Raw genomic sequence first — 71,699 nt, forward strand, 5'->3', positions numbered from 1 at the left:
TTTTATTTCTCATAAAAATGGTGTCAACTTTCCTAAATTGGATTTTTAACTAATGCCCTAAGGACATTCATTAGCATGGCCCTTTATTATAAGTGAGATTCAATTATAGGCAGGCCTGAAGATTTTGTCTATGAGCCATAATATAACATAGATATAATATTGACAGTAAATTAACATCAATAAATCATGTTATGATAGTTTTTTTTTTTCTAGAAAGTAATTTAGGTACTGTTAGAGTTTTGCAATTCATACATCACTTTTTAATATTTTCAATGGATATATTCAAGTTTCAATTCTCCTTTTTGGATTCCATTTAGTTTAATTGGTTAAAAAAAATTATCAATTAGTATATTGATCCGATGATAAAGAACAATCATCAAAAGCATGTCATAAGTTGAAACTATCTCTCAAAAAAAAAATTATGTTCTTCAACTATCTAATTCAAAAATAAATAAATAAAAAAAACAAACAAATCTTATTATAAAATGGTAGAAAATGGAGTAATTTGAGTTGTCTTGTAATATGAACTCAAGCATTAACATATCAATTGGATAATTCAATTTAAGTCAAGTCAAGTTAAAGGGTTGCTCTTTAGTTTTTTTTTTTTTTTTTTCTCAAGTAAAGTCATTGATGATGTAATAAATTATAATTGAAATAAAATCATTTTCACATAATATCATAGTTTGGAAGGCCAAACTATGATATTTACATATATTTGTCAAGACAAATTCAAAGCACATACATAAACATGCATATATAAATACAAGTTGAAATTTAATAATAGACTCAATTATAACTCATAATTAAATTTTTATTAGAAAAACTCATAAATAATTTGTATACAAATGTCAATTTATATATTTACAAGATCATTTTTGGGAAAACTTGTCACCTTCTATATTCTAAAAGTAGAAAGAATTTATTAATGTAAAAAGAAGTAAGCATGTGTACATCAAAACTCATGTCAGCATAGCATAACCATTGCATGTGCATTGTGCTGCCAGTGCCATAGGTAACAACCCATAAAGATTCAGAACTCTCTGATCATATGCTACCTAATTTCCTCTTGAGTCAATGGTCTCACATCTCTGTACGTTGCATATAACTACAGAAGCTAGCTCTTTGAGATTTTACTCTCCCAACTCTCAAGGCAGAAAATTAAAAAGTCTCTTATCAATAGTGGATACATACATATATATATATATATATATATATATATATATATATATATATATATATATATATATGCCAGCTTTTCTATCTCCGTGCTTGCTGTGTCCTGCTGACTCTTGCAATACTCCATATTAGAATTTATGGTGCGTTGGGTGGCTTGCTTTTTTTAATTTTCATAGATAGTTTCAACTTATTATGTCTGTTCTTAATGATTGTTTTTATCATCATACCAATATACAAATTGGTTTTTTTGTGTATGCGTGGATCAAACTTCATATATCTTGATAAAACGCAATTTCGCTTCGTCAGCATGTTCCTCGTCAGTACAATGGACGATGTGGAGATCCTATTCACAAGAAACAAACAACGTAGTAAACACTGGTGTGGGTCCCACTAGGGAGCCTCTGATGCTTAAATTAGCTTATTTCTCATAGAACCAGAATAATCTGTATGTAATTGAGCTTCTTTTTGCTTGTTGCTTCTAGCTTTATATAGCCTCTTTGTGAGTAAATGCTCAATGCATTTATCTTCTCAGGCATTATGGTTGAGCTGAAGGGTTAAATGGCTCATTTAATAGCCATTTAACTTCCCCATTCAATGTCCTGTAACGGCTGTGTAACAGTCAACTTAAGGTGGCTGTAACAACTGGTGGCTGGAAAGGTTGTACGTCTATTACACTTGTGTCATTTAAGTGAGGAATTTATATTTGAGCATTAATGTGTGCTTACAATCGTCCTTGGTAATGACGACCATATATGAACGGTCATTTTATGGACAACCATTTTACACTACTCATCAGTTGCCTCCTTTATTCCTTTGTCGTCCTTTGTTTGGACGAGCATAGGAATATGAAAGGTTTTTGGCAGTTCAATCTCCCCTTCATGTCCCGAGATTCTCGTCCCATCACATTTAATTTCGAGGTGACTTTCTCGCCAGGTGATTGACATATGTGTGGGTGCAAGGTTTCGGTTCGGAGTTTAGATACGCTTTTGGAAAGGTGTTAGGCACCCAAGATCGTCCAACCCTAAGGTTGGCCTCCCATCGTTGTGTCCTATATCTTGACCTCATTAAAAACATACTTAATACTTGTATCCATACTCACACACACACTAGCATACATCTAAACATACAATCAATGCATCATTCATCCCAAAACACATACTTATCCATCCATCCAAAAAAAAGAGAGCCAAACAAAAAGAAACCCTAGCATTCATCTAATATATGAAAACCCTATCATACACCTAAGACAAAGCCATAAACATGGCAGCAAGCATATCGCCAAACAAAACATATCAAAAACAAACGTTAACACGTTAGAAACCGTAATCATACATCTAAAAACCCTAACACAAATGCATGAACATTGCTTATGCATGACTTATCCTTTACTTACTTCTTAGCAACACAACACCTATGGCATCAATGCATAAGCATGTGAATGAATCCTAATTTTTTTAATAATTCAATAGTTACAATAAGGAAGAGGGGTTTTGAAGTCTGAACTCTGGACGTCTCATTAAAAGAACCAAAAGATATTAATTCAACTATAAAACTTTGGACAATTATCATTGTAACCTAAAATAACGTAATAATCTTAAAATAAAGATACTCTTGCAACAGACATTATCATTTGTCACCCCTAATTTTATTTTATGACATTATACATTCTTTTTTTTTTTTTTTGATAGGAACATTTGTTTGTTAATCTATCATGATCATGAAACCAGGCCTAGCCTGAGCTGCCAAAGTTGGGTCGGCATAAATGCATGTGGGTCACGCCCAATGTCACAATGTAAATCCCATCTACATATCTTTCTTTTTGGGCCCAAAAAAAAAAAATCGTCCTGTTTTTTAATTTTATTTTTGAAAAGTAACAAACAAATTTTTATAGTTTGAAAAAAATAACAAAAAGGCTAATCCACAGGACCACAGCTTTCACAAAACAAAATCATCATCCTGTGTTTTTTCCAAAGTAGCCAGTACATTAACATACACAAATATGAAAAAAGCTTGGATCACACACATTTGTCAATTTTGTGCCATAACTATTCAGTTTCTTGAACACATGCTTGACGTTCGACCTTGAGACTTCTCTTCTTGCATTTACATTGCTTCTTGGTTTCTGTATGTTTTTAGACCCCTTAAACACAACCCGTTTAACCTAGTTATGTAGCCAAGTGATTAACTTAGGTAAATTATGCAGATCTAGGTTAACACATATAAATCATATCATACAAAGCAGTGGAAATATAAAGAACACAATGATATGATGACCCAAGAAAACCAAACCGGTAAAAAACCTAGGGAGGATTTAACCTAGCTATCCTCAAGGTAAAACTGAATCCACTATGAAAGAACTGAAATTTACACAATAGCAACTTAGACCACTAACATCCTATTGCTACCTCGAGTAGGAAACTTGCTACCTCTAGTAGGAAACTTACTACCACGACCACGTGACAGCTCCGAGTCCACGAACTCCTTCCTTCTTGGATTCCCAGCAAGCACAAGCACTCCCGCTTCTATATCTTTAAGCTCTTGAATCTGTAACTGAATTGATCACCAAGCTCTTGACATCAATCTAGATCTTGATAACCCTAAGTGTATTTGTAGGCAAACACATCTAGATCTCACAAAAGATTCACACACACAGCATAAAAAGCATCCCTAAAATGTGGCTAGAGTTTTCCCCTTTATACCTAGGGCAAAACATAAAACCCTACACGTAAAATGGGCTTGGGCTGAGTTGGAAAATTCTGCAGAAAAACAATCTGCACGAGCTTCATCGATCAAGTCTAATTTTCAATCGATCGAACCAGGCAGATTTACACAGTAAATCCTGCAGAACACTCGATTCCAACTTTACAACTTAAAATACATTGAGCAAGTCTAAAACAAGACTAAACGTTTTGATCATGATTTGCCAACATTACAAATTGAAGTTCTAATACATTTAAACCTAAAGTCTTAGAACCTAACAAACTCCCCCTTTGGCAATCCGTGACAAAACAAAAACTTAAACAAAGTGCTCAAAGTTACAAAAAACAGCCCATTACAAAATCATTGCCCAACACAACAAATTCAACCTAACTACTATCCATCAGTTGCAAGTGTAGACAGTAATACGACTGAATCAACCTGTATATTCCTGTAACACTTAACAAACACATAAACGCATGTGTGAAAAATACAAGTAATCACAAATTAACTTCTTGATTTCACATAACACAAGATAAAGACATATATCATGAATAACCTCATAAATATAACTCAATGAGCAATGTGAAACAAGAAACATATATCAACAAAGTATCTCCCCCTATCATGGATAACCCATACACAATACATCATCAGCCAAAAAAAAAAATACAGAATGAAGCATCTAGATACAATCTACAAACTCCATAGCTCCAAAACACATCAATAATCAAAAATCTCCCCCTAACAACAAAAACTCCTCTCTACAACATATGTATGTACTCCCCCTTTTCGTGACGAATTGTCAAAGGACACTCACTTATCATCAAAAGGAGGTGGCGGCCTAATATTCTCCAAATCCACTCGCAAAGCATGAAGCTCATCAAAAATGTCCACCAAAAGCTAATCATGAGCCGCCTGAACGGTCATGACAGTCTCCAACATACGACGAATATCGAAATCATCCGAAGTAGAAGATGGAGGAACATCAGCAGCAGCAGCAGGATCGACAGACGCCTCGGCAAAATTATCACCTGTAGAGGAGGGAGGAGGAGGAGCGACACCAGAAGACTCAACCCTAGGACGTTTAGAGCTTGCTCTCATCTGAGCAGCCCTCTGCCTAAGAAAGGTGACACCTATAGGAGCGATTATATGAACAGGTTTAGACGCGAGAAAGTTCTCTAAACCCAAATGCAAAAGAATCCGTTGAATAAAAACGGGGAAGAAAAGAGCATGAGAAACAAAACTACTCCGATGAACGTCAATCAAAGAATGAATGAAAAGATGAGGAAAACTCATAAGAGCAACAATAACAAGGGCATACAAAAATGTACATCTCTCGATAGGAATGGTGTGCAAATGAGAGATAGGCCACAAAGAATGACAAGCAATCCTGAAGAAAAGATAATGAATCTCAGTCAACTCAGCAGACATGATCCGAGGATCAGAACCCCACTGGACAGAAGTACCAGTGATGTATGACATGATGTCATCAAGAGGAGGAGACTCATCATAAGGATACACAAGATATTGGACCACTAGCACCCCAAGAACAGCAGCCACTACTGAAAGAGTAATGGTATACTCGTCACCCCGTATCCAACTTCTCATAAGAGTGTTGGAATCATAAAAGTGGACCGAGAGGTTCAAGTAGAACTCTCTAATCAAGGTAGCCAAAGGGGGATGAGAAATATCCAGCAATGGTAACCAACCCCTACGCTCAAAGTTTCTCCTAATCTCAGAATCAACCTCATCTAGAATAACCTTTCTCTTAGCCCAGACGTTTCTAAAAAGGTTCAAGGTCTTATACATTACCTGGTTTTTCTCACTCAAAAACCTATCACTCTCAAAAGAAGGTGTAGAAGAAGAGGAGGCTTTCCTATTGGCTCTAGTTTTCCTAGGCATGGTTCTAAGGATAGCACAAGACACATAGACAGAAAAACCAAAAGAAAACAAAACAAAAGACCAAGGGCAAACTACAAGTTATCACAAAACAATATAGAAAAATAGCAATCTATATGATGCATGAATAGTATAATCTGATGATGCATGATCTGATGCAATGAGAATAAGTTCAATTTCACTTTAAAAACACAAAATTGGTTTGAGCATAGAGTTTATATCAAAAACCCAAAATTTTGAAAAACCACTTGTACAATTTTCAAGAACCAATTGATCATTAAACAAGATGGATAATACATTATAATGATCAAATTAATCAATTCAACAAGCCAATTTCATCTAATTAAATCCAATTGAACAAAATCCCCAAATCGGGTAGTTTCAAGCCCTAGAATTTCCAATTTTTCACAAACCACCAAATTGATCAAATTAATTCACCAAGAACAATTGTATATCATCCCACAACAAAAACCCATTGATCAATTTCCAAAGAAAACGCTTGAATCATCAAAAATCCTAATTTCCCTTAGGTTCGAAATATGCCCAAAATACATGACAAAAATGCATGAAACATGAAAATAAATGAAAAATGAAGGGTAATATGGTCTTACCAGCCTTGGGAGAGAAAAACCTTGCAAAAATATTGGAGGAAAATGACAAAAATCTTGATTGGAAGCCTTGACCGATCAAATAGAGGGAGAAAAAGGTTTAAAAAGTTTGAAAAGTGTTTGAACACGTGAGAAACAAAGGTTTTTAAAAAACTCTCTATACAACTTTCGATTGATCAAAAATTAGTTTCGATCAATCGAAAATTAGTTTCGATCGATCAAAAATGTTTCAATTGATCCAGCACCAATCGAGCACCGATCAAAACAGACAGAGGCTGACCAAAATTTTAATCGCAATTTCGATCGGTCGAGAAACAAGTTCGATCGATTGAAATTCTGGAAAAAAAAAAATTTTGAAAATCAAAACAATTTTACGTAGAAACTCCTCAAAGTATTGAATTTTATAAATAAAATGCATTGATAGGCCAAAAACATATTGACCCCTTTGTGATGGATTAAGTTGATTAATTAGCCAAGTTTATTTATTAATCAAATTAACATGCAAACGTGTGGTAGCACAAACAAATCACCAATAACTATAGTGCAGCGGAAAATAAATTGACTCGGTGATTTGTTTACGAATGGGGAAAACCTCCAAGGCAAAAATCCCACCAGGTGATTTTAAGGTCACCACTCCCGAGAATCTACTATTATCACAACAAGTGGTTACAAGTAAAGGAATCCCAGTACCTTATACCAACTTACAGTTGAACCCTTACCGTAATACCCAATTGGACTTGTTCTATAGTGACAATATCTCATTTTCAATGCACAGCTCCCAGTACGTGACTAACTAATTGCGCGGATCCCAGTACGTGACTTCAATCACCAACTTGAGAAAGATGTTGGCTGCAAAGTTCTTCAGTTCATCCTCACAATGAAGAACAAGAAGATGTTTGGTTACAAAACCCTACGGTGCAAAGACACAACAGCTTCTTCACAAAGAGATGAACTAGGGCAAACTTTGTCTTCGGTCACAAATTGCTTGAACAGACTTTGCTCAATGCTTGTGCAACTTGTGCTTACTTTGACGGCCCTTAAAATAATCCTTTTATATATTTAGGGTTCTGAGAAAAGAAGGCCCAAAGACACATCCACGGATTAGAATCAAAACAGTACTAAAAAACTGTTTTTCTTAAATCTCGACAGCTAAAGGTGTCGAGGTGCTGTCGAGCCATGGGGTTGGAACAGCTTCTTAAAACTCGATAGATGTAGTTGTTGAGCCAGTTGTCGAGCCAGTTGTCGAGCTTTAATGAAGAGCACTTCTCAGCTTGTTTCTTGGACAGACTTGCATGGCTTTAACACTTGATCTTGAAACCTTGTTTCTTGAAGTATCAAAAACATCCTAAATCTATCCAATTACAAGTAAAGTGCATTTTGTCAAAGGATTAGCCAATACATAAAAGAATGACATATGTTCTTATCAAGTGAACCACATATGTCCTAACATGCATGAGTATGAGATGAAAAACTTTTCAAATACACTTGTTTTGATCCTAGTTTTCCCAAAATTTAGAGTTTCCATCAATTATCCTTAAAACCCCAAGCAACAAACATGTTTTGCATAAAACTCAACGAATTTTCAAACTTGGTTGGCCAAACCAAGATCACACACGATAACATGTACAAAGTTTAGTAAAGAGTAACTTGTGTAGTGTGTGCAACTAGCAAAAGCTTGAGATATATGTGAGGTGATATGTAAATAGAATTCAAGCACAATTTCTATAAAATCCATCACAAACATTTAAAAGAGACTATTTCTTAAAGAGTTATATCATATAACTCCCACATCTCCTAGAATAAAAACTTGCAATCATGTAAGTTTCTTGAAATTGCCTCATAATGTACACACCAATTTTATTTGATCATAAACTTATTAAGAATTAGTCGGGATAATGTACCCACCAATTTTATTTGATTGATTTAATTGTAGTCCAATAATGTACACACCAATTTTATCATTTAAACCGAGGCTACACACTTTCTCAAGCACAAAATCTTACAATATGCACTAAGGTGTTCATGATTGGCTAGTAAACAGTGGTGAGATGGTTATTTATGCCTTTCTCATTAAGATCAAGTCCGACAATCAAAGGCATGTGATTTCAAGATCAAGATCATGTGATCAAAAACTATAAACATCTTCCCACACAACATGCACTACAAATGTCAAACTAGTAAAGTGCAATAAAATAAGATCATCCAAGCTAAACAATGTACATAAACATGTTATGTAAAGATAATATGGCCAACCTTGATTTCAAATCCAAGAAAAATAATGAAAAACACATTTTGCTTCCCTTTTCTTTTCTTTTTTTTCTTTTTTTTTGAAAAAATAACAAAAGACAACCTAGAATGAAATTCATGAATGTTATGCAATGCAAGTCCTATAAAGACACAGAAAACAAAAACAACAAAGAAGAATGGTCACAAAGATAAAAGCGATGAAGCACAAGGACCATATCAAAAAGACTCAATTAGATTGAGCCCTTTGCATCCAAAGCTTTTTAGATGCAACTCTAGCATTGGAGTTATTATTCACAATAGAATTTTGAGCAACTCCAAGATTGGTATAAAGGTTTAAAGCCTTTACCAACTCACCAATAAGTACCATAAGATCTTGTACTTGAGGCACAGGTACTTTTGGTTTATTTGCTCGCTTAGCAGTTTGCAACTTGAAACAGTTTGGACGCATGTGCCCAGACTTTCCACAAAAATGACAAACCCAAGCAAGTGTATCATGCAACTTGCCCTTAAGAGGATTAGAGGTCTTAGGTTTAGACTCTTAAAGATCAACCCTAATCTTCCTAGGATGTGTAACTTCTACAGGTTTGACAACCTCACTCATAGGGGGCTCAGAAGAATGAACAAAGTTTGTGGAATGTGTTTCAGAAACAAAGATGCTTTCTACAAAACCTAAGTCAGTTTTGTCTGAAGGAGACTTTTGAACACTCAGCATATGATCAAGTTTAGAACTAGTAGACCTATTAGTTTGTTCTCTAGCAAGAGATAAGTCATGTTCCAAATTCTTAACTTTATCAAGCAAAAGCATGTTCTCGGTTTCACATTATTCAACAGTTCATTAGCATCAAACAATTTTACAAGCAAATTTTTCTTATCAAGGTCAAGAGATGCAATTTTCTTTAAACCTAGATCAACACTCATAGCATCCTTTGCAAAGCTTATTGTAAGCTTCTTGTAAATCTGCATCCTCAGAGAGTTTCCCATGAGAAGGGTTCTCCTCAACAACAACGCTTTCATCAACTACAATAGTAGCAGTGAAAGCAGTGAAAGCAATGAAGTTTCCATCCTCATCACTACCAGACTCATTATCAAAAACTTTATCATCACTAAGGGTTACAGCCATAGCCTTACCCTTAAACCTCAAGAATGTTGGACATTCAGATTTCACATGAACATACCCTTGACAACCAAAACATTGTTGACCCATAGAATTATTAGAAGATTGACCTACTTTTTTTTTAGGTTTCTCATTATTATTTACCTTAGTAGGTTCATTCCTCCTAAAATTTCTAGATTCAGCATTGTTTTTACCTTTTTCCCTTCTGTTATTATTTCTAAGAAAGTTTCTAAAGTTCTTGGCGAGATAGGAAATCTCTGTAGCAGAGAGTTCATCATCAAATCCACTCACATCAACTGACTTAAGAGCCATTGATTTGGATTTGCTAGTCTTAGGTAGGTCCAACTCATAGGACTGAAGAGATCCTACAAATTCATTAACAGGGATGGAGTCCACATCCTTGCTTTCAGTGATGGCAATTACTTTAGGTCTAAAATCTTCAGTTAAAGATCTAAGTATTTTCCTAACAATTTTAGGTTGATCATAGATTTCACCCAAATTATAAGCAGAATCAACAATATCATTAAGCTTAGCATAGAATTCATCAAAAGTTTCATCATCAAACATCCTAATGCTTTCAAATCTAGATGTTAATTTCTGTAGCTTATTGATCTTAACTACCTTTGTGCCTTCATGCACCGTTTGGAGAATATTCCATGCAATGTGAGCAACCTCAACATTAGAGATTCTCTTGAATTCCTCCATAGAAACAATATTAAAAATAGCATTCATAGCTTTGCTATTAAAAGCGGCTACTTCTTTCTGAGAAGTTTGCCACTCACTCACTGGAGTAGTGGGCTTCTCCCATCTGTATTCAACAGAATTCCAGACTCTCTCATCAATAGATTTCAGGAATGCTTTCATCCTTACTTTCCAATAAGCATAATTATTCCTATCAAAGTGAGGTGGGATCACAAGAGAGTGATCATGTTCCATGACAACAGGGATCAAAGATCAACTCTTAGATCAAAAGATCTAAACACTAGAGCTAACCCGCTCTGATACTACTTGTATGTTTTTAGACCCCTTAAACACAACCAGTTTAACCTAATTATCTAGCCAAGTGATTAACTTAGGTAAATTATGCAGATCTAGGTTAACACATATAAATCATATCATACAAAGCAGTGGAAATATAAAGAATACAATGATATGATAACCCAGAAAAACCAAACCGGTAAAAAACTTGGGAGGATTTAACCTAGCTATCCTCAAGGTAAAACTGAATCCACTATAAAAGAATTGAAGTTTACACAATAGCGACTTAGACCACTAACATCGTATTGCTACCTCGAGTAGGAAACTTACTACCACGACCACGTGACAGTTCTGAGTCCATGGACTACTTCCTTCTTGGATTCCCAGCAAGCACAAGCACTCCCGCTTGTATATCTTTAAGCTCTTAAATCTGCAACTGAATTGATCACCAAGCTCTTGACATCAATCTAGATCTTGATAACCTTAAGTGTATGTGAAGGCAAACACCTCTAGATCTCACAAAAGATTCACAAACACAGTATAAAGAGCATCCCTAAAACATGGCTAAGGTTTTCTCTTTTATACCTAGGGAAAACATAAAACTCTACACGTAAAATGAGCTTGGGCTGAGTTGAACAAATTCTGCAAAAAAAAAATCTGCATGAGCTTCGATCGATCGAGTCTAATTTTCAATCGATCGAGCCAGGCAGATTAACACAGTAAATCCTGCAGAACACTCGATTCCAACTTTACAACTTAAACATACTTTGAGCAAGTCTAAAACAAAACTAACCGTTTTGATCATGATTTGCCAACATTACAAATTAAAGTTCTAATACATTTAAACCTAAAGTCTTAGAAGCTAACAGTTTCCAACAAGTTACTTTTTCTGGTATTTGCTCTGAATCTCAATGGAGGCAAGGTTCTTTGTAGCTAGATTTTGAGGAACCGGGTTTTGAAAGTAAAGGGCAAAGAGGCCAATTTAGGTTTATTAGGGGTGAACAAAAACTAAGAACGATGAAAATCATTTTGTGTAGAAGCCATGTCTTGTAGTAGGTGATGGAAAAGTTTTTGTGAATAAACACACTTTTGGTCAAAACAAGCAGTAATTAAAACAGCACTACAAAAAACGGGGTCTATAGCCGTGTTTCAAAAACGCGGCTATAGACCCCAAAAACGCGGCTATAGGCTATAGCCGTGTTTTCTAGAGCCGCATTTACAACCCCGGCCTAAGCGGCGCAGCAACAGCCCTTGCGGGTCTGTAGCCGCGTTTTTATAACCGCGACTATAGATCAGCCCTATAGCCGCGTTTTTAACCACGGATATAGGCTTCGGGTCTATAGCTGCATTTCAAAATTAAACACAAACCCAGAAAATTCAAAATCAAATACAAACCCAAAAAGTTTAAAATCAAACACACCCAGAAAATTCAAAATCAAACACAACATACTAACAATACAAATACAACGTGCTCCAAAATATAACAATACAAACCCATGAATCTCCTCTCATTCAACAAAACCAACCCAAATTTAACACTAAATCCATTCAAAGAACACAAAAGCTCAAGAACACAAACCCATTTAAACATAAGCACAATATCAGCAACACAATAGCAAAAATAACCTCTACCAAAAGTATAATACCCATAAAAAATTAGAGAATTTTTACCTCAAATAGTAGAGATGAGTGAGCCTTTAGCTTTTCTTATGAAGTTTTCCAGTGACCCTTGCTTGAAAAATGAAGTATATGGTGGTGTGGAGTGTACCAGTGGGACACTGAGGGAGAGGTGTGCGTTGTGTTGAAAGAAAAAGAAAAGAAAAGAAGAAGTAGAAGCAAAGAAACAAAGAAAAAAAAAAAAGAGTTGTGTTGGAGTGAAGAAGGAAAAAAAAAACAAAAAAAGAGAGAACAAAAGAAGAGCTAGGCGTGATTTGCAAAGAAGAAAGAAAGAAACCCAACAAAGCAGATAAGAAGGACCAAAGAAAGAAAAGATAAGAGTGGGGTTAGGTGGGAAAGTGGGGTTCTGGGTTTTTTTTATTGGTGTTACCTATAGCTGCGTTTTTTAAAACGCGGCTATAGCCCCTCCCTTATATAAAAAAAATAATTTATTCGGACGCACAAGTCATTCTTTGAAAAATATATATATTATTTGACTGGACCTATAGCCGCGTTTTTGAAAACGCGGCTATAGCCCCGCCCTTATAGAAAAAAATAATTTATTCGGATGCACAGGTCATCCTTTGAAAAAAAAATATATTATTTGACTGGACCTATAGCCGCGTTTTTGAAAATGCGGCTATAGCCCCTCCCTTATATAAAAAAAAAATATATTATTCAAATGCACAGGAAACACGGCTATAGCCCTCCCTTATAAAAAAAAATTTGTTCTACTGTACATACCATCAAAACGCGGCTATAGATGACCTTATAAAAAAATATTTGTTCTACTGTACATACCATCCGTATAAAAAAACATTTTTTGCCTGGACCTATAGCCGCGTTTTTGAAACCGCGGCTATAGTCCGGACGTAAAACGCAGCTCAAGGCACTTAGAAACACGGCTTTAGACCTAACCTATGGCCGCGTTTAACAAAACGCAGCTATAGGTTGGGTCTGAAGCCGCATTTTTTAGAAACACGGCTATAGGTTGGGTTTGAAGCTGCGTTTCCTAGGTTTGAAGCCGCGTTTCTAGGAAACGCGGCTATATGTTTGGTCTATAGCCGCGTTTAAAAGAAACGCGGCTATAGGTCAAGTATAGCCGCGTTTTTTTTTTATAAACGCGGCTAAAAAACGCGGCTATAGCCAGCGTTTTTTGTAGTGCCAAAATAAAGATAAGATTAAGAACAATCTCTCTGTGTTATAGAATCACACGAAAACATTGTTCTTAAAAGTTCAATTCATGCAACCTAAAGTAAAATTCGGTGCATCTCGGTTCTCAATCCAAAAACCCCCCTAGGAAGTAGGATCAAACAGTAATGATCGCATAGAGGTTCAATAACAACATTTCTAATAATATATTTCCTCTAGATCAAGCAAATACTATTCAAAAAAAGAATAGAATAGTACACCAATGTTCCGATTGAGAAAGTAGTAGAGATTGCACTGAAAATGTGTTTTTGATAGTGTGTTAAACAAATCATTAACTTGGCCAGATAATAATAAAATAACTAGTTAGCTAACTATAAATTAAGAAAAATGCCTCACACCTACAAAACAAGATAGAACACGCGTGTCATATCGATAAATTCCATGCTCACACTAAGCTCAATATCTTAAAAAATCAAATGAGATCTAGAATAGTTAATAAACACCAAAGGTGTACACTCCTATTCAATGTGTAGTTCCGGAGCAATGCTCAGGGCTAATACGAACTCGAGCATTAAAATATCAATTAGCTCACGCAAGTCAAGTCACGGAAATCTAGTCAACAGTTAAGGAGTTTTTGAGTTTTTCTTTTGTACTATGGCACTTACCCAACAACTTCAACAATATCAAGTAGCCATGATTGTCATGGTGTTTTTAGCTTGACAGACGACAGTGCCATTTTGTGATTCTATTACTTGGGACCGAAGCAGTTGCAAAATGACAAGCATTCTTTCAGTTTTTTGTTTTGTTTTTCATTTAATGCATGTCAGGCCCAGTAGCAGTATGGAGGTGTAGCTTGTTAATGTTTATTGTTCAATTGTTCTTGGAAATTTGCATTTGCTTGGCAGATGGGATAGAGCCAAACCTGTCATGTTTGGATGCATGTTTCCTTGATTTACAATCTTTTTTTTTTTAAGAATCTTTTATTCTGAATGAATATGTTTATTAATTCAAAAGGAAAGAAACAACCTAGAGGGGGGACGTCAAAATCTGCCCCAGAAAACAAAAATACCCTAAGAGGGAGGGAGGAGATGTCCATGCATGGTTCTTAGTCAGTGCAAGAGCAAGCCCATGATGCAATTTTGTGGCCAAGAATATGGCAAACCAAAAGGGATGAGAACAAAAAACCAAAGTTTACATAGCTTTTGACTGATCACATAATTAAGTTTAGACTTCTCTTTATTGTTTCTCTTTCTTGATTATTAAGTGCTTGTAAAAAGTCCTTTACAAGTTTCACTTGCTCACAACACTCATGCTCCATGAAAGAAATAAACAAAATAAAATTATATCACAACAGTAGCCTCTCTCTCTCTCTCTCTCTCTCTCTCTCTCTCTGAGATTTACATAGTGAACTTGATATCATTGGCGACGATTTGAGAATCAACGTTACTTCCATATAACCCCCTTCTAGATAGTCCAACACAGTATAAGCCATTCTTTCCCTTCCAGTGATTAGGATAAATAGGTTTTGGAAGTCCATCCTCGCTCAAAAGATATTCATCCCCCTGCTCATAACAATAAAATAGTTACTAATTTTGATAATAATAATAATAATAATAATAATAATAATATTATTATTATTATTATTATTATTATTATTATTATTATATGGTATCTGTTTGGTATGGCTAGAAATTTGTAGTTTTATTTTTAAAAGTGGAGTTATTGTTTGTGGGGCTCATACTAATTAGTATGAGCCCCACAAACAATAACTACACTTTTAAAAATAAGTGGAATTTGAATAAGATGTATTTAAGAAGAAAAAAAAAGAAACTTTAAAAAATTATACTTAATAGGGCAAATAAACCAATAAGCTAAATTAAAGTTTAAACCATATTTTTACACCCTACCAAATACACATTAAAGAATAATTTAAAAAGGGTGAAGAACTTAATTCCTTAACTAAAAAATAAAAATTCTTTATTACATATTTTTCAAGAAAAAATTGGACAGCTTCATCACCTACTATATTACAGTAGGATACTCTCCTAGTTCCATATTATAAATGATTTTTAGAAAATTCAACTTTCTAAGGAACAACAAATATTTATTTATTTTTAGCAACAAAAAAAAGGATAAATTATTTATTATCTTTCAAAATAATGGATATAGGTTTCCAAAACTATCCCTTAATCAAAACTAAAATAAAACTATCAAAAATAGGGTTATAACCTTTCAAATAAAATAAATGATAAATTAGAAAATTTATTAATATCATATTAATTAATTTTTCAAATATAATCATATTTAAAACATCTCAAAATAAAAAATAATAACAGTATAGGACAGAGAGTACTCTACCAATACCTTAAGCCACAAGTTTGTTGACCTCTTAAAACCTGTACAAAAAATAATGTCATCAAATGGATGTAACTTGCCATTCTTGAAAAGTATGTCATTGCCTTTTATTTGAAGTATTTCTGCCGGCAAAACCTGTCAACATGCGGATCAATCAATAAACAAGCATATGAAAAAGAAAAACAAACAAAAGCTTAATAGTGATTAAAGTATATTCATGGACCAAGTTAGAAAAGCAGTTAAAGACATGTATGTTTTAGCATTTGACAAGATAGCCAATCGGCCAAAAATAAACTGAAATGTCCTTTTCATTCAAGCACCTAACATATACAGCTATAATCTCTCTCTCCCTCTCTCTCGTTGAAATTTTGTTCCTTTTTAATAACTTTGATTAAGGTTGATGTTTTTTGAGAAAAAAAAAAAAGTGTTTTGGTATTGTGTTTTTTTAATTTTCCATCTTAAAGCCTACTCTCTCCCTTATATAACTTTAGTTGAATTTTGGTTTGAGTTAATACTTAGCTTTTTTTTTTTTTTTTTGGAAATAGGAATTTGAGTTTATATCAAAACACAATCTACATGATTATGAATTTGAATATGCCTACCAATTTTTTGAATAATATATTATGATAAAGTCTATCTTTTATTTCTTTGGTTTCATTTTAATTTTGGTTAAAATAACATTGTAATTTTGTGATGAGTTTTGATTATCATTATATCTCCTTATTCCTTAAGAAATGAGAAATTTAAATAATAAATTTGAAACTTACAAAGTTTAGTTGTATATTAGATAAATATAACACACTATAATAGAAGTTAGAAGAATATGGTTCACCTTAAAAAAATATTAATCAAACACAAAAAAAAAAAAAGAGAATGATATATTGTAGAGATAAAAAGATTAAAAAAAAAATACTCTTGCAGAAATCTTTTACAAAAATTGACAATACTTGAAGTAAGTGTTATTTTTTATATATTACACCTCATTACATAATATTTATATATATAATCACACATCGCGTGGGTATGTGGCTAGTTAAAACTAAAACTCATTACAGATTCATGTACTTATTGAACAAGTAAACCTAATCCAACTTATAAATTTAGTATAGATCAAATTTAGCTCTGATACCAACAACTCTTACGGTTAATATGACTTTTTAATTACATGAACCATTTTCTCACTCAAAATCCTTACCTGAATTTCTCCTGACTTTATCTTGTTTTATGTACCGACATCAACAACCGGATACTTGCCATACTTGACCTTCATAAAAAAAGGACCCTCTGTTGGCCTTGTTATCCCATACTTGGTCAGGTCCCCATAAACCAGTTTGCTAAGCATGAGCATCAAGAAATCCACCAAGCTAACAGGAAAATACTTCAACATGGTTAAGCCCAAGTACACCATCTCCCTTGAGAGAAAATGAGCCTGTAAATATAATCCAATAATTGGTAATTGTAACCATGATGCATAGATAAATAATAATGAGGTGTAAGATCTAGGTACAGTTCTTTAAGTAAATCTAAGTTAAATGTGGTTAATTTCTTACTGGGCTTCGAAAGACAATGGAAGTTTTGGCATCATGATTTGCAAGGTCTAGAGCAATTTCCACGCCAGAATTCCCAGACCCAACAACCAAAACATTCTTGTTTTTGAACTCCTTCCCTGACTTATACTGAGTAGAATGAAGAACCTCACCAGGGAAAGTGTTTAATCCTTCAACCTCTGGGGTATAAGGGTTGGTTGTTTCCCCAGTGGCCACCACTAAAAACTTTGCACAATATTTCTCAACCTCACCTGAACTTGCATTCCTAGCCTTAACAATCCATCTCTTGGAAACTTCATTGTACTCAGCAGACTCCATGGTTCTTTGGAACATAGGACTAATGTTGAAATACGAGACATAGTCATCTAAGTACTGTATGAAAATCTTTTTGGGCACAAAGGTGGGATAAGAGACAGGGAATGACATGTGAGGGAGTTCACAAAATTGCTTTGCAAGGTGGAGGTGAAGACGATCATAGGAATATATCTTCCATATAGAGGCAATACAGTCTTCTCTCTCAAGAATTATGTAAGGGATTGATTGCTGGCTTAGGCAAGCAGCTGTGGCAAGCCCAGAAGGGCCTGATCCAACTATTATTGTTACTTGTTCCTCCATTCTTTGAGCCACTGTTTGCTTAGGCTTCTGTCTTTTGTTAATACAAAGGAGGATGTAAATAGAGCTAAGCAAAGGCTTAGATAACATGGAATTGAGTTACCTTTTTATAAGAGTCCAAATCTTCTGTCCCACTCTTTCTACTCTACAAATAAAAATATATCACATGTTTATCTATTTTATTAAATACTAAATTTATGTCTTCTATTATTCAACTTCCTAAATATGATGGATTATTTATGAGTAATTTTTAGGTACTCCCGGAGCACGGAGAATGGTGCTCCTTCTTCTCACATTCATGGTGGGGTCCGCTCATTAAATTCTTGGTTGGGTCTACCATAAATGTGAGAGGAGGGAGCACAATTTCACTATACTCCAAAACTACCTAAGAATTTTCCGGTTATTTATTTATTTATTTTAGAAAATTGAAATAATAAAAGAAAAAAATTTAGCATTTAATAAAATAAATGGACATATGGCATATTTTTATTTGTGAAGTATATAGTGAAGCGGGAAAAGTGGGATAAAAGATTTACACACATGTGACATGTCCATCTATTTTATTGAATGTTAAATTTATGTCTTCTATTATTTCAATTTCCCAAATATAATGGGTTATTTATATATTTATTTTAGAAAATTGAAATAATAGAAAGCATACATTTAGCATTTAATAAAATAGATGGATATGTGGCATATTTTTATTTATGGAGTATACAGTGAAACAAGAATAGTGGGATGGAAGATTTACACACATGTAGCATGTGCATCTATTTTATTAAATGTTAAATTTATGCTTTCTATTATTTCAATTTCCTAGATATGATAAGTTATTTATTTATTTATTTTAAGAAATTAAAAGAATAGAAGGTATAAATTTAGCATTTAATAAAGTAGATGGACATGTGGTATGTTTTTATATGTGGAGTATAAATTTACACTCATTTTTGTTTCTTAAATGACCATTAAGCCCAACGTTTTTTCTTTTTTCCCCCTTTATCAAAACTTAAACATCTCTCTCTTCTTCTTCTTTTCAATTTCCATCCTTCTAAATTCTAATCTCACCTTCTTCTTCTTCTTCTTTTATCAAATCTTTTCTTCTTTATTTTTGAATTATTAAAAAAACGTGATTTTTAATGTACTCCATTTTTTTCTTTTTAATGATTTATTTATTTATTTATTTATTTATGTTGGTATTTGAATTGTTTTCTCTTCGCATCTGTTTGTACTACCTTTTTTTCAGTATAACGAATGTTTTTTCTATGTCCAAAATAAAAATCACTATGTGTGTGGTTTAATTGGATAGAAGTGAAAAAGTCTCTGATTGAGATGAATGGAAAATTATGACACTAATCTCAAAATAAAGCCTCATCACATGTGCGAAGCGCATGTGATGAGGCTAGTAACTATTAATGTGCTGTATTTTTCCTCTACTTACGCTTGTATCATAAAAGCACATTGAAGTGATAAAGAATATTTTGGAGACATGTTAGAAAAAATTACAGAGCGAAGAGGAGATATGAAAAAATTACAGAAATTGTTAAAGACTTTTATTAAGACTCAGGGCTGGAAGTATGGTAAAGCCTAAAATATTACTTGGATAATTGAAAGGGGCGGGAAATTAAAGGGTTCGACATATCAGGGCTGAATTAATGGTACACCTGAAAGTTTAAACATTAGAGCATTAAGGCATCAATATGCGTTAAATTTTCTTTCTAATTTGGCATAAAAACTTTTTTTTTTCTTTTTGACAATTATTTTGCAAAGATACCCATATTAGACCATCTATTATACACTCTATTTCCTTTAAATAATTATTTTTCATTTTCCTACCCACACCAAACATGTCAAAACTCTCTCTCTCTCTCTCTCTCTCTCTCTCTCTCTCTCTCTCTCTCTCTCTCTCTCTTATATTTCATTAATTTTACTTATTGTTATTAATTTAAAGTTCATATGGTGAATCTTAGGTGTTCAAATTGGCTAGGACTGAAGCGGGAAACAACAAGAAGACTTAGATAGTGCTAAGAAAACCGGTGTTGGTTCCAAATGGTGGGAATTTTGTTTTTGTCTAAGGAAACCGGTGATGTTTCCGAATGGGCTTTCCTTGGATTTTTCATTGGGTTTTGTTTTTGGGTGGTGGTGGTAGTTGGGTGGTTGGGTGGTGTTGGGCTGCAGTGGTCTTCCTTCTTCATTCTTCATAGGCCAAGTTGATTAATTAATCAGATTAATATACAACATACATGGCAACACAAACAACTCACCAACTAAAATAAAATGCAACGAAAAATAAAGTGGACATGGTGATTTGTTTATGAATGGGAAAAACCTCCAAGGCAAAAACCCCACCAGGTGATTTTAAGGTCACCACTCCCGAGAATTTACTATTATCACAACAAGCGGTTACAAGTAAATGAATCTCAGTACCTTATACCAACTTACAATTGAACCCTTACCCCAATACCCAATTGGACTTATTCTGTAGTGACAATCTGTCCTTTTAATGCACGGCTCCTAATACGTGACTAACTAATAGATGCACGGATCTAGTACGCGACTTAATCACCAACTTGAAAAGGATGCTGACTGCAAAGTTCTTCAGTTCATCACACGATGAAGTTCACGAAGATCCTTGGTCACAAAACCCTATGGTGTACAAACACAGCAACTTCTTCAAGAGAAAGAAGAATTAGGGCAAATTAGGTTTTCAGTCACAATTTGCATGAACAACACTTTGCTTCACACTTGTGCAACTGTGCAACCTGTGAAGGCCCTTAAAATAATCCTTCTATATGTTTAGGGTTGTGAGAAAAGAAAGCCAAAACATCTATTCACAGATTGGATGAAAATCAGAATTAAAAAACTAACTTTCTTAAATCTCGATAAATACCTTATCTATTGAGCGCCTATCGAGCTTCGGGCTTAAACAGCTTAATAGATACTTGCTGTCGAGATTTAAAATCTAGCACTTCATCACTTGATTCTTGGACAGATTTCCATGGCTTTAACACTTGAACTTGAAACCTTATTCCTTGAAGCATTAAACACATCCTAGATCTATCCAAATACAAGTGAGTTTTGTCAAAGGATTAGCCAATTTTATATTAGCATATGTTCCTAACATGGATCACATATGTCCTAACAATCCTCATTTTTCTTTCTTTCTTCTTGATCTTTTGGACATTGAAGAGATAAAGAGAGCAAAGGGAAGAGACAGAGAGTTTGACAAGGGTGAGAGAGAGGAGAGAGAAAAAATATTAAAGTAATCAGATACAAAGCTAGTTTGGATACTTACAAAGCTATACAAGGTTTGATGTGTGTGATTTTTATGCTATATTTTGTAAATTGTCGTACTTTTTGTATTTTAGACTCACTGATACAATTGCTCTTAAAGGAGTGAGGAGGAGTAATAACAAATAAGGTGTAAAAACTTGGAACCAAAAAAAAAAAAAAAAAGATGTTTGGCTTAAATAAAAGAGTTATAGATTGTGTCACTTGGCAGAATCTAAATAACAGGGAAAAATAAAACTAACCTTAAAGGGACATACCAATTCTAATGTCATTGCCTTTGTCAAGGGATTTTGTAAACCATTTTTTTTTTTTTATCTGTATGTAATTTCAACAAAAAACCCAACAAGTCTGTTGGGTTAAAATTGAATTAACCCCTTACAAATTAATTAATTAGTCAAATTACATGCAATAGTGTGGTAGCACAAACAAATCACCAAATAGTTAAATGCAACAGAAAATAAATTTGACACAAATGATTTGTTAACCTAATTGGACTTATATTGTAGCGGCAATCTCTCCATTCAATGAACGAATCACAGTACGTGACTAACCAATGATGCACGGATCCCAGTACGTGACTAACTCACCAACTTGAAGAAAATTATTTGCTGCAAAGTTCTTCAATTCATCAACAATGAAAATCAAGAAGCTCCTTGGTCACAAAATCCTTGGCGTAAAGACGTAGTAGCTTCTACAGAGAGAATGATGAACTAGGTCACTTTTTGCATTTGGTCACACAATGCTTGTATATTCTATTCGCATCACCTTGTGACGGCCTTTAAAATAATCCTTGTATATGTCTAGGGTTGTGAAAAAAGAAACCTACACAAATACATAAGCATATGTGTGTAATCAAGTCTGAAAAATCTGATTTCGTAATTCTCAACAGATATAGCTTGTGTCGAGCTTCTGTCGAGCTTCAACATTAAATCTCGATAGAAAGGATTCTGTCGAGACTTCTGTCGAGTTTTAATGAACAACACTACCTTCACTTGTTTCTTGGTCAAACTTGCATGACTTCAATACTTAACTTGAACACTAGTTTCTTGAAGTACTAAACACATCCTAGATCTACCCAATTACAAGTAAAGTAATTTTTGTCAAAGGATTAGCCAATTACATAAATATGTCCCTAACAACGTCAAAATTGCAAACTCTAATAGTAGATTGATAACAACACAATTATACAAACAAATTTTATAATAAATAAATTTAGTTCATTTTTGTTAAGGCATTGTATTTGTGTTCCCTCTTACTTACCCAGGAATGCAATCATTTTTCTAGAATAAAATTTTGAAAGAGGAAAAAGAATAGAATTTCAAACCCTTAATCATCATGTTTGAACTTCACAGAGTCTAGAGATTTGCCTTAGGAGTACCTATTTGAAGCACAATCTGTCCAATAATACATCAAGATTTTGAGTAATAACAAAGTGTAGCTAAAGATTTTAGAGGGAAAAAAAGAATTAAAAAGAAATGTGAAAAGAAAAGAAGAGAATTGATTGTAAAAGGTTATACCTCTGAACCTCATGATTCCTCTCTTTCTCAACCACATAACTCCAAAACTTTCACAACAAACAAATCACCACCACATCCAAATGAATTGGGCCATTAAAGCAAGACATGGCTAGGATTATAAAATGGAGCACAAAAAAAAAAAAAAAAAAAAAAAGCCCAATAGTGAAGGAAGATAAAGGAGGAAAAGAATGAAAAAAAAAAAAACACAATAGAAGCAAATGGGCCATGAGAGGCCAAGAAAAGAGGTAAAAGCCCAATGGGCCATCATGGTAGGAAGTGAAAACCAGCAAGCCATGGGCACAATGAGAGATAAACGTAAAGTAAATGGGTTGTGAGAGCCCAAGAAAAGAGATAAAAGCCCAATGGGCTAACATGGCAGGAAGTGACAACCAGCAAGCCCATGGACACAACGAGAGGTAAAAGTAAAGTAAATGGGCTATGAGAGTTCAAGAAAAGAGGTAAAAGCCCAATGAATCAACATAGTAGGAAGTGACAGGAGCTTATGCCAAGTAAACACACAAGCCCAGGAAAGGATGAAAAGAAATAAGGCAAGCCCAAAAGCCCATGCCCTTTTTCCGTAGAAGATAAGCACAAGTAGAAGAGACACGCAACAAAACGAAACAAGGCTAGTCTGCTATGGCAAAAATAGCATGGGAACAAAAAAATACAAAGACAAAGGATAGTGGAACAAGCACACAATGACCGGAACTCCACAAATCTATACCCAACCAATACAAGAGAAATGTGGGCCCATGATCAAGGGGTTTAGAATGTATGATTTGGTGGTGGGGGGGAAAAAGTCTATTTTAAGTTTTCAGCCAGAGCTTCTTTTGGGAAAATGCCTTACGGAGATGGCATTTTGCCTAAAAGAGGTAATAGAAGGCTGCTGTGGACACAACAGAAAGTGTTGGGAGTCGCCACTAGTTTTTGCAATGGTCTAGGAACCATATATATAGCGTCCTCTCGAGGAAAACCTTTTGATCTTACTACCAGATATATGAGTTCAGAGTTAAGATACGTCTTAGGAAGGTGTTAGGCACCTAAAACTACCCAACCTAAGGTTGGCTTCCCTTCATTGTGTCTTATGTCTTAACCCTATTAAAGGCACACTCAATATTGCATCTATACTCACACACACACACTAGCTAGCATTCATCTAACAATCAACATGGCATCAAACATCCCTAACCATACATCTATCATGCTTATCATTGCATCACAAACCCTAGCATACATTTATCATGGCATCTCCTAACATTCATCTAGCATACATGTCATTTCATCATAGGATCTCATCACACCACAAACCCTAATCATGCTCCTATCTCATATCATAAACCTTTATATACATCTAGCATACATGCCAAACTGACCTAGAATTCATCTAACATGGCATAACATAACCCTAGTATACATCTAGCATCATGTCATCACATCCAAGGCAGCAGCATATGAACATTAAAATCAAGGTAGAAATAAAGCTAATAAATCATGTCATCATCCAAGACATTAAGAACACAATTGTATCATCAAACCTAAACAAGACCATGCATTTACATTGTGAATGCATGACTTACCTTTGCTTACCTTACAGCAACTCAGCGCCTATGGCATCATGCATGAACTTGTGAATGAATGGCATAGCATCAAAGCAAGAACTTTAAGAGAAAACCCTAATCTAACGTACAATGACAAATAAATATGTGAACAAAGAAATAGGAAACTCAAAAGCATACAAGAAGGTTAAAACAGAGGCATATGATGTAAAATAAAAGAAGGGACAAAAGCAGAAAACTTGAATTAGGGTTTCTGGGCACGAGTATGCGTGCGCATACATAGGCCTGCATACACAGACCCATTATATGCGTACACGTACTTCGAGCCTACGTACACATGCAAGAAACACATGGACGCAGACACGCCCTAAACCCTAACCTAAAAACAGAAAAGCAGAAAATGACTTAAAAGCTTAAATCCAACATCCCATCTTGCTCAAAACAAAGGGAAAGTATAACCCAATCCTAATCTAAAAAAATATCTTATAACATAAACAAAGCAACAAACGAGATCAAAAATAGAATTAAAAGTAGAAATAAAAGAGAAAGCTTAAAAAGAATACCTCAAATCAAATGCTCCTAGGCTTGATTTTTTAACATTCTCTTCAGTCAAATCTATTCACAAATTAATAAAAATGTGATTAATAACTTTAAAATTCAATGATCAAGGCCAGAAAATACCCTAATCAAATAAAATTGACTTGATGACGTTTTGTGAAAAACGTCCTCTTTGATTCACTATTTCTAGTGAATCTTAGTTTTTTCCCATGGGATTTCTGTGTGTCTTGAAAAGGTACTATGTATAGCTATTTATATTGTGAAAATGGGGGTTTAGAATGGCTCTCAGACGATGTGAGATTCGTTCCAAACCTCAGTCTTTAATGCAAAAAACTTGTCTTTCATAGGTTTCTGAAACCCTACTTGCGTGCGCAGGCTCATGCCTTTGTATGCAGGCTTTAAGGCTAGGTACAATGGCTCTTTATATTGTGAAAATTGGGGTTTTGAACAGCTCCCAGACGATGTGGGATTCATTCCAAACCTCAGTCTTTAATGCAAAAAAACTTGTCTTTCATAGGTTTCTGAAACCCTACCTGCATGCACAGGCTCGTGCCTACATGCGTAGGCTTTAAGGCTGCATATACAAGTTCGTGCCTGCGTACGCAAGCCAAGTGGTTCATTTGGCCTTTATTTTCCAAAAATAGATTTTTTGTTCATTAAAAAATTATATTTTCCATTTTAATACCTCTCAAGTCATTTTGTAATTTGATTGGGCCATAAACCAACATTGGGTCTCAGAATTTCGGCATCATTGGGGAACGGGAGCCCGAGTCGTAAAGGGTACAAAATGTAGTGTCTACAACTGGGACCACCTGATGCATGCCATAGAGGTAGGTGGTGAGAGACCCAAGTCCTTATCCATTCAAGCAAGAAGGGAAAGACTTATAGCAAGATCAAACAAAGAGATATTTTGTCATGGACTAGATAATGGTAGAAAGAGAATGCACTGGGTTTACCTAGTAATGGTAGTGGTCGGGCAACCAATGGGTCTGTAGACAATCCTGAAGGGATGTCAACAACAAACCAAAAACAGTTGGTGAAACCCCAAGGGTAAAAGGGAGAAATATCATAAAATCAGCCCACTATAGAGGGGGACAGTAGCCATAGATGAAAAGGGGGGAGGAACCCACCACAAGAAAATAGTAAAAAGACTAAGAGAGAAAGTAATGAGAAAAGGAAGAAAAGAAAGTAAATGGTAAAGGAAGAGAGAACATAGGTAGAAAAAAGGCATGCATCAATAGATCATCTTTTCTCTCCCTCTTGGCAAACATATTCTCTAGAATCCCATAAGTGGTAACATATAGCCATTTAGGCTCATTTTCCAAAATACATAACTTTGATGGTAGAAGCCTATGACAAGGTTGATCAAGTTGGGGTTCAAGTTCCTTCTTGGTTCACTTTTAGCGAAAAGATTTGACACATGACTTTGATTGCAAATACATATAATCTCACTCATTAGAAACCATATTTGTTGTATAAGTTGTTCTACCATGACATCTTTTATTATATTTGTTGTATTAGTTGTTCTACAGTGACATCTTTTAGTATATTTGATGTGTTAGTTGTTCTATCGTGGCATCTTTTATCATATTCACTATATCAGTTGTTCTGTTATGGCATTCTTTATCATATTTGTTGTATTAGTTGTTCTGCAGTGGCATCTTTTATTATATTTGTTGTGTTAGTTGGTCTACCATGGCACCCCTTATTATATTTGTTGTATCAATTGTTCTGCTATGTCAGCAATTTCTGCCACTTCACTTTCTTCTATTGTAGCTGGCCCACCTAACCACAGTCCAACTCATTGCTTTTTGTGCTTCATTGTCTACGCCCTTGGAACACTCAGCTTGCGCACAAACTGACCTGTAGCATGGTCCTGCTAAGGTATTAGGCCAGCCCCAACTTCCTGACCCACGACTCAATGGGCTTGAACATAGCAGAACGGGCCCCAACCTATTAACACAAAAAGGCATCCACAATTAAATATCCCTAAAATAGTACAATTCTTTTTTCTTATTTCTTGTCTATTTAGTACATATATTACAGTCAACAGAATGTTTGTACATGCATCTCATGTAAAGATCTTAATCTTAGGAGAAATTCACATTTGCCATATTCTTTTCTAGAATGTCCTCTAACTTTGTTAGAGCTTCCTTCTAATACTTCCAGTCTTATAATCCTACTTGCAACATGAGAATGGGAAAAAAAAAAACTTAGGTAAAGGGTTCTAATAACTAAGTTTTGAAAAGAGGCAAAAAAAACAGAGAGAGAGAAGGGTTACTGTAACTCTGTAATGGGAGAGGCTCACCTCCAATTTAAAAATATCTAGCTTCCTCCCATTTTTATATAAACTAGTCACAGACCCACATAATGCAAGGGAAAATTTGATATGATTATTTTTTATTGAATAATTATTGAATTAACATATTAGATTGTATTTTTTAAAAATTCATTATGTATTATTTGAAATTATGTTTTAAATTAGATGTTTTTTGTAGTGTAACAAAATATATTTTGTAGTCAAGTATTATATATAGTGAGATATGTATGAAAATACAATGCAATAATTTTTTATTTTTAAAAAAAATTGATAGTGTAAGAAATATTAGACCAAGTTGTAACTATGTATATTTTGTTTATTACTGTACAAACGTATGCAATTCAACTCTTATAGGTATATTTTTTTCCAAAACATAGATCAACACCTCTTTCTTCCTCACAATTGAAACTAAATGAAAAAGTAAATAAAGATAACTATGCAATAGATCATTATCAATAAATCATGTATCACAAAGTGAAAATATAAAATAAAATAAATGCAAAAAGAAAGAATTCTTTAAGTATCTATACATAAAAACATTAATGGCATAATGATGCTCTAGAGTAAATTACACTTTATCTTATTTTCTTTTTGGCATTTTCAGTATAGATGATTAACTAATTAGGCTGCGTTTGTTTCGACGGTAAACGGTTTCAGGAAATGGTTTTACGCGTTTTCGGATGTTTGGCAGGTGCGGAAAATTTGGTCAAATGGAAAATAGCAAACATTTGACTATAAAAAAGGGCCTCTGATCCGGAAATCCTTTTCCATTCGTATTTTACCTTCAATTGGATTCAACCCTCATTTTCCCTCTCGCCTTCTCGCTGCCTCAAGTCAAGCTCCAGTCAAGCTCCACTCCCTGCCTCAAGCCGGTCCGAGCTTCACCCACCGTCCGACGAGCTCCGCCAGTCCCACGGTGAGTTTCCTCGTTTGTTTCTCGCAGTCTCCTTCACACACCTCCGACCCACACCTCCGGCCCACACCCACACAACCTCACCCACACACCTCCGATCCTCACACAGCTCCAGCCCACTGGACAAACCCACAGCCCCACACCGCCGACCCACTTTAGACATCCCGATCCACCCACCTCCGACCCACAACCTCCGACCCACACCCACACAACCCCACCCACACACCTCCGATCCCCACACACCTCCGGCCCACTGGACAAACCCACAGCCCCACACCGCCGACCCACTTTACACATCCCGATCCACCCACCTCCGACCCACAACCTCCGACCCACACCTCCAGCCCACACCCACACAACCTCACCCACACACCTCCGATCCCCACACAGCTCCGGCCCACTGGACAAACCCACACCCCCACACCGCCGACCCACTTTACACATCTCGAACCACCCACCTCCGACCCACTCCACCTCCGACCCACTCCACAAAGCCCGATCCACCCATCTCACCCACACACCTCCAACCCATTCTACAAAACCCAAACCACCTACCTCCGACCTACAAACCTCCGACCCACCCCTCTACAAAACCCGACCAAACCTTCGACCCACCCTCTGCAAATGGTGCTCTGGGTTGAACCGATATGGCTTATATATATATATATATATATATATATATATATATATATATATATATATATATATATATAATTATTTAATTAAATACCTATTTAATTATTGATTTACTTTTTTTTTTTTAATTATCTAGTTATTTATTAAATTATTGATATCAGAAATTCAATTTTACTACTCTTACAATTATACAGAAATATCAATTTTGCTGCTCTTACAATTATTTAATTAAATGCAATGTGATTTGTTGGGAATTTTCTGCTATTGGTGTTTTTGTTGATGGGTACCCTACTGTTTAGGTAGAAAATGTTTAGATTATTATTTAGAGGGGAATTAAACATGTTATGGCTGCTCATAATGGTTTTGATCTCACTTGTTCAAAAAAAAAATACTATAGATTGCTTGAATTTGGATTGTTTTACTGTTGTGGTTGTTTTTATATACTGTGTACTCAATATCATGCTTGTTTGCATACCTCTTAGACCACAATGTTTGTGATGTTTTAGATGAAGAAAAAAAACCAAAGCAGCAGTTCTTGCCTCAGTTGCATCTGTCCTCCTTGTGGGGGTTGCGTTGGTAAGGAAATTGCGACGTAGACGACTGCCTAGGGCGCCTTATGTTAATCATGCAGCCGAAAGAGAGCATTACATAAATAGTATTCTGCATGGAAGTGAGAGACTTTGTGTTAGTCAAATTAGGATGAAACCTATAGCTTTTCACCACTTATGTCACATCCTCACTGAGGGGGAGCACATACGCCCTACTACGCACATGTCCGTTACGGAGCAAGTGCTAATTTTTTTACATATTATTGGTCATAATGTGAGGTTTCGTGTAATTGGTAGTCGGTTCCATAGATCAACTGAAACTGTCCATAGATACTTCAACGTCGTCCTTAGGGGGGTCCTGAAATTATATAGAGCTCTAATAAGACTGCCTAGCGAAGATACACCCCCAGAGATAAGGGATAGCAGAAGGTTCTACCCCTATTTCAAGGTAAATATTAAGACTTGTGTATATGTGTAAATTGTGAAAGTTTGTGTAATTCTAAATCATTATGTTTGTCGAAAATTAGGATTGTGTTGGAGCGATAGATGGTACACATGTTCGTGCATCTGTGCCACCTGAGATATAAGGAAGGTTTCGTGGTCGCAAAGGTGGAACCACACAAAATGTGTTAGCTGCCATTAGTTTTGACTTGAAGTTCACTTATGTATTGGCTGGATGGGAAGGCAGTGCACATGATTCACGTGTGTTAAATGATGCATTTGCTAGGCCACGGGGATTTTCAATTCCCTCAGGTATTATAGGATGACTTCACCTTTTGAGTTTATTAGTTTATTAAATTTTGTGCATTTTTCGAAGCATAGTAGTGATTTGGTTTTATTTTTGAACATATGTAGGTAAGTATTATCTTGGTGATGCTGGGTATGGTAATAAAAATGGAATTCTGTCACCCTATCGGAGTGTGCGATATCACTTGAAAGAGTTTAGTGATCGTCCTCCTGAGAATGAACAAGAATTGTTCAACCTCCGACACTCTTCCTTGAGAACTACCATTGAGCGAGGATTTGGAGTGTTGAAGAAACGTTTTCGAGTGTTGGATGCAGAACCATTTTGGTCTTTTGAAACACAAGTGAAAGTAGTGTTAGCATGTTGTGTGATTCATAATCACATTATGGGGGTTGATCCTGCTGACTATATTATGGAAGCTGCAATGAACCAAGTAGAGGGTAGTGGCTCCCAACAAGAAACACAGTCACGTCGGGAGTTCCTTGAAGACAGTAGAGTGTGGAATGCTAAGAGAGATGAGATATGCAAAGCTATGTGGTCTGATTATACCAGGAGTGGAGAGTAGAACTTTATTTAGATTTATGTGATTGTCATATGTACTATATTCTTGTTTTATATATGTTTAATCTATTTACTGTAGACTTCTGGTGGTGTAAGGATCATTATTTTCAACAATACATTGTTATTTCCAGTAGTTGTTTCGTTCTGTTGTTCACATCTATAATCGTGGTTGTATGTGTGTTTGATTTGTTGTTCATATGCACAGTAATTTGTGAATGCTAATTGGATTGTTTAAATGCTAGTCTCACTATGCAATTATTTTTTTTGATAAGTAAAGGTGTGAGGTAAACTAACAAAACGGCCTTCTCACTATGCAATTATCATATGTAGTAATGTCGAAAGGGAAAGAAAAGGTGGGTAGTAAGCAATTTCGATGGTTGCCACCAATGCACACGACGATGCTAACTGTACTTGCCGAAGAGGCCACGAAGAGCAACAAGCCCTCGAACACTTTTAAGCCCGGTTCCTTCGCTACTGTCGCCAAGGCGATAACTGAACAGTTTGGGGTCAAGTGCCATGCTGGGTATGTTGAGAATCGAATGCGTACTTTGAGGACAATGTGGACTACCATTCAAACTCTTCAAAAGAAGAGTGGGTTCGGTTGGGATGATAGCTTAAAAATGATCACGTGCAATGCGAAGACGTACCAAGAGGAAGTTATGGTATGGCTTTCAACTATATTTGTGCATTATATTTTCTATTGTTCTTATCCCATAAATCATGGATTATGTCTCTTGTGGTAATAATAGCTTATACTTGTTTATCATTCACATAAATCATCTAATGACATCAATATTGAATTGAATATTGAATTTATGAGTGAAGTGATCATTGCATTGTTATTGTATGTTCCTGTCTCCGTTACAGGCGCATCGGAAGCATGCTGATTTTTTGAACAAGAAGATAGAGTTGTATGATGAGTTGGCCATTGTAGTGGGTAAGGATTTGGCCACGGAAGCTTTGCTAAGTCATATGTTGATATTGACACAGAGCATGAGAATGCAGAGAGCACTGAGATGGTGGCTGATAATGGGGAGGAGGGTGTGGTGGATAAGGGGAAGAATGTGGTAGAATCGTCCACCACTGGGTCTACACTTTCAAAGTCCCGCAAAAGAAGCCGTGCACCTCCCTCTGATGATAGCGCTCGGCGGATTTGTCTGATCAGCTTAAGGAAATTGCTGTGGCCTTGAAAGAAATCAGTCGGGGGCCTGTTGATTTTAATAGTCTTTACTCTGAGGTGATGGCTATGGTGGCGGATGGGTATAGTGAAGATATGCTCGCAACTGCCTTTGACCATCTGTGTGAAAATAAGAAGGTAGCTAGGGGATTTCTGGCCAAGACTGCTAAGTTGAGGAAGCTTTGGATGGATAGTTATTTGTTCACTCGACTCTGACTTGTCTGTTTAGTGCTGATTGTGATGGTAGGGATTGTGTGTGATGTAGTACTAGTATGATCCTAACATTGTATGATATATGTGACAATTGTATTATCGGTAAGCAGCCTATGTATGTATTTGTAACATGTAGGATGTGAACTCTTTTGTATTATTGGGACGATACAATTGCCCAAGTTATGTGTGGTGACTTTAAGCATGTAGGGCACATGTGTACTGTTCAGATACCACGTGTAGGTATCAATTTTGCATACCATGGACTTGTAATGGTGAAAGTACATTATGTGCGTTTTGATATAAATATTACGACGTGATATTCGGATGCTCTTTGTTGATGTTGAAGTCGATGATTATTTTTGTGATGCTTTTTGTAACTGTTGAAGTGGATGATTATTTTTGTGCTATTACAGGTTCATCTAGGCAATGCAGGTTTTTATTTGTAAATGCATTTCATATTTTCCGTAAAATGTGTGAACAAACCAAACATGGGAAAATGAACTCCGTAAAACGAATTTCAGAAAATGCCAAACAGTGGAATTTGTTGGTTGCCCTTATTTTCCATGGTGCAACCAAACAGCATGAGTACATTTTCTTTACGGGAAAATATTTTTTCCGGAAATGATTTTCCGTCCGGAATTGGTTTACCGTTGAACCAAACGCAGCCTAAGTAAAAGCTTACCAAGAAAGTTCATATTAACTAAAAATGTGATGGTGGAGATGCTAATTATTTGTAATAAAATGACCAAAATAACAAATAGATTTGAGAAAAACACATAAGATTTCTAAAAGAAATTTTACCAAACACATGGGATGCAATAATACAAAAGAAGTATATGAGCTAAAAATATTGTGAATACATCTCTGTTCAGTGGAAGTCCATTGGCAGGCACATTCAAATTTGTAGCCATGTATATTTTGTTTTGATATAAACTCAAACTTCTTCTTTTTTAAGAAAAAAAAAACTACATATTAACCCAAACCAATATTCAACCAAAGTTATAAGAGTGATTTGTAATGGAAAATTTAAAAAATACAACCCAAAAAAAATTAAATAAAAAAACCATCAACCTAAATTAAAGTTATAAGAAAGAACAAAAATCAAGAGAGAGAGAGAGAGAGAATACTCATAGTTTTTGTGTGGAAAAAATATAGAGTAGGGAGATAAAGAGACAAAGAGGGAGGGGAAAGGTTGGAGGAAGAGAAGAAGTTTTTTTTTTTTTTAGAATAGGAAGATGAAAAGTTTAAATATTCAATTTTAACAATTACTTAAAATTGGAAAAGAGAAAATGAAAAGTTGAAATCAATTTGGATAGTTGAATATTGTCAAACATTTGCATCTAATGAATAGTTAAACATGAATTATTCAATTTTAACAATTACTTAAAATTAGGAAGAAGAAAATGAAAAATTGAAATCAATTTGGGTTGCTGAATTGTTAAATATTTGCATTTAAAGCAAATGAATAGTAATGGAGTGCATTAACAGATTTTTCCATGAACTATATTTAATCATTTTATATAAAAGAAAATAGAAAAATTATAAAGAAATCTATATTTATAATAATAGGTAAAGCTAAGAGAAAATTCAATTAGATTTCAAATTGGAATTCAATTAAAGTCTAATTTTGCGCCACATGTCCCATCTAATCTAAGTTTTTAAATTTTGCGCCAAGTGAGTTGATTCAATGTAAAAATTAGATTTCAATTAGAGTTTAATTTTGCGACATGTGTCCCATTTAATATAAGTTTTTTAATTTTTATGTCAAATGAGTTAATTTAGTGTTAAAAACGAGGAGTCCAATATAAGTAAACCATAAAAAACATAATTTTTGAATGATTTTATATTTATGAGCATTTTTTTTATAGAACTAAAAACAATTCAAGTTTATAAGTCATCTATATATATATAGGTAAAACTGAGAGAAATCTAATTAGATTTCAAATTGGAATTCAATTAGAGTATATATATGTCCCATCTAATCAATTTTTTTTAATTTTTGTGTCAAATGAGTTAATTTAGTGTAGAAAACCAGAAGTCCAAGATAAATAAATCATAAAAAAACATAATCATATATCTAACACTATATATAAAATTAGAGGAAAAGAGAGTTCGAATGATTTTATATTTACGAGCCTTTTTTTGTATAACCAAAAACAATTCAAATTTATAAGTCATATATATATATATATATATATATATATATATATATATATATATAATAGGTAAAATTTAGAGAAAATCCAATTAGATTCTACAATTGAAGTCCAATTTCGCGTCATGTGTCCAAAATTATTTATTTTTAGAGAGGGTTTTATTTCTTAATTTTGAAATCAAATGTGAGACCATATCATAAATATCCATTCAAGTAAGTTATTGTGTATAAAAATCAAAGAGTCTAGAACTAATAAACATAAAAATATTCTTTAAAAAATGGACAATTTATATTGTCTACATAATAACATTCTTACAAGATTTTTTAAAGAGTTAAAAAAATATATAAGAATGACTATCAATAATACTTAAATTATATATGTAAAAATTATACTATGTATCTTAATATGTACCTTTTAAGTATATCCATGCATATGCATGGAGTTACAAGCTAGTTTTTTTTTTTTTTAAGTATGAGGCGTCTCAATAAGAGTACAAGAACATTAATTCTACATTTTAGCTTTTAGATATGTACAGATGAATAACACGTGGCAACTGGCAACTATTTCATCTAAAAACCTTAAAAAAATTGGAATGAGAATAAGATGCGGTCACTATGTTCGCACCAACGGTAAGAACATACCACATAAGTATACTAAGTCAAATAATAGTAAACAAAACGCAAATAAGCAAAAATTTGTCAAATATTTTATCTTGTTTGGTAAAGAGGATGAAAAGGAATATTAGAGAGGGGAAAAAGAGCAAGGAATCTATCTCTCCCTGCAGTAGTTTGGTTGTTCAGTAGAAAAATGGAATGAGAATCACCCTCTTGTTGTCAAACTAATATTACTAATTTTAGACTATGTTTCATGCATAAATCAAAAATCACACATGAAGATTCCAAGAGTCTTTAATGGTCCAGTGTTTGAGTTGTCAATATTAAAATTTAACAGCTGCATCATTTTAACATTTGTCTTTATTCACTAAACAGATAAACACCACCAGGATTAGTTATGTGCCTCCTAAGTCCTAAGGGTCAGAAAGCACATGCTTACATGGTGTCCTATGATTGTAAAAAATGTGGACAGCAAAAGAGAGAGGGCATCACATTCCAAACCTGCTCTAAACTCTTTTTTTTGTTTTTTTTTTTTTTTGGAGAAGGAACCCACTCTAAACTCTAAAGAGAGATTATATCAATTGGTGCACACCAGTTCCCTGGATGATGGGGGATTGAGGGACTGTAATTAAGCCAGGATTGGATCTTGTTTAATTTGAATTTTTATTTTTATTTCCGAATTTAATGTAATGATTATGTTGTTCTTCTCTTATTTGTTACTTTAAAAGCCTTGGTTAGGGATGGTAAAAATGTCCCGCCCTACTCCAGAAGGTTTATATATACTATTATCATTCTCTAAAACACTCGTCTTTAACTCAATACTTTTGGGACTACACCTCCCTTGGTTTATATATACTATCATTATTCTCTAAAACACTCGTCTCTAAACTCAATAACTCTTATGACTACGTCTCCCTTTCTCTCTTATCTTCTCGTCACCATCCCTATCCCTACTACACATTTCCAATAAAAATTTTCCATAAAGCTTGGTGGCGATTCCAAACCAACTATAGGTTGTGAAATTTTGGGGCTGTGCTCTTTTTATTTTTCCTTGCAATTCTGTGCTGCATCATCAACCCAATCACAATATTGGGGGAAGGGAAAACCCATAAGCTCTGATAATAGCACTAGTCCCAATTAAACAAATTTTTTTTTCACGTCTTTATTTTTAATCCCACACTAATTTTTTTTTTTTCTCAAGAAACGAAGTTGTTTAAAGAGTTAACAATGAGTTTATCAAGATAGCCATGGCAGTAAAGCTGACCTTATTCTATATGTAATCCAATTAAGAGTTAAAAACATGAAGTTAAATCCAATTCCCGGGTCCATAGGGTTGGAATGCTCAATATTCTTTACGTCTCTGCTTGTTTGTAAGATTGAATTGTAACTTTCAAATGTTTTATAGTGATTGTAATTATTAAATTATTATGCAATTGATAAATTTTTTTATGCCAAGTGCTAAGCCTACCTGTCTTAAATTAAATACTAACGACACGATTTCATAGGATGAGCAAAAAAAACAAATATTTTTCATAAATATGCTGAGGTGTTAGTTGTGAATGAAGCAATATTACTTTCACATGAACTCATTACTCACACTGCTTTTATTATACACTAATCATATAAGTTCATACCAAATCATATAAGCACTCAAGTAAAAGTACAGGAAAATTTTTTTTATCCCTTTTGACTTATTGTTTAATGGGTGCCTACTGCAGCAACATTTAACAATACTCAAAAGGAAAAAGATAAAAAATAAAAGACAACTCATCCTCATATTCTTCTGAACAAAAATCACATATGGACCTTGTCCCATAGCAGAAAATGCAAGCTGTACTATCACAACAGGTCCAAGTGATCTTCTGCCACATAGCATTTAGTCCCCACCAGCACTTCCACAAGACCTTTTAAGCCATAATCATGAACCTACTCACATTCTTCCCATACTCTTCCTCACTCTCCAACTCTCACTCTCTCCCTTTCTCTTAGACACATTTATTATACTTCATAATAAGGGAATTGATTCTATCATCATTGATGGCTTCCTTTTCCTCAATCTTGGCAATGTTCATGATATTTATGTCCTACTATTCTTCATTAGCCTTAGCATCTGAATTAAATATCAAAGTTTCAACTATTTCAGCTGCACCTGCAGTCTTGCCTGGTGCTCCTGTGTACTCTCCAGCTCTATCCCCAGACATTTCTCCACTATTTCCTTCTCCTGGTGGTGAGGCAGTTCCTCCATCTAAGTCATCAGTGCCTACAATTCCTTCAAGCCAGAGCCCTCCAAACCCGGATGTTACAGTTGCTCCCGGACCAGACTCGGCCTTTCCACCATCTGGGACTTTGCCAGAATCTTCCACAGTTTCTATAGCTCCATCAGGGCCTCTAAACTTAGTTGTATTGCTGGGATTGCTGGCTGCTTGCATAATGCAGCTCCCTGGTATGTGAGAGCTTGTTTGACAGCTCCAATTATTGTTACTAGTGTTTCCACTTTATGTTTGTATAATTTTTTTTTTTTTTTTTTTTTTGGTATTACATGGTTTGGTGTAGTGTGATGTTAGGTATGAAGTGTAAGGTATTGTTGTGAGTTGTGATAATATAATGTCGGCCAAAAAGTAAAAAATAAATAGTAGTTGTTCTTCCAATCCCATATTTTATTGTCACTAATGGGAAAGTCGGTAAATTGAGGATCTTGATTTTTTTTTTTTTTTCCCTTTCTTTTAGGTTTGGAAGATTTACTATAAAGAAATATCCTAGTATTCTACCACTGAAACAGTGATTTCTTCCCCTTTCTTCTCTTCCTTTTCCCCCTCTTTTTCTTCTTCCTTTTTGTGTTATCATCATCCCCACTCCACATTAAACCCAGGAAAACACCCTGCAAAAAGGTTCACCTACCATTCATTGACTTGGATAATTGAGTTTAAAGAGCCATAAATCACTTTGAATCTTTGATACAGCATCAATGAATAGTAGGTCTTTCTCCTCCTAGGGGCTAAGAGGCGAGTGGCTATGCTTTGTTCTGAAGGTACACACACTGCACGTACTTCAACCAAAGAATCTTACTTGTATTTTTACATATTTGGCAGAGCTAAAGAGGGGGGCTATTGCTTAATTAATAATAAATTATTACCAAAATCACATTAGACAAAACAAAAGTTCAAACAATTTGCACTACACCCAATGGCTCTAGGTAGAAAGAATATCCAGAATAATGGAAAATTCTTTAAAAGGATGCGTTAGATTAACTTTCTAATTTGAGTTGGAAGGGAAATCTCCCCAATTTACATCTCTATAGATTGCATTACATACTGCACTACTATTTTCTCTTTTTGGCAGAACAGACTACACTACTTACTACAACATTTCTCTCAAAAAAAAACTTACTACAACACATAACCACATCTACAAGGCAACAACTGTATTCTTGGAAAACCCATTAAATAACTTCCCTAGAAATGCTCCCTTCAATTTGTTGAACTCTAAAGGGGTACGTTTCTTGTTGTTGGAGTCTCTAGCCACACACTTCCACAGCTTCACATTTTCATCCTTAAGCATATCCACTGCCAGACTCAACTGCCTTATCACCTCTCTCTTCTCTTCATCTTTCTGCACTAGTTGATCCCTTTGAATTCTATTCTCTTCTTTAAGCCTCTCTATTTCTTCTTTCAACTTCCTCACTTCATCATTGCAGACCCCACTTGGAATTTCCTCCTCTTTCATTTCTTGATCATCAACTAGAGGTTCATCTTCCTCTTCGGGATCATCAACTTCAGACTCAGCTAACTCTTCAGTGTCACAAGTCTCCGAGTAGCTGTCATATGTTTGATCCACCACACTCATTAACTTATCTGGTTGAGATTTAGACGAAGAAAATGGGGACGCCAAGGTTGTCAGGAGGCGTGTACCAGAGTCAGACTTAAGTTGATCATATCGCTCAGCTAATGAGCGGTGAGTACGATAAAACTCTTCAACCATGCTAATTAGCTCCGGTCGTTTCTTGTAATACATCTCTGCACGTTTAGCAAAGGAATCTGCATCTTCTTCAATCAATTTTAGCATGGCCTTTGTCTTCTCCTCTAGCTCTATCATATAAGAATAGAGAGGGTCATCAATTAAAAATAAGCCAATTACCATGTTTAACCAACAATATAGAAAGGAGAAAAGGAGAACATAAAGAATAAAAAAAGGAAAGATCAATGAATTATTATAGGGTCCCATGGACCTTCCAACTTTCTTTAGTACTCAGAATCTGCTTTGTATGTTCAGAAAGTTTCTTTACATTAAACAAGACGTTAAAGGGTCCAAGACAATGTGAAGGCCATAACCAATGCATAGCTATTAAGAGTCAAATTTTAAAAGTAAGTATAAAAAGCATTTGATAGCTCTTGGTGGAGTTCAGGGTAATCAACAGAGAGGACCACAATGAAAACAGTGAGTGCTCTTACTATTGCATTCCCTACAATCATCATATCACTGACTAACATATCCCCTAATCCTATTAGAACCAGTGCCATGAAGAAAAGATACTGTACCTCTTCCAAGATCCCGAGGTCCTTTGTCTCCAAAATTCATTTCCCCCAATCCCATTCTCAATAATCCAAGTCTACCAATTCATCATGTGAGTGGACCCCTTCACCCATTTAACTCAAGGTCATGCACAATCTTTTTAATCACAACAAATTGTTATTTTGTTAGTCAGCTAGCTTGCTACTATAGTCTTTATGGTTTTGTACTAGCTAGAGACTTGGAACTTATTCATATCCATGAATCATTATATTTAATGTAATAGCATATACCAAAAAATGGTGGAAACTTTTCCTATTGTAACATCTTTGTTTGATCCAAGAGATATGAACAACCTACAACACAATAATTGTCTCATTATGCATCCTCCCTCTAATAGTATATGAACCCTCCACATTCGTGAGATACCTTCTCCTTATGGAAAGCCACCTTTTGAGTAAATTTGTCCCTAACCTTTTAAATATCAACCCCCCACCCCCTTTGTCCCTTTACCTTTATGAGTAGTATTTTATAATTTACTTAACTCAAGACTTCAACGTCTAAATATACCATTCACACATAACCCACGGCTGTCCGCTATCCGATATAGTATTCAGATTTTTTGTTGTTCTTAACCTTCATAACTTTTGATTTAAGCTAATAATCCTAGATCAAGAAATTTTGTTTGTATTCATTTGAGGAGATCCACCCACTAGTCTCAGTTACCTTTTGTTCACTTGTATATCAAATATCAAATCCCCACTAAAAATAGTAAAATACACTAGGCCACAAAAGTACAAAGATTTCAAACTCAAACTTTCAAAAAACAAATAGTTAATAGTTAATACGCATTTTCCAACGGTCAGGAATCAAAAAAACCAGTAATCCGGGCCCACTTGATATCAACACACACCTAAAAAAAGAGACGGAAAAAGGTCTCTGTCTCTGAAAATTTTTAAAAAGCACCAATTTTTTTCCTCCATCAAACATGAAAAAATAGTAAATGTGACACAAAATATTGACATGGCACCTTAAAAAAGCTGATATGATCTAGAACAAATTTCGTGACAGATTGACAGAAGTTTGAAATTTAAAATTTTCGAGAATTAAATTACAACATATTGAAATTTGAGGAACATATATATATATATGAATATGATATATTAAACCTTAAACCCAAATTTTCCGAGGGGAAAAAAATTCAACAAGGAAATAACCAAATTGAGACTTGAGAGAGAGAAGATAAGGTACCAGCAAGAGTGGATTGAAGCCATGGAGAGCGCTTTGACTTGTTGTGGCTGTCAAGCCACCACCAATGTGATGTTTGGTTCTTCATCATCATTCCCACTATCTTATTACTCCTTACCTGCACTAAATCAATACCATCATCTCAAATTTCAAAATTTTAATTCCCAGAAACAAATTAAAACATATCAAGCACCCAAAAAATAAAAATCCAAACTTTCTTTTAAAATTTCAGAACTCACAAAATTAGCCTGATTTTATATAAAAGATATGTGTTGGAAAAGGACATGACAAAGAGGGCGGACCAGGAATAGAAGATTGTAATTTACATAGGCTAATGTTAATCATTTTACATCCTAAAAGGCTTATAGAGGAAATCTAATTTTTCAAAAACCCAGATTTTTTTCCCAAAAAGAATAATTTTTTATAAAGAACCTACCAAACAACTAGTGATACCACATAGTATCATTCGATAACCGTCATTAACAGCACTATTTATAGGCGACTAGAAAAGAATTGTAAATTTAGAGAAAAAAAAAATTTTTGATACCTTATGATTTTCTTCCCATATATAAAAACTGACCAGATAAACCTCAGAAAAGCAATTAAATTTTCTAATACTAAAAAATTCACACTAGGAAAAAAAAAAAAAAAAAAAAAAAAAAGAGAAAAACTGACCAGATAAACCCCAGAAAAGCAATTAAATTTTCTATTACTAGAAAATTCACACTAGGAAAAAAAAAGTATCTTCAAGCTCCAAACAAAACAGAACTAAGTGACAAGAACAAGAAAGATGCGACAGTGTTCTACGTCCACCTAGACCAATCACTTGAAACTTCACCACAAAAACAAGAACTAGAACAATAACAAGAACAAGAAAGATGCAAGCTTTTGGTGTTTTCATAAGTATAACCCACCAAACTAAACCAAACAACCAAAAAAAACAAAACACCATTGTCAAACGTTAAAGAAAGAAAGACAACATATCTAGTAAGTAGAACACGGACACAGACACATATAGAAAGAAAGAGTAAAAGGGTACCTGGTGCTGTTTGATCTTCTCCACGGAGAAGCCAAAGTTGGATCTCACTCTGTCTCTCTGTCTCTGTGACTGTGTGCGGGTGTAGTAGGGAGTGTAATACGAGTTTTAAATGGGAGTTCGAAATTACTTTGTCTCGTACTGGAATTGAAATTTGGGTCTTGGCCACTGGTATTTTGACACGTGTATTTCTTTGCCAAAAAAAGTCGTAGCCCACGAGGCATGAATGACGCTATGCTGAAAATTACGTTTTTTCCCATAAAAATCAACTGCATTCAAAAAAAAAATTTATCTTATCTTAAGGCTGAATTTCTTCTCTTTTTGACTTCTATCCTCAAGATTTAAATTTAATACGTGACTTTGGAGACTTTGTTGTTCAAATAGAAATTTGAAATGATAATTCACACCTAATGAATAGAAATTAAAACTATATATTAATAAATTTCAAGTCCATTTATAACTTTTATAAATTTTTTTAAAAAAATTGTCACTTCATACTATGTTTAAGCTATTGTCAGAAGCGGACATCATAGGTTGAAACTCTTTAAAAAAAATTTTTATTAAAAGCAGACGCGATAGTTTAAAACTCTATAAAATAAAATAAAAAATGCAAAAATACACTTTCGGTCCCTATATTTTGGTCTGATTCCCATTTTGGTCCTTAAATTGATTTTGCTACTAATGTAGTCCCAAAAAAAGAAAATCAATTCTATTTTGGTCTCTATCGTCAACCCACTAATTGAAAAGTCCTACGTGGCAGACGGAATGCATAGGTGGCATGTTAGATGCTGACGTGGCTAATAAAATAACAATAATAAATTTTATTTGATTTTTTAAAAATGCCACGTCGGCTCCACATAAATTTCTAATTTTAAAAAAAAAATTATCAGTTTTAATCAAATAAAAAAGAGAAAAACAAAATTAAAAATATAAAAACACATCAATTGAAATCTGTGTTCATCTTGATCATGAACACATAAGAACAACAACCCAGAATATTCAAACACAAGAAGAAAAGAATAGAAACCCATAATTTTCCAAAATTTGTACCCAAATTCTTCCACAAAAATCAATTATACATTCAACCAAAATTATTATCCTGATACAATATTTCTCATAACATAGATTTCCAACCAAATACACAAAATTTCAATCAAACAAATTCTTTCATTAATTTCCCAGCAACCAGCAAAATCTTATCATCAAATCCACGAGATGTGGCTTCGCCGTGGGGAATGATCTGGGCTTCACAACACCCACAAATCCACTACTTGAGGCTTCACAACACCCACTACCTAAGGCTTTGTCGTGAGGACCGATCTGCGCTTCACACCTGAGGCTTCCCCGTGGGGACCATCACAACAACATAGCTAGCACAACCACTGATCTAGGCTTCACAACACCCACAAATCAATAACCCACCACCCTAAACCAATCATTCGCAACCACCACCACTACTGGTCTGGGGTTTCACAGCAGCACAACACCCCCACAAATCCATAGCCCACAAATCCAAACCGACCCACCATCCCAAACCAATCCTTCGCAACCACCACCACCACCGGTTTGGGGTTTCACAACAGCACAACACACCCACAAATCCACAACTCACGAATCCAAACTGACCCACCACCCTAAACCGATCCTTCACCTCCACTGATCCATAAAACTCCATGGTCAGGCTTGAGGACTTGACTTAGGCCAAGCCCCATTTTAGAGCATTCAATCAGTTGGGAGAGTTTATCAAAAAAAGAATCGGTTGGGAGAGAAAGATCAAAGAGAGGGAGAATGAGAATCGGCAGAGAGAGAGAAGAGAGTGAGAAGAATGAAAATAACTTTTTTAATTTAATTATTTTATTTTATTAGAATGTAGGTTTATTTTTTATTTTTCTTACGTGGATTTTTTATTTGTTAATATGCTTATGTGGAATCTTTTAAATGGCAAATAAGTTTTTTAAAATGTTATTTTAATAACACGTCAGCTTAATGTTAGCCACCTATGTACTTTGTTTGCCACGTAGAACTTTTCTGTTAGTGGGTTGACGGTAGAAACCAAAATAGAATTGATTTTCTTTTTTTAGAGACTACATTAGTAACAAAATCAATTTATGGACCAAAATGAGAATCGGCCCAAAATGTAGGGACCAAAAGTGTATTTTTGCAACAAAAAAAAAAAGTCTAAGAGTCTCTATCCCAATGTATTTAACAAATTATAAAAATTATTTTGAAGTTCAAATTAAAATTAAAATCTTTCATTTATGAAAAAAATTTTATTGCCTTGTTTTTTGCCTAATATGATGGTGGTAATCTTGTCTTAATTGAACATTTGAACTACAAGCTTTTCTTTCTTAGAGGCTTAGGAAAAAAAAAAAAAACAACAACAACAACAACCCCTCAAATCTTTAGAATATTTTCCTAAAAAAGAAAAAAAAATATTTTAAGTAGAAATATTTTATCCCACTTTTTGGGGGTTTAATATGTGTAATTGGCCAATTTTCTAGTGGTTTCAATTTTAATATTTTATTTTAATAAATACTTAAGTTTATGGTTTTCATTTTATAATAATGGTTCTTTATCATTAAGTTAATACACCGATTGATACTTATACTACTTAAAAAAGGATTCCCCTCTTTGAAGTTGTTTGAACTGAACTTTTATATGATTCAGAAATATGGAATACCCCTAAACCTTAGGTTTAACAGGGAAAAAATTTGAAGACAATCATGTAAAAATATATCTCTAACTTCATTTAAAATGCCTACAAAATAAAACACTCTCTTATGTTTTCAGAGCAAACTTATCCAAAAAAGAAAAATTATGAAGCTAAACCAAAAAATAAAAATAAAAATAAAAATAAAAAAGCTTTACCTCACGTGTGATGAGACTAGTTTTATATAAGCTGAATTCAAACTAAAAGCCCTTATTTCGGGAGAAAAGAATTTACTATACAATACCTATCCCCCAAACAAAAAAATTACTATTCAAACTAATTGAAATCCATTTATTTATAATATTGTTGCAAAAAAGTCGTAAAGGTGTTTTAGAGATATTTGGTATTAATATATTTTTTTTATTCGAATATTTGGTATTTATTGGTTGAGATGTATGATGAATCATGTGGGGGAGCGTAGTGGCCCTAGTGGGGTCAAAAAGAAAATGTGTGCAACGGTCGAAAAATATCATAAAGAGCCTTCTATATTCTTTGGGGCTAATAATGTTTGACTTTCTTCTATCTTTATGGTCTTACTTTACAGTAACCCACCAAAATGGCCTCTACTATGGGTATCTGTTCAAGAAAATTTGGTGTTTATTTGCAAATATATTCAATTTATCCTCAGTTTTTCTTTTAACTTTTAACTTGTTTTGTTTATATAATTTTCTAACACCTTTTTTTTTTTTCATTATTTAAAATATACATATACTTTAGTCTATTTTTCGCTAAAAGCAACCAAAAATAAAATAAACTTATGCCAAACGGTCACTTACACTTTCTTGAGAATTTGAGTTGGCAATGGCTTATAGTCATGGACAAAACTATGCTTGGGCTTAGGGAGCAATGTCCCCTTCCCCCAAATTTTAAATAAATAAATAAAAAATACTAGAATATAGTTACTTATGTACTAACTTTAGTAATTTGGTTCAATAAAATTACACTTAAGTCTCCCTTAACAATATTATTAATCCTTTTAAGGGCATAAAGAAAGTTATAAATCTAAATTCTAGAACAAAATTAATTAGCCCCAAAAAATTAGTCCAACAACAAAAATGACAAATAACATAGTTAAAAATAATTAAGCCCAATAAACTAATTTTGCCCAAAACAAACAACCTGACATTTTAAAAGTTTTAACAAATTTTTTTTTTTTTAACCAGCAGCAAATGCACGCATCAAAGACACAAACATAAACACACCAAAAAAAAAAAAAAACCATCAAGTTCCATTTTTATAAATGATTGCATTGTAGTGTAATGTATTAAGAAACAATAATTTTGTGTCTTTGTCTTCGTTAACGGTTTGTTAATACTAAATAGATGCTTTTTTTAGACAAAAATTGATGCTTATTAGAAGTTTCATAATGATTTTTTTTTATACTTTCGCCCCCCTAACTCTAAGTCCTGGCTCCGTCCTGCTTATAATAAATAAAAGTCATCTATCTCCATTAGAAAATTCCATTCTACCTCTTATCACTTTGAAGAGTGTTACATTTTGGAGTCAAGTCATGAAGATTTGGCCCCATCCATCAAAATTGATAGCTCATGGATGGATTATATTTTAGACACCGCCGAGTTTGAACTAGTTTATTTTGAAGGAAATTTGTTAAGATAGTTTATCAATACCTTAGGTACAAACCTACAATACTTTAGATTTTCAAATTGAATTCCAATTGAATCCAAATACTTGGTGAACAAATAATGTACTGTAATATTTTAAAAAAATGAATAAATACAAAACAACCAAGCAATTTCTTATCAGCATTTTAATTCAACTATCATATATATAAAACTGAAGGACAAGACCACAAATACTAACCAGTAACCACTCACACACTTTAGCCACTAGAATAATAGAAAACCATCAAGAGCCTTATATAGTTCAATTGATAATTGAAACAAAATAAATTTCGAATTCAAATCCTTTCTCCCTATTGTAATTTGTAATTATAATAATAATAACCATAATTCCACTAAATTTAGGATGGGAAAAAAACACCTTTGGCATCAAAATATCAATTCAATATTTTAATATCATATAAGAAGGATTCAAAACCATCATCTAATCATTTGAACCATCAAGGAGTTACAAGAGGGGTAAACTATGATCAGACGTGATTCTTAAAAATTAATAGGATATGGAGAATTTAAAAGAATTTATTGATTAGTTGATTACTTTGATAATTCTAAAGTTCCTAAACTTTTACGACATAAAAGACTCATTTCATTTTATTTCTTAGATTGTGTATTTCTAAGTTGGGACAAAATTTGGCAGCAATTTCATAATCAACAAATAGCAGAATGCAGATTAATGCAAACCAAACTCACACCCCAAGAATGGCCTATTTCTTTTAACTTAAAAAACTCTTGAAGAAAATAAAAATTAAATAAGAATTCAAGACCACAATTTCCCCATTCAGTACGGTAGGGCATAACATAACTTTTTTTATTATTATTATTATGTTAAGACTCCATTGTTGTGGCTTTTTACCATGATAATATTTCTCTCCTGTTTTTGGATCTCTATATAAAAGTTCATACATCCAAAAAGCGATGTCCACATTATAGTTTGAATCACAGTAATGAGCGTTCCAAGTGAACGTGTATAATAAGTATTAACACTTTTTTTTTTTAATTTTATTTACACAAGAAAATGCCGGTGGCACGCCAAATACTGTAACTAGAAGATATCTTCAAAATTCTATATTTACTATATATATTTCTCCTATTTCCCATTACTGGATAACTCCTTCTGTTTCTGTTGGTGAACCGGGGATATAAGGAACAAAACCCCTCCCACCAAACACAGGACGCATGACAGCATCGTCAAACTTTCGCCAATAGCAATGGACAGTGCGACTTGGGGTAGTCCAGAGCATTCGTAAACTAGATGGACGGGTAATGTTGGTACTTATGTTACCTTCTGATTCTTGCCCATTGATGCCAAGAAGTGGAAGATTCAAAGACTTTGATGATAAAAAATCAGGGGATATTATGCCACTCGAGTGTTTCTGTTGTGGTAGCAAGAACCTTACAATAGGCTTTGTCAATAATCCACCCACCTGAAATGTCCACAAATCAATGATAACTTGGAGAATGAACATGATAAATAAATCTAACAAAGCAAATCCTATCATAGCTATCATCTTTCAGAGACTACAAAGGACATGCCAACAGTCACAATTGCACACAACAAATAACTTGCCGGAAGGGCTAGGGCTGCAACTAGCCTTTATGATGTTCTAAATAGAAGCAAGTCCAATCCAAGGAACTAAACAGGAAAACTTGAAAATAAGGAGCTCATTAACAGAGAACTATCTAGTACACCGGGATGATCCATCTATGACTTATTCAAGTATAGAAGGTACCATAAATGCTTTGGCCTCTGCTGGCTTTGGCCTCTGCTCTTTCTTTTATCAGTTCCTTTTTACCAAAAACATTATAAAAAAAATTTAAAAAAAACATAAATACTTTGGAGCATGGTGGTAATAATTCCCTAAACCAAGCACCACTCAACCCCATGGGGATCCCTTTGGGAGAGAGACTGCCACTTATGATCAAAGGCTGTGAAGTATACTGCAAAAGACTCTTGCTTTTGCCTATTGTAAATAAAAGGTCGTACCTAATACTTAAGACTCTTGCTTTTGCACTGCATAAGACTCCTGCTTTTTGCAGGGTCTATGAGAGCGGTGGTCAGTAAACAACCTTTGGAGAATCTAAAACATGAGCTGAAACTCATGACACATCACTTGGGTGGAAGCACTTTTCATTGCACTAATGTCCAACCTCTTATCCACATGTACCGAATGTCTATTAAAAGTTTAACCACATTAACCCAGTAGTTTAAATCACCGAGTTTAAATAACATAAATTGGAAATTATGGCAAGTACTAGAGAGCAGTCCAAAGTTTAGGACTTTTTAACCTCAGTGGAATGAGATCTCTTACCACAGTAGTGAAGAGAACAACCGTAATGGTGCTGGTGATCATGATTGCATTCCCTGGCAATTGAGTATGCCCTGAACTAGCAAACTGCACACATCATAATACAGACTTCATCAGATGTAAAAACCACCACAAATAAATAAAGATGCCATTTTGTATCATGGTAAAGGGTCCCCTCTAATTTCCTCCCATTTTTAGCCAAATAAGCAACACTTGGCAATCATTTGATTTTTAAATGCCACATATCTTACATCTAAATAAAAATTGGAAGGAATTGGAGGATTCAATGAGAGAGGATCTCATCCCATGTATCATTAATTTAGTTCTACGTATTGAAAATAGTAGGACCAATGAGAATATATAGTATAGTAGTGTGAAAAATGCCCCAAGAAATAAGGAAAATGGCATATCCTCACCACTAAAGCATACATCCCATCTTATGACCTACACACAAAGTGGAGTAACCTATGCATGTCCTAACTCCCTCATTGTGCAGGAAGCCTTAACACTGGTGATGAGTAGCACTGTAAACTTGTCCCCATATTACCTGATTATAAGCAAGTGCCACAGATACAGCACCTCGCATGAGTCCAGCCCACCATATGGTCACCTGTTTGAGTTATAATAAAGATTCATTGAGAATTCAGGGAGATGGGAAACTCAAAAACAATAATACCAAAGATACCAACCTGCTGATTAAATCTTATTTTGTTGCCCTGAGACTTCTTAGTTAAGTTGGATATAAAACATAGAGGGAATACAAAAGCTGCTCTTCCAATCAGAACCAACGCAAGCAATATCAAACTCACCCCAACCGATGTCTTAGGACTGTGAAAATTAGAATGAAGATCCAGTTACAAAAAAAGACAAAAACAAGTTACATTGAAAAGCATTGCGATAAAATATAAGAAAATTTTAACATTTTTATGATCCTAAAAACAAGGGGTACAACATATTTAGATTAAACAAGAGAAAAAATGAGCTTGATTGCATCAGCCTTCTGAACACTTGTATATATTACCTCTTGTAAGCAAATTCCCACTTCTCCATGTCCAAGGCATCCATACCAACATATAGGAAGATGAAAATCTCTAAGACAAATGACAATGTTGCAAAAGAATGCCTACACATAAATAGGAAAGGAAAAATAATTGTTTCAATGATGTTCAGAAAAAACATATCATGTGACGGGAGAAGAGGGGGAGGGGGGGTTTGTGGGTCTCAAAAGTTTAAGAAACTATTTACAGAGTTAACATACTTAGTTGTGATTCTTGAACTTTCAGTCACATTATGCCAGGTGTAATGCGACATGACAATCCCACAAAAGAACACGGTAAGAATGCCACTTAAATAGAATAGCTGAAATACAAGTATTAACAATCATTAGAATACAAAGGTCAGTGACATAAAACCCAATAACTAAACCTGAAACAAAAGTTTCAGCTAAAGATTAAAAAATCTTACTTCGGCCATCATATACGAAAGGTAAGCCATTAGCATCATAAGAGCAACTTCACGATCAGTAGAGTGCCTATCAAAAAATTTTAATGACTTCAATTTCAAGTAAATAAATAAATAAGTAAAAGAATAGGAACGTATTGTATACAGTTTTTCTTATTGATACAACAGAAGATAAAAAGTTCTTTTTTTTCTTCCTGTTTTTTCAAAAGAGAATCACAACAATGAAATACCAGCACATCCAGTACACTGGTAATGAAAAAAAATAGTTTTAAAAACTTCACATGCTAAAATTCATGGGCCATTCCAGACAATTGCTATGCATATAAAACTTTAATTCATCCCACATCATTCAATTTGTCATAGAAAATAAATTATTGATTTATGTTCCAAATTTGATCATAATAATATTTAGAATACTAATTCCATATCTAAATTGTTCTCTATAGCCAAATATTGCCAAATATCTGTTATAATCCGAGGTGCACCACACCAATCAATATCATAATACTGAACTACACCTAAAGTTTCCCAATCAAACTAAAGCATAACTTTTTTATACATCAAATAATACAACAGATCAATTGAATTAAATAATAAGCAAATGGCAATTCTAGCCCTTCACTACCTGCCAAAGTACAATTTCTTTATTATGTATGCACTAAGCAATCCAACCTGCAAGTAAAAGATACAAAATGTCAATAAAAGATATAATTCCCCATGCCTAATAAAAAAACAAAAAAAAATTTTAAAAAAAATACTAAAACTAAAACTGCATGGCTGCATCTCATACAACATCACTTTGGTCCAAAAATAAACTGTCTTCCAGAAGAACCTGAGGCTTAAGTAATTGGATCTCAATTACTACCATTGAATCTTTCCAATGAGAAAAGCCAAGTGATTCCCCACCCCCGACCCCTGCCCTCTCCTAAAAAAAAGGAAAAAATAAAACTAAAACCGCATGACTGAATCACATGCACCATCACCTACGTCCAAAAAGGATTTTTCTTCCAGAAAAACCTGGGGCTTAAGTAATTGGATTTCTATCGCCATTGAATCATCGCGATATAGAAAAGCCCAGTGATTTGAACTTCCCCCATACTCAGATGTTACCAAGAATTTCTACTCTCACTTCATTCAATGGAGCATATTAGTTTGCTAATTCATTTAGGATTCTTGCTAAGGTGAGCTAAATGGTCCCAGGAGCACAGGGAAACACAATTCATACTCCAATTGTTAGCACACAGAATGAAAAAGGAGAATTTATGTTGTTGAACTTAAATAGCAGTAATAAGGCAGTGTAAACAATTGAAAAGATAAGCAAACATATATGCATGTGCAGTGTGCTCAAACACACACAAAGGGGGAGGGGGAGAGAGAGAGAGAGAGAGAGACTCACTGCTACCCCCAGCACTGTGCTGGTGAAGAATAAAGATAAGAAATTGCCAATAAATTGCATGACATTGGTTGAGGTGATATGAGAAAGGTCAAATCTCTGAATTGCATTGAAAAGTACCACAGATGTGGCATCATTGAGTACACCTTCCCCAAAGACTACACTGTACAGTAAAGGTGTTTCTTCCTGATTAAGCACCTGCCATATCAGAGGGGAACTTTATAAGGAATGTTTATCTAGTTATTCACTCATTTCTAGCTATTGTACATAGAGCCAACACCTTGACAATACTTTTATACCTGTAATGTGCAAACAGAATCTGTAGCTGAGAATATAGCTCCAATTGCTACAAAAAATGAAGAGATGCAATATTTAGGACCGAGTCCAAAGAATAAAGCAGTACAAGGCATAACATATTTGAAGCTTTAAGTGAAGATATAACTTTTCAAAAGCCAGGGGATTTTTTGCAACCAATCATGGGTAGGGCAATGGAAATGGTATCATACGCAGGCAATTAGAGAGAGAACATTAAAGATAGTGTACATATTATTTGTTTTAGCAAAAAATTTACAAAAACATAACCATGAATTTTAATGAGCCAAAGATTTCGAGTTTCAATAGGATTCATCAAAACACTTGTGCATGGGTTAAATTCCAACCCAATCCATAGAGCAAAGAGGCATGCAGAGTCTGAACCCCAACTTCATACATGTTATCCAAAAGACCCAACACCCACAGAAAATCTACGTCTGCCAAGTGTTCATATGTAAATTAACAAAAGAAAGTGAGAGATTACCAAGATAATCTCCAATCTCCAGGAAGCCAATATCCAATTTTTTGAATAGCTGCATCGAACCTGGATCAAGATTCTGTAAGTTACAACATGACCAAAAAAAAGAGCATATTCTGAATTGATACCGATTAGGTCAAATATATATATACACACACACACATCAAATAATGCAACATTTTATTGAAGACTGCATGTTGCCATATCCATCTGATGTAAGCATGCCTGCACATTCTCAACATACCTAGCGATATGATGGTAAAGGATATCAAAGTACCAACAGCACCAAACAAAGTGATTGTCATAAAGTTTCGGAAAAATTGCTTCTTTTTCACCTGAAACCTGAACGGGAAAGGATCTGGTCAGGAAACAAGGCACCAAAAATCAATCTTTGACATTCATAAATTGCTCTCCAATACCAGCATTAAAAAATACGATATGCACAATCCATCCAAAGTTCAAACAAATTAATAAAATTGACTAAAATGAAGGCCAGACAGCTAAAGATAATAGTTCAAACTCAAATATAAGCAAGGGGTATATAAATACTCAGCTAAGGAGGAAATTAGCTAAGCTTTATGTTGTTGTTGATTACGGTAGTCCATGAAAACAGATACAAGGGGTAAAGAATTCAAAATGCAGAGATGTTCTAAAATCTAGAGTTTAAGGCCAAGGAGGAATATGAATAGGAACATCAGGAAGACTATTGCTGTTAATAATTTCAAGTAATATATGGTTTGCTGACAGCAGTAGACACTGTACTTTCTCTGTAACCTTTTATCTAGATTATGGGCTAAGTCTCAGAAGCTAAAAAGAGGAGGTAGGAAGAAAATAATCTGGAGCCTGCATCTTCCCCAATTACACTTCAAATCAAATTTGGAAAAGCAGACAAATAAATAAATGAACCATTCTTACTAGTTGCAAATAAAATGCAGCAAGGAAACAAGACTCCATATAATATACTTAAACCTCCTAACAATAAACAGGAATTTAATGTTTCGTAGAAATCAAATGTAATATTCAGATGTAGGATCATTGAGATGTATTGAAAATGGCAAAAAGCATCAACCAAAAAGGTAAAGGTTGTGATAAAGAGAACCAAACTTACCCTGCATTAAAAATAATGGGTGGAAGAAGATATATAAAGAAGAGATCTTCACTGAATACTAAGACGTGTGAGCTTTTTCCCTTAGTATTAAGTAGAATTACAATTCCAGTACAGAGACCCTGCAATCAACCGCAAAAACAGTGACTCCACAGACTTCCATAATACTACATAAATCATGGGTAATTACAATTGAAACTAGCAAGCCACCAACTAATTGTATATCAGTTAGAGAAACTCACAATGGCAAGGGCAGTAATCGACTCAGTCATCCATCTACTCTTCTCTAGAAGATGCCCGATCACAATACAAGCAGTAAGAAGCAACACAAATAAAGTAATAGAATTGACCGAAGTTTCATTAGGGCCGGTTGTCGCACCCAAATTCATAAAAAAAGAGCTCATACTGGAACCCATGAAGCCACTTCAATCTCAAATAGGCACAAGAAACTCTCTGTTCATAGACACAAAGATATACGTAAATTCATATGTATGTTAAAAAAGTGAGTACCCCATTTTCCCATAATAACTATATACAAATTATAAACATACATGATGAAAATTTCAAATAAATATGAATATGAAACAATATAACATCAAATTATACCATTTTTATAAACCTAAAAAGAAAAGTGATTATACAACCAAACAATGTCCTCTATTTAAACATTTAAAAAATAAAACTGAATAATTCAGTTATTTTCAGTAGAAAACAAAAAACAATTTTTCTTTTTTCTTTTTTTAAGTCAAAAAGATGTGAAGTAGAACAAAGAAGCAAAATCAAAATATCCTAAGCCTCAAAAAGTTTCTCTTTTGTGTTTGTTTTTTCTTAGATTCATTCCTTTTTCCTTCTATACTCAACAATTTCAGCTCTAAACGAATCAGAAGCAAAGAACAATAGAAAACTTAACGCCTACGCCATAGCTTTCTGTCCTTTTCATTCATCCCTCACTTTCTGGGCAACCAAACACAAAAGCAACCTCAATATCGTTTTCACTAACTAACCAATTCAGCTCTCTTCCACATTAAAAAAACAAGATCAAACAAAATAAAAATATAAATTAAGACCTAAGATTTCACATTCCCTTCTTTTTTTACTTTCTCTCATTTCCTACGTTTTCTCAGCAACCAAACACAAAAAAGCAAACTCAGAATCATTGCCGCTAACCAATTATCATAAACAAACCATCAAACAAAAAAGCTTAAGACTTGACTTAAGATTTTACCTTCCTCCTTCTTCTTTTTTTTGTTTTCTCTTTACTCGATTTTCTCAACAACCAAACAAGAAGTAAGGACTAATAAACTGAGTAAGAAAAAGAGAAAAATTTACCTACAAGTCGCTTCGCATGGTAATCTGTAGCGAATCTGAGCTCCTCTTTCTAGAGAGAGAGAGAGAGAGAGAGCTATAAAGAATAGTTGAAGACCACGGCGCGAAAGGAAGGTGCGGTGAGATTTTCATATGGTGTGGTCACGAACACGGGAGGTAGATATTTTACCTCTTCATTTTGATCCGTTTGATTGTGTGTGAATATGAAATATCAAAATCTAACAATTTTAAAAAGAAAGAACCTTTCTTTTCTTTTCTTTTCTTTTTTAAGAAGGAAAAAGAAAAATCTTTTAATTTGGTGGGGCCCTTTGTTGTTGATTCTATGCCATTATGTATAAATGTTAGTTAAATTAAGGTTGTTGTTGTTGTTAGCGTTGTTTGCCTCTTGGGTAAGAAAAATCTGAAGTGACTTTGACTCTCCATTAGAACTGCTCATTTTAGCCGACAACAGCCTGTCACTTCAAATATACTAGCCTTTGAGCACATGTGGCTCTTCTATTTTTTAGGTAAAAATTAATAATTTATATTTATTATAATTTGGGTTTCTACTTTTTCCAATCACCAAAAAAAAAAAAAAACATAAGGGTGTAATGAAGTAAAAAAAAAAAAGAATACATGAGATGAGTTTTGTAAATTGGAGGAGTTTTAAAACTAACAAAAGAATGATTCTATTTTGTAGGAAGTTAGTGGGTAGAAGTAGGGATTTAAATCAACATTAAAGTAGGAGTTTATTAAAAGCATGAAGGTATTTCAACGTAGAAGTTGGAATTTATTATTTTTGTCAATTTACAATTTTAACCTCATTTTTAAGTTTTAGGTAGGGGTATTTTTGACATTAAAAAAAACAATAACTAACTTTCTTTTGCATATTTACTATTTTAACCCCATTTTTAAGTTGTTGGTTAATTAATTTAGGGGTATTTTTGACAGGAAAAAAAACAATAACTAACTTTTTGAATCCTCTTAATATATACAGATAATGAGAATTGCATTTTTATTGAGTTTAATACTAATCCTAAGTAGCATATTATTATTGGTAGAAAAAAAATATCATTTAAGATTTGTTAAAAAAATATTATAGATGTGATATTTCTTTAATACTTAGATAACGCTTTACTTTGTCAGTGTTGACTAATTTAGTTTTATCTATATCCCACTTTAATACTTGGTCATTCTAAGTTTAGAAGTATAATAGTATTTCTCAAAAAGAAAATGTAAAACGATTCGATTTTATTCTTACATTTTTAGAATTTATAGGATAACTCCATTATACAATAAATTAGTCGTTAACCCGTGCTATGTACGAGAACCTACCTATCTATGAGGTAGATTAAAATAATTTTATAAAAAATTTAAAAAATTACACCATTGCATAATTTGCTCTTATATGACTTCAATTTGTATTACAATTTGATGAAGAATTCATTACTTGAAAGTGCAATAACTTACAAAAAATTCAAATATTAAAATTTGGTCATTCTAAGTTTATAAGTATAATAGGATTTCTAAAAAAGAAAATGTAAAACGATTCAATTTTATTCTTACATTTTTAGAATTTATAGGATAACTCCATTATACAATAAATTAGATTCTTAGAACTTTATCCCTCCATCTTTGAAATTAATATTTACCGCCTTTTTATACTTTTTCATTTACTTAACTGCTAATTATTATCGCTTTGATCTCTACTTAAATTATTGATAATGTTATAAAATTCAATCAATTAATTTAGAATGAATGAATAATATTCTTTTGGCTAAAAAAATGAACGAATAATATGAAATAAAAGTCTTTAACTTTTTTATATAAAATTAATAGGATGTTGTCATACAAGGTTTTTTTCCTCCCCTAATAAACAGCGGATAACATGAAATAAAAGTATTTGACTTTTTTTTAATAGGATGATGTCTTGTAAGTTGTGGGAGGGTGAGGTTCGAACATGGAATACTACCAGGTAGGTTCAACCCGAGGAGGAGGTAGGTCCAGCTTCTCATCAACTTCGGCCCAACACGTTGACAAGAGTCTAGGTATTGAAACCGAAGAAGCAGACCGCCCGAGGAGCAAACACTCCTCAATAGACTTTAGACAAGCCACCTGGGCTAGAAGACTAAAGATTGAGGAAAGAAGTAGAGACGTACAGGTAAAGAAGAAATGAAGTTTTTAGGTAAAATACCCATTACTTCCGCATTAAATGCACTATACCAACTTAGCATGTCACACATTTAGTGCCCGTTTGGATTCACGTTTTGGTTGTCACGTTTGCGTTTTCTCCGCCTTTTTTTTTTAGCGCTTATGAACAATAATCGATATTGTTCATGCACGTGATTATACTGTGCAGCAAACAAAGTTACTGTTTATGCACTGTTCATGGGACCTACAAGCACTTTATTCAAAAAATATATATTAAAAATGGGTCCCACAGCACTATTCACACATTTAAAAATTATTTTGTTACAGTGTTTTCAATTTTCAGCAATAAGTTCTATCCAAACGGACCCTTAATGGCAAAATGACCCCTAAACAGATTTTTTACAGCTTGCAACCTACTCTACCAAGTACCACCACTGGTCAGGCATTGATTGGACAAATATCTAAGTAAGGATCCATGGCAGCCTAGGTGGAGGGCTAAGATGAGGCCCCAACTACTATAAAAAGGAAGGAGACTCCCATAAGATGGAGGTGGGGGGAATTGAACAAAAAAGAAAGAAGGGTAAGAAAAGAAGCAATTTGGTATCAGACAGAAGTGTTTTTTTGTGTTTCTAATAAACAAAGATCATTTTTGATGACATAAAAATTTGGTATCAGACATACACATACACATTGTAAATGTCATGCATTAGAAAGCCGATAAGAAAAGGTGGAACATCCTTCAACTATATCTAATATTACTACTCTTTTCTCTTGTAAACACGTGTATGGTCAATCTTCAAGCTACTGCATTGCTCTTAATTGAGTTTTTAATCTAATTAATAAACGATGGTTCTTGAAAAGTGTCTTGTAAGTGGTATAATGTGCTCTTAATTATTGTTAAAGTGTTCAAATCCCCTTTCCCTCTCGCCACAAACTTATTGTAACTATTAAAAACAAGATAGTTTTTTTTTTTTTTGCTGAATAAATACTTTATTACTTAACCCAAAATAGGGGAAATACAAAAAGGTTTGAGTCTGGAACCATTTCTATCTAAACCTTTGACCACAGATAAAGGCAAAATGGAGATGGGAATGGCCCAGACCAAGATACAAATGTAGCCCATTAGGTAAGGAGATGAGCACGGGCAATGCCCTCTCTATTTATAAAAGAGAAAGAAACATTTACAAAAGATTTAGTTAGATGCAAAATATTATCAGATATGGGTTTGATACTCCATTGAGGGATAGAATCTACATTCTTCAAGGACTCAATAACATTTAGAGCATCACCTTCCAATATTATATTTCTATAACCTTCCATAGTAGCACACCTGATAGCACACCAAGCTGCTTTGATTTCCCCTAGCAAAGAATTTACTTGATCCAATTGTTCTGCCTATGCCAACGGAAGCTACTAGAGAAATAAATACAGGAACAAAATGGTAACAACTGAACTACCAAGTACCTAGTAGGTAAATTATCAGAAAATTCAAATTAAAATCCAGATTTAGAAGCTTTTATAATTTACGAGTTGGATCCAGTTTTGAAAGGAATAAAACGAAGCTAAATTGGTCCTTACAGTACAATTTGATGCGACAAAATTCCAATAAAATTCTCTAGTAGCTTAAAAATTGGTGAGACATGCCAATTAAGATCTAATAATTTTAGGAGAAATGTTATCTTGACTTATAAATAATACTAGTCGCTAACATATGCTATACACGGAAATCTACCTATTTATGAGGTAAACTAAAATAATTTTATAAAATCTTAAATTGATTAAGAAACTATATCATTGCATGATTACTCTTGTATGACTTCAATTTGTGTTACAATTTGATGAAGAAGTCATTACTTGAAGTGAAATTGCTTACAAAAAATATATTAAAATTTCTAAAAGACAAAAAAAATCAAAGAATCAGATGATTTACTGCTTAGAAATTATTGAAAAAAAAAAAAAAAAACTTAACAATAGAGAAATATAAGAGAAAGATGAGTTTCATTCAAAAGAATAATCTATGGCGATAACTATATAAAGGAATCAAAAGATTCAGAACCTACAAATTATAGATAATATGTGTGTGCGTATGTGTGTGTGACTACATAATAGAGAAATATAAGAGAAAGATGTCTCACCATCAAAAGAATAATTTAGATGTTAAAACTTTTGAAAGACTAAAAAATATTAAAGAATCATAAGATTTACTTCCTATAAATTTTTGAAACAAAACAAAATGTATATAATTATACAATGGAGAAATATAAAAGAAAAATTGATTACTTTTAAAAGAATAATACATGGTGTAGTCATTGAAATCTGCTAAACATGTTCAAATATTGCAAAAACTAACACAAATTCAGATGTTAAAACTTCCAAAATACCAAAAAAAAAAAATATATATATATATATATATATATATATATATATATAATTAAAGAATAAGTTATTGAAACAATTCAAAAAATAAGTTTTAAATTTTAACAAGTCTAAACTATAAATGATGAAAAAAATCATATATAGTCACAAGCATAGGGTTTGGTGGTTCATGTACAAAAATCACTTTTTAAAAAATACATGAAAAACCATAAAAAAATTTTTTTTAACAAAATAGAGAAGAAGAAAATAACAAAAGAAAGCTCATACCTCTACTCGACTTTTAAAAATATATATATATATATTAGGGCATTGCTTTTATAGTGTTTACGATTAATCTCACAAATTTGGAGATAAATTATCAACGTTTTAGTTTGAGTTTAAGTTGGATTTGTTAGAGAGATAGAGTTTCACTCTTTGTTAAGTTTGGCCTTTGGCGGTTGAAATCAAAGATTAATCTTCCTTAAGTTGAAGTTGATATTGTTAATTAAAAAAAATTAATAATTTTATTTTTAAAAAAATAACTTTTAAAAAAAAATGATAATGATGTGGCAAGTTCTGGACAGGTCAATAAAAAGTCAAAGGTTTCGATTTTATATATAGAATATATATATATATTAGATAATTTTTTTTTTTTTGGAGGAAGAGATTAGATAAAATATGGTGGAACTAATTTAGTATTCAGTTTATTAAGAAACAAAAAGACATAAGATAATATTCAGAATGGGAACAAAGTAACTAAAATTTTATATGAAAAATTTTTGACATTGAAGAAGAAAGTTTTAAAAAAAAAGTTTGAGTTGAACTTATTTGAGAGATAGAGTTTCACTTCTTGCTAAGTTTGGACTTTGACAGTTGATGTCAAAGATTAATCATTCTTAGGTTGAATTTGATATTGTTAATTAAAAAAGGTTAAATAATTTTGTTTTAAAAAAATGATAATGATGTGGCAAGTTTTGGAGAACTCAATAAAAAGTCAAAAATTTTGGTTGTATATATATATCATATACTATGTAAGGACCAAAAATCATGCACAAGCCCAACAACCCAAGGAAGGTCTAATAATTCACGGCCCAAAACAATAAATTTGCAGAGAGGGAACAAAACAATGAAGATATTGGCCTTCTTATCCAATTATCAAAATTAACAATACACTCTTTAAGACTTTCTCTCACCAAAATTCGCCCCCTCCTTCTCCGTTTCTACCTCTCTTATTTATACTCATTGCCCTTACTATCTCAACCCTTCATCTCTCACCTCACTAACCTCATTTGTTGACACTTGTCCATTTACTTGTAGTCGGTAATGAAAAAAAGTTCTAGTTTTGTGCCTTGCACTGTTCAGGTTACCTCCACATTAATGTAACAGATAAAGCTAGTACTCCCTATTCAATGCGGCCAGAAAGCTTGGTGCAGAACATATAATACGGCATTCACAGTTACCTACCCTCACTCTAGATATTTTCAATATCTCTCTAATGCATCACCGATTTACCCTTTGTATTTCTTAGGGTCATCCTCCTTCTACCTTCTCAAATCCTTGGGCCCTTGACTTCCATCCTCCTTTAGTCCTTATGCTTCACAGCCGATCCTCAGGTCTTCATCTTAAGTCCTCGGGTCTTCGGGTTTTCATCTTAAGTCCTCAGGTCTTCGTCTTAAGTCCTCAGGTCTTTGAGTCTTCGAGTCCTCACAATAGCCCCTTAAAACTTAGGCTGTTGATTCCAAATTAATAGCCAAGTTTGAATTCCATGGATGAGCTCCCCTACGTGCCCTTTGCTTTCACACGTACAAACGCCTTTTTGCTTCCTGTGACACGCTCTTGACGCCTCGGAGTCCATGATCAGTCATTTATGGTGTCAGGTGGCTCCCTGTCTCCGCACGTTCTATGGCTCAATCAACATTGTACGACTCTGATTTCTCTTTCATTCATGAGCGGGAAAATTACCGCGCCTTTTTACTCCTATATAAACAAAACTTGGGACTTGCTAAGGTTCATTTTTGGCATTTTGAAGGAAAAGAACCTCCCAATGAGCAATTTTAAGCATTCATTTAGAGGTGTGTCAGCCTTCTTCTTGATTCTTCTTCATTACTTATTTTAGTTCTTTCTATTTTTTTTTTTTTTTAAGAATTAATGGGTAGATACGCTAAGTTAGTAAAAACTGATGAGGCCAAGGCAAAGTTTAGAGCCCAATATAAAATTCCTGACGATGTTGACATTCAACATTGTGAGGAAGGAGAATGGTTAGTCCTACCCCAGCCTCCCAAGTCAGTCATACTTCCCATGATCGCCTTTATTAAAGGTGGGATGGAAATTCCCATGGGTAGAGTCACCCGGGACTTCCTTTTGAACTATAGATTAATCCCAGCCCAATGTTCTCCCAATGTCCTTAGGATTTTAGGGTGTGTAGATGCCATCAACCATAAAATGGGAACTAACCTATCTTGGCATGACGTGAATTGGGTGTATAACTGCCAAAAAGGAGAGAAAACCAAATATTATATGAAGTGTAGGGTGCCAACCCTTAGGCTAATCTCCTGCTTGCCTGACTCAAGTAAAGGCATGGACGACGATTACCTCATTGTCTCGGGGAATTGGTACGACAGATTACACTGCCTGACCCAAGAAGGGGTACTAGGTAGGGTTCCCGATGACCGAAGTAATATTTGGGATTATCACTGATCCACTTTAAACTTATAACTCTCTACTTATTAACTTCCCTTAATGGCATTTATTCTTTATGGCAGACAATTACCACACCGCACCAAACAAGCCTTTGGTGAATTTTCAAGATCTGAACAGAATCCTTAGGTCAGAAATATTTCTGCATAAGGATGGACAGCTTAGAGCAGCCCACGTCATCCTTGGTTATAAACCCTCCACCAAGCGTTTTCAGAGTCCAAAGAACGTTATCAGAGCTAAAGACTTATGTTTAGCTTGTATTGACGTTGCTGTGCCCGGCTTTCTGTTGCCTACACCACCTCCAGCAAGGACCTAAGATGCACAGCTTCCAGCACCTTTAGCAACCCGACTTCTTTACTCTTAAGAACCCCCTACTGCTCTCGAGGATTAGGAAAAAGAGGCAAACCCCGAACCCCATCATCCAGAAGTAACCAAAAAAGACTTCGAAGTCTTTTACCGCAAGGACGCTCCTAATACTTCCACCCTCCAACCTTCAAACAATATGGGTTATCAAGAGAAAGAACCTGATCTTCTTGCCCTGCTAAAAACCCACGCTGGAGACTCTTCCCCAGCCATATCCGTACCCACCCGGCCAGCTACTCCTGTGACCATCCACACCTCGCCTGTTGAGGGCGTGGAAAGAAAAAGAAAAAGAGGTCAGGGGAGTAAAAACCTTGTTGAAATTGAGGAAGAAGAAACCGACCCTCCTGCCAAAGAACCTCAGACGAGCAAAGGGCAATCAAAGAAGCCCCCACACACTGGGACCTCTAAAGAGACAAGTGGAGACCCACCAAGAAAAGCTTCAGTATGGTGTCCCAACTTTACCTTGAGCTCGAGCAGTCCAGTGCTTGATGATGCCAACCTGAGGGACCTAAAGAAAGGTAGCTCAAGCTTAGTGGCTGAATGCCTAGAAAAGGCACTTTGCTTACCCGAGGATATGGTTGAACTGAGGTCGTTCTGAAAAAGAGAAGTCTTTTTATCATTAAAGCAAGATTTAGCTAAGGTATTACACTACTACTCTGTCTGAGCATAACTTCATTGCCTTCATATTTTTATGATTATTACCAAACCTTCATCTCATCACCATTTTTCTGTGTTTACGTGATAGGCCGTCCAAGCTTCTTTTATGGCTGAAGAATAGGTAGATCATTCCCTGGACTTCGCCAGAAAAGCTGAAAGCAATATGGAAGCAGCTATAAAGGCTCAAACTGATGCAGAGCAGAAATTAAAAGATGCTCTTGCCCAACTATCTAAAGTGGAAAAAGCCTACAAGAATGCTGAGTCAGCACTTCTAAGTTATGAGAAACAAGCTAATGGCCCTAGAAGCCCAAAAGAAAGCTCAAAATAGATTAGCTTTGACCATAGTTGATTTGAAGCAGACAAAAAAGCAACTTGAGGCCAAAGACCAAGAGAAAGCTGATGCGGAACAGGCAGCTTATGATGCAGGGATGAAGAAGACCGCAGAAAGTCTGACTGCCCAGCTCATGGACGTTGCGCGGGCTTTTTGCTTGGAGGTGTGGGGCCAGGCTTTGGATGCCGCAGGGGTATCCACTGAGTCTGAACTTCGATCTCTAGAACAAGTATATTATCCCCCGGCCTTGCACGTAGCACCCCCACGTCCCAAGCTTCCAGCTGACCTTAGCTCTATTCCCCCTACATCCAATGTTTCTCCAGACCATCAACCTTCCTCCACTGCAGCTAAAGGAAAAGAAAAAGAAGGAGATGCACTGCCAACCACTAAAACAGGAATTGCTGCAGATGAAGAAGATGTGATTGAAATTGTGAAGTCGAAAAAGAAGAGAAAAGATAAAGATGTAGAAAAGAGGGATCCTAAGGAAAAGCAATCAATAGCCTGAAATGTTAGCCTTAGGAACTTATTAACATTCTGTCATTGGCCGTTAAAGGCTTAGCCAATGAGACTTTTGCTATTATTCTTTTGCATTTTATGTTTTTTTTATTATAAAATCCCCATATGTTGCTTTTAGTTTTTAATTTTATTAGTGAGAAAACAATTCTATGAAGTTTCTGATTCACATTCATTCTTCATACTTAAAGAATCTAAATATTAAGCTAAAGAACCAATGTTAATCTCAGTTTACATTGTTAAGCTCAACGTTTAAACTAAGCTCAATTTAAATAAGAACCAATGCGTTAGTTTCCCTATGCTTGTGGCTCGAGGAGCCAAAGAAGACTTAGGCTCAGTTTAACACTTAAAAGTATTTTGTGTTGATTTTACTTGTGCTTATGGCCCGAGGAGCCGACCAAGGATTAAGTTCAACTCAAAACTCAAAATGTTTTGTTGTCGTGTTAATTTCTCTTAGACTTGTGGCCCGAGGAGCCGAACAAGGCTAAAGTCAGCTCAACACTCAAATCGCTTTGTCATCAGGATAATTTCTCTTAGACTTGTGGCCCGAGGAGCCGAACAAGGCTAAGGTCAGCTTAACACTCAAAATGCTTTGTCATCGGGTTAATTTCTCTTAGACTTGTGGCCCGAAAAGCCGAACAAGGCTAAGGTCAGCTCAACACCCAAACCGCTTTGTCATCGGGTTAATTTCTCTTAGACTTGTGGCCCGAGGAGCCGAACAAGGCTAAGGTCAGCTTAATACTCAAAACGCTTTGTCATCGAGTTAATTTCTCTTAGACTTGTGGCCCGAGGAGCCAAACAAGGCTAAGGTCAGCTTAACACTCAAAATGCTTTGTTATCGGGTTAATTTCTCTTAGTCTTGTGGCCCGAAAAGCCGAACAAGGCTAAGGTCAGCTTAACACTCAGAAAGTATCTATAGCCAAATAAAGAAGTGTAGACTAATAAAACAAAATAAGCCTACAATTTATACAAAAGAAGGCCCTTTATTTAATAATAATAACGTCGTAAATTGTTTACATTCCAAGGGCAAATGACTGTTTTTCCATCTAAATCCTCCAAGCGATAAGCCCCAACACCTGCTACAGACGTAATTCTATACGGTCCTTCCCAGTTGGGACCTAGCTTTCCCCAGGCAGGATTCTTTGCTGTTCCCACCACTTTTCTCAAAACCAAATCCCTTGGCACTAAAGGCCTCGGCTTCACTCCTTTATCATATGTTTGTTTGAGCTTCTGTTGATAACTGCCCATCTTCACGCTAGCTACTTCTCTTCTTTCCTCAATAGTATTTAAACTATCGCATAGCATACGCTGATTGCCCTTAACACTATACTGCTCAAATCTCAAGGTGGGGAAGCCTAACTCCAAAGGGATTACTGTCTCCATTGCGTACGTCATTGAAAAGGGTGTCTCACCAGTTGACCTTCGGGGAGTAGTGCGATAAGTCCACAATACATGAGGCAACTCCTCTACCCATCTACCTTTAGCATCATCTAACCTCTTCTTCAACCCAGCTAAAATGACTTTGTTTGTGGCCTCGGCTTGACCATTTCCTTGAGGGTACGCCGGTGTTGAATACCCATTCCTTATTCCCAGATCCCCACAATACCTTCGAAAAGCTTTGCTATCAAACTGAAGTCCATTATTAGAGATCAAAGTATGTGGAACTCCAAAGCGAGTAACAATATTCTTCCAAATGAACCTTTTAGCATCTACATCCCTGATGTTAGCTAGTGGTTCAGCTTCTACCCACTTAGTAAAGTAATCTGTGCCGACGAGGAGCCACCTTCTATTACCAATCGCCCGAGGAAAAGGTCCGACGATATCCAAGCCCCATTTAGCAAACGGACATGGATTGGATAATGGATTTAAGACTCCCCTTGGTTGATGAATATTTGGTGCAAACCTTTGACACTGGTCACACTTCTTTGCGTACTCCTGGGAAGCTTTCTGCATATTTGGCCACCAAAACCCCTGAGTTATGGCCCTGTGAGCTAAAGATCTTCCCCCAATGTGACTTCCACATATTCCCTCACGCAATTCTTCTAATACAGGCTCAACAGCTTCAGGATGTACACACAACAAATATCGTCCTGAGTAAGAACGTTTGTACAACTTCTGCTCCTCGGAAAGCCAATAATGGGGAGCACTTCTCTGTACTTTTTCTGCATCCACTTTGTCCTCGGGTAATAAACCATGTTTTAAAAAGGCAACAATCGGATCCATCCAACTCAGTCCCACATGAATGCTATGAATCCCAACTGCCGGGACGCCAGCAAGACTGGAACTCATCAAATCCTCCACCATCACCGTCCGCGGAAGCTTCGATCCCAAGGACGTGGCTAGCATGGCCAATGAATCAGCATGGGCATTCTGCCCTCTTGGAATTTGTCTCACTTTAAAATTTTTAAACATGCCTAACACCCCTTTCACTCTGTTGAGATATTTCATCATCCTCTCATCTCTAGCCTCAAATTCTCCATTGAATTGTCCAACAAGTAACCTAGAATCATAATAGAATTCTACCATTTCTCCTCCCAAGTGCTTAACTATTTGAGCACCTGCCAAACGAGCTTCATATTCGGCCTCATTGTTAGTGCATTCAAATCCCAGCCGTAATGACTTTTCCATGATTAACTTCTCAGGGGTGACCAACACAATCCCAATCCCTGCCCCCTTTCGGTTAGATGCCCCATCCGTATAAACTTCCCAAAGGAGAACTTTAACAGGCCCAATAGACATCACTGTAAGTATGACATCTTCTTGCTTAACGTTGCCCTCCGTAAACTCCGCCATGAAATCGGCAAGAACCTGTCCTTTGATAGCTGTCTAGGGTATATACTTAACATCATAGGCTCCAAGCCTCGTTCCCCACTTTGCCACCCAACCAGTGTAATCTAACTTCCTCATAAGAGCCTGTAAAGGCAATTGGGTAAGTACTACTACTGTGTGGGCTTGAAAGTAATGAGGAAGCTTTCTTGTTGCATGCACGAAGGCTAGCACAGCCTTTTCCAAGGGTAAATACCATTTTTCCTCTTCTTGCAAAGATTTACTAATGTAATACACCGGCTTTTGAATTCCATGGTCATTCCGTACAAGGACAAGACTTACAGCATAATCCGAGATTGCCAAATAGGCATACAACACCTCTTCCTTCTCCGGTCTTGATAATATCGGCGGATTCGCCAAATATTGTTTTAAATCCTCAAAAGCCAGGTCACATTCATCAGTCCACTGAAAGTCCTTCCATTTATGCAAAAGATGATAAAAAAATCGACACCTGTTCGCCGATCAAGAAATGAACTGATTTAATGCCGCTGCCATACCAGTCAGCCTTTGCACCTCATTAGGATTTCGAGGAGGATGCAAACCCATATAGCCCTAATCTGGTCGGGATTAACTTCAATTCCCCGATGTGTTATCATATACCCAAGAAATTTTCCTAAACTCACTCCAAAAGAGCACTTGGAAGCATTCAAAAGCAATTTGTGCCTCCTCAGGACCGAGAAAGTTTGTTCCAAGTACATCAAATGGTCTTCTACCCTTTTGCTTTTAATTACCATATCATTAATATACGCTTCCATGTTACGCCCCAACTGCAATTCAAACATTTTAGTCACCATTCTTTGATAAGTGGATCATGTATTCTTGAGACCAAAAGGCATTACTCGATAATAATAATTGCCATTAGGAGCACGAAAAGCTGTTTTCTCCTGATCAACCAATGACAAAGGTATCTAATGATAACCCTAAAAAGTATCCAGGAAGCTCATCCGAGGATGCCCAACAGTTGCATCCACTAGCTGATCAATTCTCGGAATGGGGAAAGGGTCCTTTGGGCATACCCTATTCAAATCAGTGAAATCGACACAAACTCTCCACTTCTGGTTCTTCTTTTTAACCACAACAGTGTTAGCAAGCCATTCAGGATAAAAAGTCTCTTTAATTGCCTCAGCTTGTTTTAACTTATTGACCTCTTCTTTTACAACCTCGACATGCTCTTGAGACGCACGCCAAGGCGGCTGTTTGCGGGGCACTGCCTCGGGACTAACATTCAAATGATGGCAAATGAACTCTGGGTCAATTTCCGGGACATCATATGTCGTCCAGGCAAAAACATCAACATTAGCCTTCAAGAACTTAACTAATTCCACCTTTTCCAATGCAGGCAACTGGGATCCCACTTGGAAATATCTCTCCTTATCCTCCCCTATAAATACCTTGTTAAGCTCTTCAGCAGAATCTCCATTCAAATCAGCACCCAGCCCTGGGCAGGTTCCTTTAATTGCTATAAAGTTTTCTGAGTTGCCCTCATTTCCGAATTTTCACCTCTTCAAACAATCACGAACATTACACACTGCCTGGCTACTGACTAACTACCATGTAACACTCCCACCCTTCCACTGATGGGATACTTCACCTTTACGTGCAAAGTTGATGAAACTGCCCCCATTGCATGGAGCCATGGCCTAGCCAATATAGCTGTGTAGGGTGAATATGCCCTGACTACTATGAAGTTAACCTAGACCTCTTCGTCCTCAACCTGCACAGGCAACCTAATCATTCCCCGCGAAATTACCGACTTCCCATCAAAGCCTACCAATGGTGAATCATATTTTTCCAAGTTCTCGACTTTCAGATTTAAACCATTAAATAAGTCAGGATACATAATTTCCGCTCCACTTCCGTCATCTACCAAGACTCGTTTCACGTCATATCCCCCGATCCAAATAGTTACTACCAAAGCATCATCATATGGTTGGCATGTTCCCTCCTTATCTTCCTCAAAAAAACCCAATACTGGAGTTGCCGAGAACCTCATCCTTTTAGCTAGTTGACTGCCCCCTTCCACGGCTTCATTCCCAAAACCACCATGCACGGACATGACTCGAGAAGGCTCCTCGGCCCCTCTCCTCGACTTTGCCAAAATGACATTAATGGTGCCTAATGCTGGTCGGGGAGTATTTCCACGATACATTCTCGTCCCTTGATGCCCAAATTGCCCTTCCGGCCGAGATAAGAAATGATTGAGCTTTCCCGCCTTAGCTAATTAGTTCAAATGATCACGCAACGCCCTACATTCTTCCGTAGTATGTCCCTTGTCCTGATGATAATGACAATGAAGACTTTGGTTTCTTAAGGATGCATCTCCACTCATTTTATTAGGCAATCTAAAATAAGGTTCATTCCGTATCTTCTCCAATATTTGGTGCACGGGTTCCTTGAACAGTGAATTAATCACAGGGGTTCCGACTGGCTAGGGATGACTTGAGAAATCTCGCCTAGGACGATTGCCTTGATACCCCATCCCTCGAAGATCTTTCTTTTTCGGAAGTAGTTTTGCTTTTCCTTTGCTTTGAATTTGATCCTCCTCGACTCGTTTATACTTGTCTATACGATCCATAAGTTGGCGCATATTTAAAGCCGCTTTCATTATTAAGGACTTCCTCAGGCCGTGCTCGGTAGGAAGCCCCACCTTAAAAGTCCTCATAACCACATCTTCAACATCTCCATCGATTTCATTATAGGTTTCCTAGTACCGATCTGAATAAGTTTTGAGCGTTTCTCCTTCCCTCATTGCCATAGATAGCAATGCATCTAAAGGCTTAGGGACCCTACTACATGTTATGAACCGAGCTCCAAATGCCCTTCTCAGCTCTTCAAAGGACCTTAAGGATCCTTCCTCCAAAGCATCAAACCATCGCATGGCCACTAGCCCAAGGCTGGAAGGAAAGACTTTACACATCAACGCTTCATTACTCAAATGAACTGCCATCTTCTGATTAAAATGGCTAACGTGTTCCACAGGATCAGTCCTGCCATTATAAATGGTAAATACAGGTTGAGAAAATCTATGAGGGAGCTTTGCCTTGTTTATCTGTGCTACGAAAGGGGATTTAGAGATTTGCCTCAAAACTTTACTCATAGCATCATTTCCCGTGCCTTGATACGACCATTCCCCAACTCGTTTCCCCCCCCCCCCTCTTCTTCACCTTACCCCCAGAAGAAGGAATAAAACGGGACTCACTAGGAAAGGACTTAGATGCCTAATGATCATCTCCCCCTCGTCTTTCCTCGGAGCTATCACTAAACGAGTAAGATAGGCTCCGCCTATCGCGTTTCCTCCGTTTCAGCCTTTTGCACAGACAGTCTATCTCTGATTGTATCTTTTGCAACTCATCATCGCGAGAGACCTAACCCCCAGTATGTGATCGTCGTCCACCTGCACGATCACTATGATACGATTCCACCACCACACTTGGAGTGCGTTGCCTACCGTTTCTGCGTTGCATGCTTATAGTTTGATTCTCCCTTTGTGAACCCACTGATTCTTCCCTTTCTTGACTTGCCTCCGCCATTTATCCTCAAACCAGAACGTCACGCTTTATTGTTCCCACAGACGGCGCCAATTGTAAGGACCAAAAATAATGCACAAGCCCAACAGCCCAAGGAAGGTCTAATAATTCACGGCCCAAAGCAATAAATTTGTAGAGAGGGAACGAAACAATAAAGATATTGGCGTTCTGATCCAATTATCAAAATTAACAATACACTCTTTAAGACTTTCTCTCACCAGAATTCACCCCCTCCTTCTCCGTTTCTACCTCTCTTATTTATACTCCTTGCCCTTACTATCTCAACCCTTCATCTCTCACCTCACTAACCTCATTTGTTGACACTTGTCCATTTACTTGTAGTCGGTAATGGAAAAAAGTTCTAGTTCTGTGCCTTGCACTGTTCAAGTCACCTCCACATTAATGCAACAGATAAAGCTAGTACTCCCTATTCAATGCGGCCAGAAAGCTTGGTGCAGAACATTTAATGCGGTGTTCACAGTTACCTACCCTCACTCCAGATATTTTCAATATCTCTCTAATGCATCGCTGATTTACCCTTTGTATTTCTCAGGGTCATCCTCCTTCTACCTTCTCAAATCCTTGGGCCCTTGACTTCCATCCTCCTTTAGTCCTTACGCTTCACAGCCGATCCTCGGGTCTTCATCTTAAGTCCTCGGGTCTTCGGGTTTTCATCTTAAGTCCTCGGGTCTTCGGGTCTTTGTCTTAAGTCCTCGAGTCTTTGGATCTTTGGGTCCTCACATACTATATCATAAAAGTTGAGCTTAGAAGCCATGGTTATGCCAAGTGGCTTCACCAAATTGTAGAAATTTTTTCAGATTTTAAAAAAATTATATATATAATTTTTCTTCTCTTATAATTTCTAAGTTGATAAAAATATTAATTTGATTACAATCCAAATTCTTCATCTAATCCTTTTCTAATTATAATATATATATATATATATATATATATATATATATATATATATATATATATATATAAGTTGAAAAAAATCTTAATTAAAAAAAACAACAAAAAAATCTTACACGTTAATCTTACAAGTTTTAGATTTAGATTATTTATAAAATAGTTATAATTGCAAAAAAATTATTAGATTTAAAAAAATAGATATAAATTTTCTTTTCCTGTAAATTCTAAGGTGATAAAAATCATAATTTGTCCAAATTCTTCCTCTAATCATTTTCTTATTATAATATGTATGTTGAAAAAAATCTTTACTAGAGAAAACAGCAACAAAAAATCTTAAACCCAAATGTTTGATAACAAAAACAAAAGCACACGTAAAAAGAAGAAGTGGTACACTTTTTTTTTTTATAATTATAATAGAATGATAATTAATGATTAATTTATTATTATATAATTCTTATATATTAAAAATCTAACAGATTTTTAATACATGCTTTTAATAAAAAAAAATTGGTATAATTTTTTTTCTTATCTTCTTCTCCTATAATTATATTACTACACGTAAAAAGAAAATAGTAACCTAACAGCAACATACTACATTTAAAAAATGTCTTTACAAAATTCTATTCAACTAATATTAGATTAACATTAGACTTTTTGTTCATATCAACTTCTTCAAAGTTTCAACTACCACATTCGCATTAAAATACTGGCAACAGCTTTATCAGTTGCATTGATGAGGAAGTGACTTGAACAGCAGATCTACAGCTAAGCAACTCCTTCCATCACCTTCACTAGAAGTCCAATGGGACAAGTGTCCTAATGAGAGTTTAGAGAATTGTAGGTGGAGGACTAGGATGCAAGGAGCTTAGGAATATATAAAGGAAAATAACTTCTAGAGAAAGGGGATTTGGAAAAAATCAAGGGAAAAATATTAGGGTTAGAACAGTGACTAAGAAAAAAAAGAGAGAGAACAGTGTATACATCTGCACAAGAGTATTGTCCTTGGGCAAGCCTATAAAGA

At 35.1% G+C, this 71,699-nt stretch overlaps 6 protein-coding genes and 1 pseudogene across 9 annotated transcripts; 3 read left to right on the forward strand and 4 right to left on the reverse strand.

Moving 5' to 3' along the window:
• Positions 1 to 14,701: 14,701 nt before the first annotated feature.
• Positions 14,702 to 18,081, reverse strand: LOC142611629 (putative indole-3-pyruvate monooxygenase YUCCA10). The gene is made up of 4 exons (XM_075783721.1): positions 17,436 to 18,081; positions 17,081 to 17,314; positions 15,895 to 16,020; positions 14,702 to 15,092 (listed from the first exon to the last, which is right to left on the reverse strand). Exons 1-2 carry the CDS (start codon positions 18,045 to 18,047, stop codon positions 17,108 to 17,110), a joined length of 819 nt encoding a protein of 272 aa, XP_075639836.1. The 5' UTR covers positions 18,048 to 18,081; the 3' UTR covers positions 14,702 to 15,092; positions 15,895 to 16,020; positions 17,081 to 17,107.
• An 11,923-nt stretch (positions 18,082 to 30,004) lies between these two features.
• On the forward strand, positions 30,005 to 30,690 carry LOC142612229 (uncharacterized). The gene is made up of 3 exons (XM_075784347.1): positions 30,005 to 30,008; positions 30,065 to 30,133; positions 30,236 to 30,690. The coding sequence occupies exons 1-3, from the start codon at positions 30,005 to 30,007 to the stop codon at positions 30,688 to 30,690; spliced, it is 528 nt and encodes a 175-aa protein (XP_075640462.1).
• Positions 30,691 to 31,018: 328 nt separating this feature from the next.
• LOC142612230 (uncharacterized) lies at positions 31,019 to 32,079 on the forward strand. The gene is made up of 4 exons (XM_075784348.1): positions 31,019 to 31,348; positions 31,554 to 31,623; positions 31,677 to 31,753; positions 31,852 to 32,079. The coding sequence occupies exons 1-4, from the start codon at positions 31,019 to 31,021 to the stop codon at positions 32,077 to 32,079; spliced, it is 705 nt and encodes a 234-aa protein (XP_075640463.1).
• Positions 32,080 to 36,751: 4,672 nt separating this feature from the next.
• On the forward strand, positions 36,752 to 37,497 carry LOC142613998 (classical arabinogalactan protein 26-like; annotated as a pseudogene).
• Positions 37,498 to 38,068: 571 nt separating this feature from the next.
• Positions 38,069 to 41,711, reverse strand: LOC142612811 (protein NETWORKED 3A-like). Of its 3 annotated transcripts, none has more exons than XM_075784972.1 (3): positions 41,640 to 41,711; positions 40,604 to 40,718; positions 38,069 to 38,931 (listed from the first exon to the last, which is right to left on the reverse strand). In XM_075784972.1, the coding sequence occupies exons 2-3, from the start codon at positions 40,692 to 40,694 to the stop codon at positions 38,252 to 38,254; spliced, it is 771 nt and encodes a 256-aa protein (XP_075641087.1). In that variant the 5' UTR covers positions 40,695 to 40,718; positions 41,640 to 41,711; the 3' UTR covers positions 38,069 to 38,251. The 3 variants fall into 3 exon arrangements, with proteins under 3 accessions (XP_075641087.1, XP_075641085.1, XP_075641086.1); XM_075784970.1 differs by having other exon boundaries at positions 40,604 to 40,723; XM_075784971.1 differs by lacking the exon at positions 41,640 to 41,711 and having other exon boundaries at positions 38,069 to 38,929.
• A 5,130-nt stretch (positions 41,712 to 46,841) lies between these two features.
• LOC142613883 (sodium/hydrogen exchanger 1-like) lies at positions 46,842 to 54,512 on the reverse strand. Of its 2 annotated transcripts, none has more exons than XM_075786400.1 (15): positions 54,371 to 54,512; positions 53,284 to 53,494; positions 53,045 to 53,163; positions 52,181 to 52,278; positions 51,943 to 52,002; positions 51,446 to 51,492; positions 51,150 to 51,344; positions 50,379 to 50,425; positions 49,757 to 49,823; positions 49,551 to 49,651; positions 49,314 to 49,415; positions 48,982 to 49,120; positions 48,840 to 48,902; positions 48,296 to 48,379; positions 46,842 to 47,410 (listed from the first exon to the last, which is right to left on the reverse strand). In XM_075786400.1, the coding sequence occupies exons 2-15, from the start codon at positions 53,455 to 53,457 to the stop codon at positions 47,084 to 47,086; spliced, it is 1,623 nt and encodes a 540-aa protein (XP_075642515.1). In that variant the 5' UTR covers positions 53,458 to 53,494; positions 54,371 to 54,512; the 3' UTR covers positions 46,842 to 47,083. The 2 variants fall into 2 exon arrangements, with proteins under 2 accessions (XP_075642515.1, XP_075642516.1); XM_075786401.1 differs by having other exon boundaries at positions 54,267 to 54,382.
• A 9,888-nt stretch (positions 54,513 to 64,400) lies between these two features.
• LOC142612231 (uncharacterized) lies at positions 64,401 to 66,206 on the reverse strand. The gene is made up of 2 exons (XM_075784349.1): positions 65,347 to 66,206; positions 64,401 to 65,196 (listed from the first exon to the last, which is right to left on the reverse strand). The coding sequence occupies exons 1-2, from the start codon at positions 66,204 to 66,206 to the stop codon at positions 64,401 to 64,403; spliced, it is 1,656 nt and encodes a 551-aa protein (XP_075640464.1).
• Positions 66,207 to 71,699: the final 5,493 nt, after the last annotated feature.

The sequence above is a fragment of the Castanea sativa genome, chromosome 10, assembly GCF_040712315.1.
Source record: "Castanea sativa cultivar Marrone di Chiusa Pesio chromosome 10, ASM4071231v1".
NCBI lineage: Eukaryota > Viridiplantae > Streptophyta > Magnoliopsida > Fagales > Fagaceae > Castanea > Castanea sativa.

What these genes read in the sequence shown, in the direction of transcription:
- LOC142612230 (XM_075784348.1), top strand. Translation starts at nt 31,019, where the DNA reads ATGTCGAAAGGGAAAGAAAAGGTGGGTAGTAAGCAATTTCGATGGTTG. An exon ending in TGAGTTGGCCATTGTAGTGG is followed by an intron (nt 31,624 to 31,676) that starts GTAAGGATTTGG and finishes ATATTGACACAG; the next exon opens with AGCATGAGAATGCAGAGAGC. An exon ending in TGGATAAGGGGAAGAATGTG is followed by an intron (nt 31,754 to 31,851) that starts GTAGAATCGTCC and finishes TTGTCTGATCAG; the next exon opens with CTTAAGGAAATTGCTGTGGC.
- LOC142612231 (XM_075784349.1), bottom strand. Translation starts at nt 66,206, where the DNA reads ATGGCGGAGTTTACGGAGGGCAACGTTAAGCAAGAAGATGTCATACTT. An exon ending in ATGCAGAAAGCTTCCCAGGA is followed by an intron (nt 65,197 to 65,346) that starts GTACGCAAAGAA and finishes TGGTAATAGAAG; the next exon opens with GTGGCTCCTCGTCGGCACAG.
- LOC142612811 (XM_075784972.1), bottom strand. Translation starts at nt 40,694, where the DNA reads ATGATGATGAAGAACCAAACATCACATTGGTGGTGGCTTGACAGCCAC. An exon ending in GCTTCAATCCACTCTTGCTG is followed by an intron (nt 38,932 to 40,603) that starts GTACCTTATCTT and finishes CTTATATGATAG; the next exon opens with AGCTAGAGGAGAAGACAAAG.
- LOC142613883 (XM_075786400.1), bottom strand. Translation starts at nt 53,457, where the DNA reads ATGGGTTCCAGTATGAGCTCTTTTTTTATGAATTTGGGTGCGACAACC. An exon ending in GGAGATTGGAGATTATCTTG is followed by an intron (nt 51,493 to 51,942) that starts GTAATCTCTCAC and finishes CATTTTTTGTAG; the next exon opens with CAATTGGAGCTATATTCTCA. An exon ending in TGGCACTTGCTTATAATCAG is followed by an intron (nt 48,380 to 48,839) that starts GTAATATGGGGA and finishes TGATGTGTGCAG; the next exon opens with TTTGCTAGTTCAGGGCATAC.
- LOC142612229 (XM_075784347.1), top strand. An exon ending in GGGATTTTCAATTCCCTCAG is followed by an intron (nt 30,134 to 30,235) that starts GTATTATAGGAT and finishes GAACATATGTAG; the next exon opens with GTAAGTATTATCTTGGTGAT.
- LOC142611629 (XM_075783721.1), bottom strand. Translation starts at nt 18,047, where the DNA reads ATGGAGGAACAAGTAACAATAATAGTTGGATCAGGCCCTTCTGGGCTT. An exon ending in CCATTGTCTTTCGAAGCCCA is followed by an intron (nt 17,315 to 17,435) that starts GTAAGAAATTAA and finishes TTATATTTACAG; the next exon opens with GCTCATTTTCTCTCAAGGGA.